The 60,948-nt window shown below is 46.3% G+C and overlaps 1 protein-coding gene across 1 annotated transcript; it reads right to left on the bottom strand.

Annotated features, from left to right (window-relative positions):
* Nucleotides 1–3,002: 3,002 nt before the first annotated feature.
* Nucleotides 3,003–35,805, bottom strand: LOC142559315 (uncharacterized). Its single transcript, XM_075670930.1, has 7 exons — nucleotides 35,684–35,805; nucleotides 30,729–30,802; nucleotides 29,484–29,625; nucleotides 27,641–27,737; nucleotides 27,058–27,460; nucleotides 4,563–4,753; nucleotides 3,003–3,029 (listed from the first exon to the last, which is right to left on the bottom strand). The coding sequence occupies exons 1-7, from the start codon at nucleotides 35,803–35,805 to the stop codon at nucleotides 3,003–3,005; spliced, it is 1,056 nt and encodes a 351-aa protein (XP_075527045.1).
* Between the last annotated feature and the right edge of the window lie 25,143 nt (nucleotides 35,806–60,948).

Below are 60,948 nucleotides of genomic sequence, written 5' to 3'. Positions count from 1 at the left end.
TATGTAAATTGTGATTTGTACGTGCGCGATGGCCGTGGAGACTGGTATAAGTGTGTTGTCCTGAGTCACATATTTATTTCATAATTTATTTCACAACAACCCTAAGGGCCCTCTAGGCAATGTATTACAAAGAGTAAGGGTTACATCGGTGAGGCAAACAGTGCGTAAACATAAATACAACACGAAAACAAAACTTCCACAAATATAATTACAGTCCATCAACGTGAAAACAAAGAAAAAAAAATAGTTATCAGTACAGCAACTTTAAATGATTTGCGCAAAATATGACAACGGTGCGGAGACTTCGTTTGTCCGCGCATGAAAAAAAAATTCAGTTTACACATCAGAGAGTGAAACGTTATATATTAGGTATGCAATGGTAGTGCGTAGAGCGCCTGGAAATTTCGAGGCGTTTGTTTCCGTGACAATGTGCGATGGCAGAATATTCCATTCTATCGCGATGCGAGGTATAGGTATGCCAGGGAACGACACATGATGCATTTGGGTTTGCAAGAATGGCTGAGGGTTCAAACATTATTCGATATGAAGAGATACGTGACAGTAAAGCTTAAGGAAATAGTATTAAACGGGATATATTACGATGAACGGACAAGGCTTCAAGCTCGGCACAAATATTTAATGCTGATAGCCTGGTTCGCGGGGAATAATCTGTAAAGATGACGCATACAGCACCGTTTTACCGGGATTCTAAGTCAGTTATCAGGTATGCCTGATAAGTGACCCATATGGCTAACGGTTTCTCTACTTTAGGGCGTATGAGTGTTGTGTATATCAATTTGCTTAGGTTTATGGGAGCATGTTTGAGGTTACGTTTAAAAACAAAGCGAACGGTTTACAGATGTCACGCAGTGGTCAACGTGATTATTTCACGTAAAGTTAGGGTTTAGTTGTACGCCAAGCTATTTGTATATGCATTGTGTGTAAGAATTGTTACATTCAAGACAGTAGTCTACGTTGCTTGATCCGGAGGTTGAACTCAAAGCTTGCTTGTTAAGGTAATCCAACGCTGTATTTTTTACTATAGTATTAGATTGAATATGTTTGCTTATTGAGCACCTGATGTGGCCACAGGCCCTGGATGTTGGCTTCGTCGTTGTCCTTAATTTGGCACGTACAAGGATGTCATTGAAGTAAGTGTTGCGTCCTTAGGATACATTGTGCGGTTCGGGAAAGATCTTAACTTTCTTGTTGCTAGTTAGAAGCGGGCTTGCAAGGTGTATTCACGGCTCTTGCAGGGTGTATCTGGACACAACGAAGCAACTTTAAAAGATATGTTGTAATGGTGATCAGTACAGCAGCAAGAACATTGAGTAACGAAATAATGTTTATTGGGCGTAACTGACCTCGCAAAACAAGTTATGCTCGCGCAGAAAGATAATGTCGGGCACATGAGTCCGTCACCCAGAAAGTTGTTTATTTAAAGGTACATCACCGGCTCTGGTCGGAGCATTGAGTGATGGGGGAAATACGTGATGAGCATGAACAAGAACCAAGAAAACAATAAGCAGAACAAAAGAATGCATCATTATGCAGTCTCAGTTTGCAAAATGAGTGTATAAGTGCTCATAGAAATGTTTGCGGTTAGTGATTGAAACAATGGCATCTGGAAGATCGTTCCAAAGTGCGATGGCTAGTGGGAAAGAGGAGGAATCGAAAGCTTTAGTTTAACCAAATATTCGTTTGATGCTGAGGTGATTAGGAAGGCGCCTGGATGTACGTAATGGTTTTTCAAGTGGCAGTGGGGATGGCGTTACGCTGTGAACATGTTTGAGTATTAAGCATAAAAGAGCAACAGAACGACGAATACTTAATATCTGGAGTGGAATGCCTAGCTTAATTTTTGTTATACTAGAATGACGGTTATAGTTACATGAAATGAATCGAGCGGACATATTTTGTACCGCTCCTAGCATTGACATTAGATGCTCCTAATGAGGTGACCAGATGGATGAAGCAAATTCAAGCTGTGGGCGGACGAAGGTTAAATATGCCAATTTGCGTCCATAGCCTGAGCAATGAGGCAAATTTCGACGTAAGTAACCGTGCGTTTGTAACGCTTCAGCACATATGTTGGTGACATGAAATTTACATTGTGCCTAATGGGCGTCGGGTATTCCCGCATGATTCGTTGAAGATTCCGTCGTCATCGCTGCGTCTCGCTCGCGTTTGAGAATGCACATATCTGTTCGCGTCAGCCGTGCACGTCGATTACAAAAGGTTTAAATACAACGTAGACGAGATATATAACGGGCGAGAAAGTTCTAGAATGTTCTGATAAATGCATGCGCGTCATGCGCTGAGCAGTAACTTCGCATTTGCTAACGGTTGAAAGACGTTCAAAGAGATGTAGAAGTACCCGCCTCAATATGCATAAAACGTGTATCTTACTTGTCATGTCATTGCTCGCACGGATGCGTTTGTCACATCACACTAAGATTTTACAGCTATGACTAGATAGCAAGCTGAGTCCAAACATGCGACTTCGAAGGGTGTGAAAACGACTTTTTAAAACAAACAGGTTCTTCCATATTAAACAAGAAAAACTAAAATTTTATAGAGGGAGAACATATCATATAGTGAAGCACCAAATCATTTGAACTTGAACTTAACAGTCTTATTACTGTCATCACTTAGTTTATGGTGCCGAAGAAAGGTATTCCGTGAGAATAAAAGAGCCAACGAGACAACCAGAATATTCAATTCTTTGAACAAAATTTAAATGGAATAAACTTTTCTATACCTAAGATGTGCCTATTTTTTGTAGAATACCTACAATCATTGTCTGCCAAAAACAACAGGGCTGAAGAACCTCAAATAATGGCACAGATTACTTTTCAGTTCACAAAGAAACAGTCCTTGGTTATTAAGCAGATGCCAATTATAAGGGTTTTGTTCTACTGACACAGCAGAAACATTAAAAGTATGGGCAAATAAAGCTTGTCTTCTAGTGCACCGTCAAAACGCTTGCACAAAATACATCTCTAACCAAACGAGGTGTCAAGGAACTTCTGCGGACATTTAAACATTCTAGTTGCACAAAACACATACTTATCAGCTCATTGGGGATTGCCTTGAAATGAGTTTGTTAAAGCTTCGTTCGCGAACAATGTAGTCCTACATACAGTGAGCGCTGGCGAGGGCCTGCAGTGTACTTTGGCATTCAAGCTCGACAGGTACTTCTGGCGAGGACGTCTTGTTTCGTAATTTCTTAAACCAACATTTTACTCAGCAGTCTAAATGTCAAAAAGAGTCGGTCTCTGCACACGATGCATTTAGTTGCTCACTCCTGTGAAAAATGTCAGTGCTGTTTCCCTGGACGGCTTCACTCACTTTAAAACGGGTACCAGCGAAACACAAAGGACGCGCACACAAGGAAAAGGCGTTAGACACGGACGGACGCTGGACTTCCAACTGTACTTTATTATTGGAATCTACATCGCCGCACATAACCTCCGACGCATGCGCATCTTCAACTGCTTCCAAGACATGTGCAAAGATAACATATCGAAGATACATTACTGTGTGAAAACAGCCGACGCATGCGCAACTTCTAGTCCTCCCAAGATGTACGCATGAATGTCAGTTTTTGATTAATCATATTTTACCTACTCGATATGTAAGCGCCTATAGAGGCTTATATAGGCTTACCTATTGAGTAGGTAAAACATGATTAATCAAAAACTGACATTGATGCACAGGTCTTGGGAGGAGTAGAAGTTCGCATGCGTCGGCTGTTTTCACACGGTAACCTATCTCTGAAATGTGATCTTTGCACGTGTCTTGGGAGGAGCTGAAGATGCGCATGCGTCGGAGGTTATGTGCGGCGATGTAGATTTCAATAATAAAGTACAGTTGAAAGTCCAGCGTCCGTCCGCGTCTAACGCCTTTTCCTTATGCGCGTCCTTTGTGTTTCGCTGGTACCCTTTTTCAAGTTCATCATGCACCAACTGGCCCAAGAGGTTGCGCTAATTCACTCTCACGCTGTTATGCAAATGCCGCGGGCGATTTATCTAACTCGCGCATTAGACAGAATATCGCGGCTGCACATCCCTATGCGTCACCAGGTGCGCAAGCAGTTGAACTTCGTCACCAAATGAATCTCCACATAAGTAGCACGTATTACTCTGCCACAGATGCTCATCGAGCGTTTCTTTCTGTGCGAAAAGAAATCCAGCCTGCGTACACTCATACGGCGTTTTATCTGCGTGCTTCCTTTGTCGGTGACATATTTCACTAACGCAAGCTTTATCGCTACTGTGCCAATAGAGTTTGAATGGTTTCCAGCATGTTTGACAGACATGGGGTTTTCCCTCTGTGTGAGTCTGCTGGTGTCTACGGAGACTCGCCAACCGCGTGAATGATTTACGACATGTTTTGCAGATGTAGGGTTTCTCACCTGTATGCGTGCGCATATGGTTACCTAGGTGGGCAGATTGCCGGAACGATTGATCACATATTTTGCAAATGTAGGGTTTCTCGCCTGCATGCATGCGCATGTGGTTATCTAGATGACTAGACTGCCGGAATGAATGATCGCATACTTTGCAAATGTAGGGCTTCTCACCTGTATGCGTGCGCATATGGGTACCTAGGTGGACAGACTGCCGGAACGATTTATCACACATATTGCAAACGTAGGGTTTCTCGCCTGTATGTGTGCGCATATGGTTATCTAGGTGGACAGACTGCCGGAAGGATTTATCACAAATTTTGCAAATGTAGGGTTTCTCGCCTGTAAGCGTACACATATGGTTTTGTAGGCCGAGAGACTGCCGGAACGATTGGTCACATATAATGAAAATGTAGGGTTTCTTGCATGTATGTGTGCGGCAATGTGCAGCGAGATTAGCAGCCTGGCCGGACGATTTGCCACAGGATTTGCATTTGTGTGGTTTGCCTGTTGTATTCCGGCAGTGTTGTACGAACTTCGAATCCTTGATAAACGTTACATCGGATGTTTTGCAAGTGTGGGCTGTATCGCCCGTGTGTTCGTTGGCGTGCCCATGTAAGGCGTCCTGTCCGCTCGAAACATTGCCACAGACACCGGACAACTCTTGTTCTTCCCTTCCTCCGCTTCCTGTGGAATTCCTGCAAGCAGACGGTCAATGGGGTTCAATATGGGCGACTCTCGTTACGGGACGACAAAAACACATTTTTGCCAATCGAGAGTTCGAGAAACTAAATCGCGCCTTTATACCAAGGCTATTTGCACAATCTGAGCGCTAACTTGCAGGCAAAGGTCCAGAAACGTGCCCTCGGTGAGACGTTTGGCACTGAAACAAGTCGCATTGCCCGAGATAAAACACATTGGCTATTTTGTAGAACCCTTTGTACGTGAGGAGTAACATAATTGGAAATGCTGCAAAGGTGTGCTATACTACTCACGTTATCTCTGTGAAATACAGGCGGGGGGGGGGGGGTGACTTCTCGCCGGACATATCTCAGTACACAAATATCAAATAGATATCGAAAAATATGAAATATTTCAGAGTTTTCAAGCACAATGGCTAAAATCTGCTGCCGGTGAGTTTCTTCAAAGATCCTTTTGCAGAAATATAAACCAATGCTTATGACAATGTTCGTCAATGCAACATAAAACACCTGTTTTTTTTTCTCTTGATTTCTTGGCCACAGTATCTTTTGTGCGTTAATTTCATGTAGTTGAGTTCGTATGCGAGGGGTTTCGGCATTGTTGGCGTGCCATCGTTCCTACCGTTTAGGGCCAGAAATGCAAAAACAAACAAGTATAGTCAGAATAGGACACATGCACAAGTGCCTCGTGTATGCGTTCTTTCCTGCCTGTTGTTTTTTTTTTTCAAATTACTGCCCTGTATGCACTGGATGAACAACGTTTGGTAGATTGCTGTTGATATGCTATTTGTTTGCTTTTGTATATGCTAGTGATATCGGCCTACCTAAATCAAAGGGGTCTGAAATTGTCCCCCGACAAAAGCGTTGCTATGGCTTTCACGCGGAGGTGTATAGAAAAATACCCACTAGTGTAGGGAGGTCATACCCTTCCAGCGTCAAGACGCAATAGTTTCTTGGAGTGACGATCGATAGGAACCTCACGTGGTCGCCTCAAATGAAAAAACTGAGTGACAAGATTTGCTCGGCATCGCACGTATTCCATTTTTTAGCCGAATCACAGCGGGGCAGCAAATGTTGATCAATGGTGCTCCTCCATAGGGCCTACGTCGATAGAACACTACGGTATTACCTCCCGATCCTGCACAAATTGTCTCCCACAAGCAAGTGAAAACCTGAGGAAACCCGGAACAACTACCTTCGCGTATGTGCAGGCTTTTCCAAGGGGTCGTCCCGCTCAGGAACTGTAACAGAAGCTGGATGCCTGGCTCTTGAAGTGCTATGTTCACAAGAGACACTTCGAATTGACCTCCGACGCGTGATTCATACGAAGACCCACTTTTCAAAGGATATTTAAAGAACCCGTGCTACATCTCGCTTGGGACAGGGTACCGAAAGCATGTCTATTTCGATTCCTGCTCAGGCATCGCAAATTATGCCGCGAAACATAATACCTTGCAGACTGTCCCCACTGGAAATCGTGCCATATATCTCTGGCATCAGGGCAAAAAAGAAAATGCCCTATGCAGCGACTTATCAGATAGCATTCGAATCAACCTGCAGCATTTGATATTGCTTATATTCACCACAAGGCTAAGATTGCTGGGCATTGCATCAAGTTCCACTGGTGATGCCATTCAGATACCTAGCCATGCCGGTATATCGGGAAATGAAAAAGCGGATAAAGCAGCCCTAAATGGACTCCAATACCACAATTTCAAAAGAACATCTTTTACAAAATCCGATGCTTCAAACCCATAAGAAAGGGGACGCCAAATACTTGAAAAATTATAGACCGATCAGCTTACTGTCCGCTGCCTACAAAGTAATTATTCAGGTAATTGCAAATAGAATCAGGAACACCTTAGACTTCTGTCAGCCAAAATACCAGGCAGGATTCCGTAAAGGCTACTCAACAATTGACCATATTCACACTATCAATCAGGTGATAGAAAAATGTGCGGAATATAACCAACCCTCATATGTAACTTTCATTGATTACGAGAAAGCGTTTGATGCAGTCGAAACCTCAGCAGTCATGGAGGCATTACGCAATCAGGGTGTAGACGAGCTGTATGTTAAAATACTGAAAGATATCTATAGCGGCTTCACAACCACCGTAGTCCTCCATAAAGAAAGCAACAAAATCCCAACAAAGAAAGGCGTCAGGCAGGGAGATACGACCTCTCCATTGCTATTCCCAGCGTGTTTACAGGAGGTATTCAGAGACCTAGATTGGGAAGAATTGGGTATAAGAGTTAATGGAGAATATCTTAGTAACTTGCGATTCGCTGATGATATTGCCTTGCTTAGTAACTCAGGGGACCAAGTGCAATGCATGCTCGCTATATAGGAGAGGCAAAGCAGAAGGGTAGGTCTAAAAATTAATCTGCAGAAAACTAATGTAATGTTTAACAGTCTCGGAAAAGAACAGCAGTTTATGATAGGAAGCGAGGCACTGGAAGTGGTAAGGGAGTACGCGTACTTAGGACAGGTAGTGACCGCAGATCCGGATCATGAGACTGAAATAATCAGAAGAATAAGAATGGGCTGGGGTGCGTTTGGCACGCATTCTTCGATCATGAACAGCAGGTTGCCATTATCTCTCAAGAGAAAAGTGTATAACAGCTGTGTCTTACCAGTACTCGCGTAAGGGGCAGAAACTTGGAGGCTTACGAAAACGGTTCTACTTAAATTGAGGATGACGTAACGAGCTATAGAAAGAAGAATGTTAGGTGTAACGTTAAGGGATAAGAAAAGAGCAGATTGGGTCAGGCAACAAACGCGAGTTAATGACATCTTAGTTGAAATCAAGAAAAAAAAAGAACTGGGCATGGGCAGGGCATGTAATGAGGAGGGAAGATAACCGATGATCATTAAGGGTTACGGACTGGATTCCAAGGGAAGGGAAGCGTAGCAGGGCACAGCAAAATTTAGGTGGGCGGATGAGATTAAGAAGTTTGCAGGGAGAACATGACCACAATGAGTACATGACCGGGGTAGTTGAAGTATGGGAGAGGTCTTTGCCCTGCATTGGGCGTAACCAGGCTGATGATGATGATGATGATGATGATGCTTCAAACAAGACGAAAAAATATGCCTATCAAGAAAAAGACTACATCTGGAATCTGCCGTTTCACCAAGATACCTTCCTGCGGTACATTGACCCAGATATAAGATCGAAAATTCCAGGACCACTTCCTCGACACTTAGAGACATTGTACCATCGTCTTCGACTGAACGTGGCAAACACGAACAATTATCTGTACCACATAGGGCTTACCACTAATCCCTAGCGTGATAACTGTGGCAACTTAGAGACAAGTGAGCACATATTACGAGAATGGACCGCGTACCGCGAGGAGAGACAATTCTTTGAGCAACAAATCGGCATGATTTGACACGATCTTTTAACATTACCCAGTGTCCTAGGTCCAAAGCTCGGCCCTTCATAACAACGGAGGGTTTTGGATTTATTGTTCAAATACCTTTCAGAAATCGGTCTAATAGGAAAGCTTTAAATATTCTACATTTCACATACAAAAGCTTAAATTTACCCGCCATCACCTGTAACTATCAGTATCACGTCTACTTGCACATTTCATATTTATTTTTATTCTCTTCTTTTCCACTTTCTTCTGAAATCCTTTAATCCCATTCCCCATCCCTATACACAGTAGCATGCCTGCGGTTGTATACGCGCCGCCAAAATTCTCTGTTTTTCTAATAAAGAGTCTCTACAAAAAACGTTAGCTAAAATTTTATAATTTGGTCATTTAAAAATAAATATACGCAATGAGCCTTACACATTTTACACAATTCAAGCTCTCATCATATTATGAATATTTTTCGCCTCACACGAATGAGAGGTAAGCAACCATTCTTTCGCCATAGCGTGTGCATTTTTTTTAACGCAGAGTTGATGTAATGGGTGTAGCGGTAAAATCTTTGCGCTCTCCAACATTGGGCTCCATCAAGCTACGTAGCAGCTTCGCAGATATATGTTCCAAAAAGAAAAAGAGGACTATCATTTTAATAGTAGTAAAGAAAATTTCTTTATAAAGACGAACGTTACGCATATTTTGCCTAAATGTTTCTTGACTATGGCTTCCATATGCTCAGCGTTCTACGAGAATTTAAGGCATTCATGTAAAAAAATCATCGGGACACAATGGAGATTCTGTTACGTAGCATGAGTGCGCTTTTCACAATACTTCTGGCTCTATGTGCAATTGCTGCCCAGGTGACAAATCGATACATTATCGTAGTAAAAAACTGAAGGAAAAGGGGCATCATCGCTTTACGCAAAAAAAAAAAAAATTTGATTGCGTGCTTGTTCACTTAACAAAGCCGAACTCATTGGTAGCTCGTTGTCGGGACTAAGCTCCAATACCACATTGCAATAGAGCATCTACAAAGGCGGCAGTATCGCAATCTTACCTATTGAGAAGTACAAAAATGAGGCCTCCAAACAAGTGAGCAACCACACCGAGACCAGAAAACTTGACTCTAACCCAACTTCGGACTACAGTGATCCTTTGTGAAGTGCAATAGCGGCGCTGGTGTTCAAGGACCTAACCACGCAGTCTGAATATCGCTTCATGATGCCCAAGAACAATGAAGCAGATCGCCTTAGCTTCTTCCTAAAATATTTAAGTTTACCCTAGCAGAAATATTTACCGCAATATCCCAGGTCAGCATAATGGTCTAAAAACAACACACCTACCATTTCAGTGTTTAAGTATTTAAATCACCACTTGCAAAAAATACCCACCACACTTCTATCTTTTGTTCAAGACACCCCCCAATTCCTTGATGTTGTGACGGCACTAACGCCAACCAAATCCTTTGCGACTGCGCTGTTATAGTCACTTTAGATGTTTCTGCCCTTCACACTAAAATAACCGTGAGTGCTGGAATTGAAGTCGAATCAATATCCCTCAGTGTCCCCAACCACACGCTCCTGAAATTTACCTGTGACGCCTTAGGTTAGTTCTCTCGCTAAACTATTTCGATTTTGGTTCTATTCACTTGCTGCAAACTTCGAGCACCAGCATGGGAACACCATTCGCTACCACTTATGCCAACATTTTCATAGGACAGCTTTATTCAAACCTGACAAAATAATAGCCTGTGATATTGCACACGCATCTGCGTTACATTGACGACGAATTTATAACATGAGAACACGTCACAAGCATGTTAACCACCCTAATAACCCATTTCAACCGCTTGCACGCAAGTAATAAATTCTCTTCTCACCAGTCTCAAAGTGAAAACAACTTCATCGGAACAACGGCCTACATATGAAATGAGAAACCCAGAACGACATTTTGCCGGAAACGTATGGATAGCCAGCAACATTTAGGCTACAACAGTCATCTCCAGCGACACTGCAAGCAAAGAATTTTTCTCGTACGAGCGAAAGGACTAAGAGGAATTTGCAGCGAAGACAAAGATTACATCCACCTCCTAAATGACCATGATGTAGCACCAGCAGAAAGAAACTATCCGAAAGATCCTCTCGATAGAACTCATGACGTCTTGTCAAAATTGGAGAGGCAGTCGAAATTTGAAAGAAACAGCCTACACCATAATCTTAGACCACCATGCTTTAGAACAAAATATTCTGATGCCCACCCCAGCATAAACAACATCCTACGAAAATACTACCCAATATTGTAAAGTAACTAGCATCTCAGAAAAGCGTTCCCACTAGTAACAAGGATTAGCTATCCCCGCAGCAGACACCTTAAAGACAATTAATGCATGCAAAAGTCAGCCAACGTCATTACCCATAATAAAAGAATGTTGTCGCCCCAGATGCAAAACCTGCAGGCACCTTCAAAGTTACATTAAAAGTGAGAGCACCGCAAGCAGTTTTACACATGAAGTGAAAACTAGCTTCACTTGCACTAGTTCCGGTGTGCTTTATATGTTTGTCTGTTTCATTTGTAAGAAACAATATATTGATGAAGCGCGGCAGTCAATGAATGTCCGACTGAACGGACATCTCGCGGATACAGATAAAAAGCTTCCCAAAGCCGTCGCCAAGCGTTTCTAACAACCAGGTCATAACTTTGATAAACTGAAACTCTACATCCTACAGTAAAATTTCCGTTCTGCTCGACATAGGAAATACTTAAAATCATACCTCATCCATAAGTTCAAGATATTTATCAATTTTTAAATTTATTTCAATACCCTAAATGCCTAGAGGGCATTACATAGGGCGGGATTATTAAACAATCATAGGGTAGAGCAAGGTTACAGACACCAAGGAAAATAAAATATAATCGGCACAATAGATATCCAGATCCAGATACCAGAATCAAAACATCCAGATATGGAGCATTCACAAATCAAAGCAGAAGAGCCCTTCAGATGTCATCTCACGACCAGGAAGTATACCATAGAAAATAATAATTTCATGCATATTGACGGGATTAGGGTTACTGAATGTTGACTCGATCCAGATGCATCAGCAATTCTTTCTTAATGGATGACACGTTAGTAATGTTACTCGTTTGTTGCAGCATATCATTTCACTCTTTTACAAGAAAAATGGCAAGTTATGATATTTCAATATTGTTGCGAGAATTGGCTGTACTTTCAGGTGATGATCTCTGGGTGAAGAGATATGTTGCGCCGGCAGGATATTGCTTGTTGCAAAATCAGTATTGCTGTAGCACACCGAGCGAGACAATGACAAACCAGATGTCGTGCGTCGTGTGTCAATATTAGAGATGTAAGGCTTGCCTTTGAGCACGTTTATCGCAAACCTGGCTATCCTGTCCTGCACAGAATCAAGCTTGCTTGAAAGATCACCGCTGTTTGGAGTCCATACCTATGGAACCGTATTCTAAAGCTAACATAATTAGAGTTGACTAGGCATGTAGCTGCGTTTCAGCATTGGCCCCCGAGAAAGGACGCTTTAAAATACCTAATTTCTTAAAATCATTATTTCTTATATGCTATATGTGAACGTTACACGTTAGATTAGACTAGAAGTGCGCACGCATATACTTAAATGACTGAGTTTTTGCAAATATGCCGGCATTCGCAGGAGTATTAGTGAGCATGGAAAGCGTTATCTGCTTGGTCTTGTCGATGTTTATCTCCACTTCCCACAATTTGCACACCCTCATTTAGGCAGGTTATAGCACCTTGCAGGAGCATCACTTCAAGCACGTTAGTTATTTCTCTTTGTATCACACAACTGTTATGACTATCGTAACCGATATGGATACACGTTTCAAAGGAAGCTTTAGGATCTATTTGCTATGCTAAATTTCAAGCTTTAGGCAGCAGCACTCAGTTTTGTTTTCATGAGGTTGCTTGTTGTTTTGTGTTTGTCTTTGCTTTCCTTCCTTTTTTTGTTTTATTGATATAATTATTTCATTTTAGTATTTTTTTCACGATCACCATTGTTTGCCACTTCTTTTATTCTCTGTTCCAAAAAGAAGATAGCCCACTGGCCTCCCACGGAGCGAAGGCCAGCTAACTGGCCTCTGCTCCTCACCCCCCCCCCACCCCCTTTCTCCTCATCCAGGCCCCTTCGACGAAAGAACGCAAGGCTGGCAGATGCACAGCCGTGTCACACACACACTCGACTGTTCTCTCGCCCACCCGCCTTGCCCTCTCTCCACTTTAGACGAACCCTGCCTATAGACCGTTTTTTCATGGGCGCCACCATACTGTGTACGCAATGCCGCCTTCTATAGGCATTCGACATGCTAGTTTGGGCGAGCGCTTCGTCTTGTACTTCTGGTGCAAGTTTTCACGCTCGCGTGGTCTGTTTAGTGTGACGTGGCGTCTTCTTCGTGGAATACGGTTCTGCGAGGAGTCCTCAAGTGAATTTAAGTAGGCATGACCGTACTTTCTGCTGGCGTTGAGGTGGACGGAGGACGCATCGCGATGTGCGTGCGCGTGTTTTACCATACAGTCAGCGGCAGCGATCAATAGTGTATTTCCGAAAATACCAATCACTAATGGGAACTTATGGCAGTATTCTTTAGTTCAAAGCTGCGGTTTAGGAGATATGAAACATGCGCTGCGATCGTAACAGCGTGGGTACCGTTCTGCTACGGTAGAAGTTGTGCTGTTCTGTTTGAGAAGTGTTCAAACGGTTAGCTGTAGATTGCATTGCGTGGCTACTTCGTTCCCACCCATGAATAAAATAGTTTTCGTTATTAATGACGGCGTACCATACAGTATGAATTACCCTTGTCCAACAAAGCGGCCGTTTACGAACTGCGCGAGCGTCCAAGCAGTGGTAGCTGCAATATAGATTACTTTGCTTGATGTCCAAGCATGCGACATCAACATTTATAGATCTATAAACGCTGTGCGGCATGACCATGCGAGGTCTCATTTTGGCGTTAGCACGTTTTCTCTCTCTCTCTCTCACTCTTGAGAATGGGGATGACAACCGAATTTTCTTCTCCGTTTTGTTTCTCAGCATCCTGCAGCCTTCCTATTGTTTTATTTTATCTCTCCCTCCCTGCAGGTGCTCCTCGATCACCGGAGCCTAGAAAGGTTGCAGATTTGCTTACCTCTCTTGTAAGTCCGACCTGAGCTTTTCTCATACAATAAATTTCACATTCTCTCTCCTGCATGCGCTTTCAAGCGGCCTTCATTTAAGCTAAAAGCTGCTACTCAGCCGCTCTATTTGGCAGTCTGACGACTCTGGCATAGAGAGATACTCTTAGCCTTTGCATGCATTTTTTATCTGTTCACATATACGGGTAACATAAACGCCTATATTTGCGATTGTAACATACAAGCAGTATTTTAGGGCTCAATATAAAGCAGTTTTATAATAAATAACATTGAAGGTTCGCCCACATTTTCTTGGAACGCGAACGTCTCGTGGCGTTTGTTACAACTAGTCGTTTAAGTCTGAATTGTTAAATGGTTAAAGGGAAGCAGCAGGACATGCATCCGATGTAACCCGCTAAATTAAAGCTTCGCTTCTACATAGCGATGACCACCTCTGACGTTTATGCCAGGGAATCACACATGGACAAATTTTCAGTTTCTATCTGAAATCACCATTCACAATTAAATACTTCGTTTTACAGAAGACCGATATCTAGTCATGGCAGGATTGAGTAACCACTATCTTGTAAGCAAGGTGCTTGTGTTTTGAAACAAAGCCCTTCGCTCCAGCGCGCAACTTGAGGGAGTTTTAAGTGTTGGTGCAGATGCGTTTACAAAAAAAAAGCGCTCAAGGTTCTCGTAGAAAGCTCCCCAGAAATTTAAGATAAAGGTAAACAACGTGGCAATGGCGGCAGAGGCCGCATTGAAAAAGTGAGGCGAGCTGGTTCAGTATACTGTATTTGTGCCATGATGGAGAAGAAAGCAGGTTAGGAACTAACGTTAAATTAATTCATTAATCTATAGTAGTTGCTTAATTATTTTCTTGCAGCAACGATTCAGTGATTGGTAGCCGTAATCAAAATCGTTTCTTTTTAAGAGGAGTCGTTCTGATGGGCCGCATTATTTTTGTAACGTGTACGACTCTGGAGACCGGACGCCTTCATAAACAGGAAGCAGGAAACCATTCATACTGCAGCATGTATTTCCTTCGTCGTGTAATTTCAATGCACACAGCTCTCTTATACCACGGCAGATTTTTATTCGGTTAAGACTTTTGGAATATGCTGTCTCATTTATTGAACGCGTGGTTTCCCCGCAGGAAGGCGCGCCGGTACCAAAACTGAAGCAGTTGACAGTTGAACGAGGCGGTTGTTGCATGCTTCTGTATGGGGGGGGGGGGGGGGGGGCTCACTGCTTGTTGTTTACAGTGTTATTAAAGTTACACCTATGTTTACAGCGTGCCATGTCGCCACTTGTGTCGCCATTGTGTTCTCTACGCAATGAAGACTGGTAGATTTCACATCCGTATGATCAAAGCAACTATATGAAAGCAATATTTTTTCAACCGCATGGCTTATGGTTCAGGTCAGGTCTGCCAATAGCAGGTACACAAAGTCGGGCACTGTGCGAGGCCTAACCAATTAGTATCAGTGCGATCAACGTTGACTCAACCTGTGCTTGCGACTCGCGAAGACTGAATCTTGTGTATCCAACAATGAATCACCATTTTTCAACCATCACTCGCCGTTCACATGGAATGTAACTTATCGCCACAGCAGTGTCTCACTTGAAACTCTACCTCACGATTATCGACTTCTAGTCGTTGTCGTCTGCCATTATTTGCCACCATGATCTGCGTCTACAACTTATTTATCTTAAACCGGAATGTTCCCTAAAACTGAAGAGAAGGCAAGTTATGTGGTTTTGATGAAATTAATTTGTAAAAAATCTGCACAACTCTCAACGCAGCTGTTTTACAGACATGGTCGACGTGTATGTGAAGAGGAACATCGGCACTTTTATTCAAACATCCGTGGAACTCGAAAAATTTCCGGAGTTTGCACTTCAAGGTATGTGGTTCAGTCAAGACGAATCAGTGAAGTTCAATATTGAGCAGTGGGGATTTCCTTAGCATAGGATTTCCTTAAATATAGCATAATGATGTTTTGCTTTTTCTTCGTTAAAGCCTTGCATCAGCTATCACAAAATGCACTGCATATCCAGAATGGACAAAGTTCGATTTGAGAGAGGTAAGCAGCCTGAAGCATTGCATGTCATTTCTTCTATGACATATACACGCTAAAATCGTTTACAACCTTAAGGGTGTCTTCTTGTCGAATGGGGAACACACGTACCATTAGTGTATAACAAAAATTTATAGAAAACGACAACAGATATTTAACTATGCGTGCGATAACAAAAGCCAAACTTGGAAACAATGTAATTGTTCTGACAGCCTTCGGCACACAGAAATATCCGACAGGAGACTTTCACACGGATGGATATGAAACACTTCTTTAGAATGTTTCTGAGCGCCCAAGGCTATCAGAAAGATTACAGAATTTTCAACTATGCTTTTGTCATCACACGTCTATTTAGAGCTCCGTTGTTGTCCTCTGAATTTTGTTAAGGTCCTAAAGTACTGGCGTTACACGTGCGACAAGAAAACACCCTTAAGGGTGTAAACGTTTTTGCAGTGTACGTAAAGACATGCAGGTGCCTTGTATAGCAAATATGAATGAATGTGTGGTAAAAATTGAATAATTTATTAGGCATCTCTGTCAAATAGCTTCTTCATCAAACAATTACGGCACTTGTCCCGACCTAAAGTTCAACCAGTGACTAGCCGCATTTACGCGGTATTCTACACCAAACCTTGCTGGGAAATAACTGCACTTAACAATGCTCGAAGAAGCCTGCGTCGAGCAATGCAGAGAAAAGTTGCGCACCTGTGTAGTTTTTGATAAATTTTGAGGACGAATACACCATAACTATCGCTAGTCTCACAATTCCTGCTAAGGGGACCTGCATTGGCGATGACCGTATTATCTTCTGCAATTCAGGCACGAGCAAAAAGCGAATAAGCGAAAACCAATTACTTGGTATTCGTTTTTTCTCGAGCAAATAGGAAATTGCTAATAGTACACTTGTGCGAGAAAAGCTATTATTCACTTATGACAGGAACAATGCATTGATAAATTTGCAAACTTTCTGAGAGTGAAAGAAAAGACATCATTAGATTCGTGTTGTTACGATAGGTTTTGCGAAAAATGATTACTAGAAAACTCAAGCATGTATTCGCGTAGGTCGATTTTAATGGGTGTACACACACGCATATCTTTGAAGAAGGTTTCCTTTTTGTCTACTAAGTGTGGGAGAAAATGATGCGCTGTGAGACCTAACGCTTTTTCCTTATAAAAGAAACTACAGATCAGGGCGGATTAGGTGCTAGGGGACAGCCTGAGCACACATAATTCACGTACTTTTAGTTTACGAATAGTTTTGTGGCACCCAATCTGTAATTGAATGATTTTCATTTGTAAGCAGTTGCAAGTAGAAGTATCTAGCCTTTCTTCCTGCAAGCGTAATCTCGGACAATCACTTTCGCCGATACTATTGGCTTTGCGTGAAGGAGTGCTCAACAAGCCAATAAGATCATCCGGTTTTGCTCATGCGGTCAAATTTACGCGCACTGAATGTCATAAGACGAAAGCGATTACGTCCCCTGTGTCGAGTTTTTTGTTTTATTTTCACGCTAGATGGACACGGAACGGTGCAGTGTGCCTGCGAATGGAGTCAACAGCCCAATGAAAACAGCACTCTTGCTACGTTACACAGACTCCATGGATGCCCTTGGAACCTTAGGTAAGTTTCTCTTCATACCCCGAATGGTACTAGGCAAATGCAAAGGATGATCAGATAATACTTACTTGAAATAGCTGCAACCTGTATCTTTATACTGAATATTTTCTTTACTGCTATTAAAAGAACCCTGGTCGTCTCTTTTTTCTTTGCAAAGTGTATTTTCTTCCTACTAGTTCTAGCTTTATACCAAACTAAGTTATGACATCATAAAAATTTTAAATCTAAAAGCACAAGAGAAAAAATTGGCTGGGGTTTAGCTAAGCTTAAGCCTGGATATTTCGAAGCGAAAAGGTTCGGTGATGCTTCTGGTTTGGCTTATGGTTATGCTTCATTATTTAGCCTATGGATATGCTTACGGTTTAACTTATGGATATGCTTATGGTTTAAGTTATGGATATGCGTACGGTTTATCTTATGGTTAAGCTTTATGATTTATCCTATGGTTATGCTTACAGTTTAACTTATGGATATGCTTTGGTTAGCTTATGGTTAGGCTATACGTGTGCCTTGTGTAGTTATGCAAATTGCTTATCACTGATATATGCTATGAGTTATGCAGGTTTATTAAACGTCTTTATTCATCTTTGTTGGGCACATTTGAGATTTCTGTACAGCCATAAACACAGCTCTCTGTATCGGTAGTATCACTCTCTTGTCCTTCCATGTTGAATGCGCACGCCTACTCTATGGCAAGCCGTTATATAGTCGGCCTCGGCGATAAACACGCGCTTGCGGCGAACGTCAAACGAAGACGCATAGCGCGCGACAGTGGCCCCCTGCGCCGCGCATGACGTCACGCGCGGCAGCGGCGAAAGGTCAGGTGACGGAGCCTGCGGCGGCCACCCGCGCCGACTCCGAACACGCTTGCGGAGCCAATTCCGACATACGCCGGCTCGCGCGAAGCGCGGTGTTGACTAGCGTAGTGAAGCTTTTCGCTTGAGAAATCTGTGCTACAAAACGGCAACTCTTAAGGCACCGCCATTATGTCACTCAATTTTGCAACACTAAACGCCGTATTCAGAAATGTAAGTTAAGTTGAAGCCCACGCTTGATTTGATCTAAGTGGCACCTATCGCGAACGCGCCGAAGGAAAAGCACGAAGCACCTTTGGGCACGTTAACGCCAGGCGTCATGTAAATAAAGTCAAGCATGGGCTTCGACTTAAGTTGCATTTCTGAATACGGGGGTAAATATTCCCAGGTGTCCTTTGCTATTCTCTATGATAGGTGAAGACAAAAGCCTTGGAAAGCCTACTGTCATAAGCCTTAACCCACTATGGTCCTGTTTCTTCCACCGTAATAGACCTGAATCCACATTATTTCAGAATAATACACCCTAATTCATCTTCATATCATCCTCATCCACCCAAATCCACTTTAATCCACCCTAATTCACCTTTAGCCCCGTTAATACACCTTAATCTACTTCAATCCATCATAATCCACCTCAATACATTCACTAATCAATCCTTAATTAATTCTAATAATCGTTAATTTGTACATGGCTGGACAATGGTTCACACCTGGCCCTCCTTGGTCATGTCATACTTTCTGTACTTCATCACGCGGCCTTCAAACAGATTTGGTGCCTTCGCCTTAATATATTATTCAAAAACAATCATTTACGAGTTGCACTTGCGTACGGACAATGTCAAAGCTAGGTAGGGCTATTGACGAGATATCGGTAGAGTCCCACGTCGTAGAAAATCAAGCGTCGCCGTTATGGCGACTAGAGGGGGAGGTGTCAGCATCGGCTGGGCTGCGCCGCGTATGGCGGTGCGGCATTTTTTCATGACAGCGACCAGGTGGCGCGCTCGTCTTCTCCGAGATGCCTAGCGTGATGTGTTTGAGCAATCTCTCCGGCTCCAAGCGCGCGTCGGGAAGTCTGTGGTGAGGTTAGCTTCGCCTTCCCCGTTTTCTTTGCTTGTCATAAGGAGTTCTGAGTAGCTTTCTTGACCCACGCCTCTGGAAAAATTTGGTCGGTATGCAGAGTAAGCTGGATGATCTCCTGGATGTGGGCCACCTAAATGAGGTTCACGAGATGGTAAAGCATTGTGATGCGATGCCAGATCATCGTGAAATGGTGGGATCAAATAGCGACTCTCGCATACCCTACTACGTTAGCGGGTATGTTACCAGGAAAATGCTAACGAGAACAAAGTGCGAATGGTGTTCTCTAGCTGTTGCTTCAAGCAAAAGACTCGCGCTTGCTTCCGAAAGAGTCGTGCCTTAACAACCACATGGATAGAGGTGGCCTACTTTACCCATCTCAGGCACTAACAGACTTGGTTGCTGCGATGGAAGATGCCTTCACGCATTGTTTCAGCTTTAACAAGTTGAAGGCTGACAGCATCATGAGCCTTATTTCCTGTCAATAAATAAGCTGTATATGGTTGGCTGTGCGCATGATAGCGTAGAAATCACCAACCAAGTGATACGGTTTTTTGTCATCACGAGGTTGCATATCCTTGTCGCAGGAGAGAACGCATCGAAGCAAGGGAAGCGAGAAAAAATTAGGTACCTCAAGTTGAGGCGCACAACATAACTCCATAACTGCAAAGTTTATATCAGCAAGACCAACATAAAGCGTTTGTACATGTAAAACAGGAATTGTTCACATCACATTGTATGCCCAGAAATATCTGAACCGAATTTCCCACCCGCCAAATTATTGTTTGCACTGCACCTTGTTCACAGTTTCTGGGTATATACCTCCATTATATGTTGGATTTGCGCTCCATTTCATGTCATATTTTTTGTTTGAGAGCTAACAACCATGTATATAGAGTCGTGTGTATTATTTTATTACCAATAAATATTCTTTTTAAGGCACTTTTTGGCATTATTTGAGCGGTACTAAATACGCGAACTTAGTTCTTTGCAGGTTTCTAATATTGGAAACCAAATTTCCCTTAACGCCCTCATTATGCTTAGTTTTGACCATTGGTGCCTACAGTTCTACCTTTCATTGCAAAACTAAATAAACTTGAAATAATCATGGTTCACTCGAGCGTCCCGTTTCAACTGAGGCGCGCACCAACCAGTAGACGATTAGGACGTAAGCGACTGTAGCTCAAGACACTAATAAAGTCACGCCAGACAGAACTGCATACAGCACCCCATAATAGTCCCTTAAAATGTTAAAGCCGCACTGGCAAACTGCAAACAACCGCCTACTGCGGAAGTTTCTGTTTGGTGCAACTATGAGTTTCACAAGTGTTGCGCTGAGCGCGAAGCTAATGCGCGGCGATAAAATGACCAAATTTAGTACATAGTACATTAGGCCAGCTGCAGTGATAAAGTCGCCTAGCCTTTAAAATGATTTTCCGATGCGCGTATTGCGCCCCAAGAAGCCGCGGAGCGAGAAAGCACTTCACAGCGGAACCAAATAACCGCAGCGGACCTGTAGCCAGCGTACGGGAGGCATCTCGGAGCCGACATCAGCGCCTCCGCATCGTTCTGAAAAAATGCTGCCTCTGCGGCGCTCCGATGCCGACACCTCCCCCTCTAGCCACCGTATCGCCGTCACGCGTTCCTCGTCCGCCATCTTTTCGGCAAAAATCACTCCGAACCATGCAAACCCAATCACGCATACCCAACTATGCACACCTTCCGTCTAGCGCTAACAAAGTACTGAAGTAATTGAATTTCTCAATGTAAAATAAGGTAGAAAAATTGTAAAGTACAACTTACGCAAAAGCTACGGACATGATAGCGTCGAATTGTAAATCGAATGTATGAGAAAACACAATTTTCCTACGCAAGCAATGAAACACAATCCCCTCTTCCAGCATTTCTACCATAGATAGACCGGCAACGGCGTCCAAAATTTCCGCGTGCCGCGCGCGCAAATCTGTAAGGCCACGGAGTGGCGCGCCTGTTTCCTTGCAACACCTCCAGATGGCGCTCCACTCAACCGTATCGTACCGCATCGCCGCCTACGCAAGAGGATGCGTTTCTACAGAAATCTCGCCTTCGCGCATAGCCTTCGGCGTCAGCGTTTGCCGGTAAACATTAGGGTTACATATGCTGCAGCTGACGGCAAGCGTGAGAAGCAGTCGTATATTTTTGAATGCTACCGCATTCCACACTTAAAGCCAAAGTTTAAGCGACTTAAAATTTCTTTCTTTTTTTTCAGGAACGTCACAAGGCCTTTAAAATACAATTTTTAGCTAATTTTTATAGTGCGTTAAATGATGCGATTGCAAGCGCCTTAACTGGATCACGCCACCGTACTGAAGGAGGCTCCGTATCACGCTGATTGCGCGTCTCGTCTGAATTGTATCTCGTCGTCGACGCCTGCGCACCGGTGCAGCGTAGCAATATGGCGGCGGCCTTGCATCTGCTGATTTCAATGCATTCGCGCTATGAGAAGCTTTTTTCCTGTAGAGTTGGTCATAGTAAATCTATGACCAATTGTTGCAAAGTTTATAGCGTGATACCCGCCGCGGTAGCTTAGTGCCGAAGGCGTTCCTTTCCGGCGCTAAAACCGAACAGAAGCCATTGGTGTCGCAGGCTGCATCCGTTCGTGGTTTCAGAAAAGCTGTTCAAGTCGCCACAGAACGAGTAACTTAAAGAAGTTACTTGAAAGAATTATTTAAGCGCAGCAGCAGTGCGTTGGGAAGCATTGAAGGTATTGAGAAGGTGTTGGGGGCAATAAATGGGGTAACTGGTCTTTCATGGGACGTTAGCCTTCGTATATTAGTTCAGCGTAGGCATCGTCACGCCGGTATACAGAAATGGCGACAGCCTGTGTGGTCGAGGCGCCGAAAAAGGTATTGTGGCAGGTTGCGCTTTGCAATGTGTCGGTGAGTATTTAATTAAAAAAAAAAGGAAACAATAAAAGAGTGAAAATGAGAAAACAAAAACAACGGTTGAATAAAATAAAAGGGTGACGGCAGAAATATCTGGCAGGGGGCAGGTGTACATGGGAAAGGAGCTCGTATGGTTGATATCCGAGCAATAGCTTGGAAGAGAACATGAAATCGAGTGGTGCGGGAGAAGCAAAGAAGAACTGGAAACGGGTGAATAGCTGACATTACGAATCGAGGTTAGCGGGTGGAAAAATTTGTTTTATGCATTAGGTGATTTGAGGCTTGCAGGTTTTCGTTAGAGCTTCTAGCGATTCTAAGTTGCCACGCACAAAATTGGTTCCTATCGAGTGTAGACATTTAAACTTGTGTGTGATGTGTAATTCCATTTATTTACTCTCACGAGGGCAACAGAAATTAGTGTACGATTCATATAGCCTTGCTATGTAATGTATGGACATGTTTACTTAAGTCGTTGGCTACTGCTTTATGTAAATTGTGAGTTGTAGGTGCGCGATGGCCGTGGAGACTGGTATAAGTGTGTTGTCCTGAGTCACATATTTATTTCATAATTTATTTCACAACAACCCTAAGGGCCCTCTAGGGAATGTATTACAAAGCGTAAGGGTTACATCGGTGAGGCAAACAGTGTGTAAATATATATACAACACAAAACAAAACTTCGACAAATATAATTACAGTCCATCAACGTGAAAACACAGAAAAAGAAATAGTTATCAGTACAGCAACTTTAAATGATTTGCGCAAAATATGACAACGGTGCGGAGACTGTTTGTCCGCGCATGAAAAAAAATTCAGTTTACACATCAAAGAGTGAAACGTTATATATTAGGTATGCAATGGTAGTGCGTAGAGCGCCTGGAAATTTCGAGGCGTTTGTTTCCGTGACAATGTGCGATGGCAGAATATTCCATTCTATCGCGATGCGAGGTATAGCTGACTGACTAAATGCCAGGGAACGACACATGATGCATTTGGGTTTGCAAGAATGGCTGAGGGTTCAAACATTATTCGATATGAAGAGATACGTGATAGTAAAGCTTAAGGAATAGTATTAAACGGGATATATTACGATGAACGGACAAGGCTTCAAGCTCGGCACGAATTTTTAATGCTGATAGCCTGGTTCGCGGGGAATAATCTGTAAAGATGACGCATACAGCACCGTTTTACCGGGATTCTAAGTCAGTTATCAGGTATGCCTGATAAGTGACCCATATGGCTAACGGTTACTCTACTTTAGGGCGTATTAGTGTTGTGTATATCAATTTGCTTAAGTGTATGGGAGCATGTTTGAGGTTACGTTTAAAAACAAAGCGAATGGTTTACAGATGTCAGGCTGTGGTCAACGTGATTATTTCACGTAAAGTTAGGGTTTAGTTGCACGCCAAGCTATTTGTATATGCATTGTGTGTAAGAATTGTTACATTCAAGACAGTAGTCTACGTTGCTTGATCCGGAGGTTGAACTCAAAGCTAGCTTGTTAAGGCAATCCAACGCTGTATTTTTTACTATAGTATTAGATTGAATATGTTTGCTTATTGAGCACCTGATGTGGCCACAGGCACCGGATGTTGGCTTCGTCGTTGTCCTTAATTTGGCACGTACAAGGATGTCATTGAAGTAAGTGTTGCGTCCTTAGGATACATTGTGCGGTTCGGGAAAGATCTTAACTTTCTTGTTGCTAGTTAGAAGCGGGCTTGCAAGGTGTATTCACGGCTCTTGCAGGGTGTATGCGGACACAACGAAGCAACTTTAAAAGATAGGTTGTAATGGTGATCAGTACAGCAGCAAGAACATTGAGTAACGAAATAATCTTTATTGGGCGTAACTGACCCCGCAAAACAAGTTATGCTCGCGCAGAAAGATAATGTCGTGCACATGAGTCCGTCACCCAGAAAGTTGTGTATTTAAAGCTACATCACCGGCTCTGGTCGGAGCATTGAGTGATGGGGGATTACAGAATAAAATACGTGATGAGTATGAACAAGAACAAAGAAAACAGTAAGCAGAACAAAATAATGCATCATTATACAGTCTCAGTTTGCAAAATGAGTGTATAAGTGCTCATAGAAATGTTCGCGGTTAGTGATTGAAACAATGGCATCTTGAAGATCGTTCCAAAGTGCGATGGCTTGTGGGAAAGAGGAGGAATCGAAAGCTTTAGTTTAACCAAATATGCGTTGGATGCTGAGGTGATTAGTAAGGCGCCTGGATGTACGTAATGGTTTTTCAAGTGGCAGTGGGGATGGCGTTACGCTGTGAACATGTTTGAGTATTAAGCATAAAAGAGCAACAGAACGACGAATACTTAATGTCTGGAGTGGAATGCCTAGCTTAATTTTTGTTATACTGGAATGACGGTTATAGTTACATGAAATGAATCGAGCGGCCATATTTTGTACCGCTCCTAGCATTGACATTAGATGCTCTTGATGAGGTGACCAGATGGATTAAGCAAATTCAAGCTGTGGGCGGACGAAGGTTAAATATGCCAATTTGCGTCCATAACCTGAGCAATGAGGCAAATTTCGACGTAAGTAACCGCGCGTTTGTAACGCTTTAGCACATTTGTTGGTGACATGAAATTTACATTGTGCCTAATGGGCGTCGGGTATTCCCGCATGATTCGTTGAAGATTCCGTCGTCATCGCTGCCTGTCGCTCGCGTTTAAGAATGCACATATCTGTTCGCGTCGTCCGTGCACGTTGACTACAAAAGGTTTAAATACAACGTAGACGAGATATATAACGGGCGAGAAAGTTCTAGGATGTTCTGATAAATGCATGCGCGTCATGCGCTGAGCAGTAACTTCGCATTTGCTAACGGTTGAAAGACGTTCAAAGAGATGTAGAAGTACCCGCCTCAATATGCATAAAACGTGTATCTTACTTGTCATGTCATTGCTCGCACGGATGCGTTTGTCACATCACACTAAGATTTTACAGCTATGACTAGATAGCAAGCTGAGTCCAAACATGCGACTTCGTAGGGTGTGAAAACGACTTTTTAAAACAAGCAGGTTCTTCCATATTAAACAAGAAAAACTAAAATTTTATAGAGGGAGAACATATCATATAGTGAAGCACCAAATGATTTGAACTTGAACTTAACAGTCTTATTACTGCCATCACTTAGTTTATGGTGTCGAAGAAAGGTATTCCGTGAGAATACAAGAGCCAACGAGACAACCAGAATATTCAATTCTTTGAACAAAATTTAAATGGAATAAATTTTGCTATACCTAAGATGTGCCTATTTTTTTTGTAGAATACCTACAATCATTGTCTGCCGAAAACAACAGGGCTGAAGAACCTCAAATAATGGCACAGATTACTTTTCAGTTCACAAAGAAACAGTCCTTGGTTATTAAACAGATGCCAATTATAAGGGTATTGTTCTACTCACACAGCAGAAACATTAAATGTATGGGCAAATAAAGCTTGTCTTCTAGTGCACCGTCAAAACGCTTGCACAAAATACATCTCTAACCAAACGAGGTGTCAAGGAACTTCTGCAGACATTTAAACATTCTAGTTGCACAAAACACATACTTATCAGCTCATTGGGGATTGCCTTGAAATGAGTTTGTTAAAGGTTCGTTCGCGAACAATGTAGTCCTACATACAGTGAGCGCTGGCGAGGGCCTGCAGTGTACTTTGGCATTCAAGCTCGAAAGGTACTGGCGAAGACGTCTTGTCTCGTAATTTCTTAAACAGACATTTTACTCAGCAGTCTAAATGTCGAAAAGAGTCGGTCTCTGCACACGATGCATTTAGGGGCTCACTCCTGTGAAAAATGTCAGTGCTGTTTCCCTGGACGGCTCCACTCACTTTAAAACAGGTACCAGCGAAACACAAAGGACGCGCACACAAGGAAAAGGCGTTAGACACGGACGGACGCTGGACTTCCAACTGTACTTTATTATTGGTATCTACATCGCCGCACATAACCTCCGACGCATGCGCATCTTCAACTGCTTCCAAGACATGTGCAAAGATAACATATCGAAGATACATTACTGTGTGAAAACAGCCGACGCATGCGCAACTTCTAGTCCTCCCAAGATCAACGCATGAATGTCAGTGTTTGATTAATCATATTTTACCTACTCGATATGTAAGCGCCTATCGAGGCTTATATAGGCTTACCTATTGAGTAGGTAAAACATGATTAATCAAAAACTGACATTGATGCACAGGCCTTGGGAGGAGTAGAAGTTCGCATGCGTCGGCTGTTTTCACACGGTAACGTATCTCTGAAATGTGATCTTTGCACATGTCTTGGGAGGAGCTGAAGATGCGCATGCGTCGGAGGTTATGTGCGGCAATGTAGATTTCAATAATAAAGTACAGTTGAAAGTCCAGCGTCCGTCCGCGTCTAACGCCTTTTCCTTATGTGCGCGTCCTTTGTGTTTCGCTGGTACCCTTTCTCAAGTTCATCATGCACCAACTGGCCCAAGAGGTTGCGCTAATTCACTCTCACGCTGTTATGCAAATGCCGCGGGCGATTTATCTAACTCGCCCATTAGACAGAATATCGCGGCTGCACATCCCTATGCGTCACCAGGTGCGTAAGCAGTTGAACTTCGTCATCAAATGAATCTCCACATAAGTAGCACGTATTACTCTGCCACAGATGCTCATCGAGCGTTTCTTTCTGTGCGAAAAGAAATCCAGCCTGCGTACACTCATACGGCGTTTTATCTGCGTGCTTCCTTTGTCGGTGACATATTTCACTAACGCAAGCTTTATCGCTGCTGTGCCAGTAGAGTTTGAATGGTTTCCAGCATGTTTTACAGACATGGGGTTTTCCCTCTGTGTGAGTCTGCTGGTGTCTACGGAGACTCGCCAACCGCGTGAATGATTTACGACATGTTTTGCAGATGTAGGGTTTCTCGCCTGTATGCGTGCGCATATGGTTGCCTAGGTGGGCAGACTGCCGGAACGATTTATCACATATTTTGCAAATGTAGGGTTTCTCGCCCGCATGCATGCGCATGTGGTTATCTAGATGACTAGACTGCCGGAATGAATGATCACATACTTTGCAAATGTAGGGTTTCTCACCTGTATGCGTGCGCATATGGGTACCTAGGTGGGCAGACTGCCGGAACGATTTATCACATATATTGCAAACGTAGGGTTTCTCGCCTGTATGTGTGCGCATATGGTTATCTAGGTGGACAGACTGCCGGAAGGATTTATCACAAATTTCGCAAATGTAGGGTTTCTCGCCTGTAAGCGTACACATATGGTTTTGTAGGCCGAGAGACTGCCGGAACGATTGGTCACATATAATGAAAATGTAAGGTTTCTTGCATGTATGTGTGCGGCAATGTGCAGCGAGATCAGCAGCCTGGCCGGACGATTTGCCACAGGATTCGCATTTGTGTGGTTTGCCTGTTGTATTCCGGCAGTGTTGTACGAACTTCGAATCCTTGATAAACGTTACATCGGATGTTTTGCAAGTGTGAGCTGTATCGCCCGTGTCATTGCCACTGACACCGGACAACTCTTGTTCTTCCTTTCCTCCGCTTCCTGTGGAATTCCTGCAAGCAGACGGTCAATGGGGTTCAATATGGGCGACTCTCGCTACGGGACGACAAAAACACATTTTTGCCAATCGAGAGTTCGAGAAACTAAATCGCGCCTTTATACCAAGGCTATTTGCACAATCTGAGCGCTAACTTGCAGGCAAAGGTCCAGAAACGTGCCCTCGGTGAGACGTTTGGCACTGAAACAAGTCTCATTGCCTGAGATAAAACACATTGGCTATTTTGTAGAACCCTTTGTACGTGAGGAGGAGTAACATAATTGGAAATGCTTCAAAGGTGTGTACTATATTACTCACGCTATCTCTGTCAAATACAGGGGGGGGGGGGGGGGTGACTCCTCGCCGGACATATGTCAGTACACACATACCAGATAGATATCGAAAAATATGAAATATTTCAGAGTTTTCAAGCACAATGGCTAAAATCTGCTGCCGGTGAGTTTCTTCAAAGATCCTATTGCAGAAATATAAACCAACGCTTATGACAATGTTCGTCAATGCAACATAAAACACGTGTTTTTTTTCTCTTGATTTCTTGGCCACAGTATCTTTTGTGCGTTAATTTCATGTAGTTGAGTTCGTATGCGAGGGGTTTCGGCATTGTTGGCGCGCCATCGTTCCTACCGTTTAGGGCCAGAAATGCAAAAACGAACAAGTATAGTCAGAATAGGACACATGCACAAGTGCCTCGTGTATGCGTTCTTTCCTTCCTGTTTTTTTTTTTCAAATTACTGCCCTATAAGCACTGGATGAACAACGTTTGGTAGATTGCTGTTGATATGCTATTTATTTGTTTGCTTTTGTATATGCTAGTGATTGTTCACGGGACTAATGGAATGTTATGGAGTGCTTGGCCCATATCTAGACCAGTTTACTTACTTAATTTTTACATTGTAAAACTTAATAATTAGGTGAACAAATAAAATAATGACAGGAACAGGAATAACTGTCCACAGCACCATTTTTGGAGAACCGGTATAGGCTGAAGAAAAGAGGTATACAATGCCTTCCGTATGAATTCAAAATAATTGATGGCATTTGAATCAAGCATTCAAATTCCAGCAGCTGTATCAATCACAATTTCCATCTGGGTCGTGAACTTGAAAAAAGTTTGAAATCGCTAAGTTACGAAAAAAAAAGAATCAAAATGTACTGAGTTAACTACACTAAAAAATATACCGCAGTTATATTAGCAGCATCTCTTATAGGATCCTAAGCAGACTGTTCTTTGTATCCATTTCCAGTTTCCGTGAAGTGTGCGTTTTCCTGGATATCCAAAGGATGTGCTCATAAGATTTCAGAGCGCTGTGTAAGGCATCAATTTTGTGCATTTCATATGTGGTATTAGGTGTAGTTTAGAGAATCGTGGCGCTGTATTTCTGGCTGAATTCTTTCTGTGTTTCTCTCAGGAATATGTCACCAATTGAAAACGCAGCTCCTACAATTACAATATATTGACATTTTTTTCTAAATGCCAGAAACTTTAATGTTGGCGCATTGTGTTGTCGAGCAATTTGATTTCTCTTTTCCCATGCAGTTCGGTCCTGAGCTAAAGCTTCCTGTTTACGCCAGCGCCATGTTGTTTGAACTGCCGATGACGTTTCGCCTTTCAGGCAACAACGCTTCCCTCCATCGCACAAGTTCGTCAGTTCAAGTGTAATTTAACCATAACCAGCTTTCCGTGTCGTCTGAGTGAGTTGATCCATCGAAAGGAATTCATACAAAAGCGTCGTTTCCTCACCAAGCGTCGTTTCCAAAAATGCCGGATGGTTTCTCCATGCGCACATAGATTGTACTGGCCACTGCATTGTAGACGCCGCCGCCGCTGCTGTAAACCAGAAGTGTGCAATTTGTGCTTCCAGTTTCTGTGCTGAGTGTATGCCCTGAAAGCAGAGGTACCGATTTACCATTGTGCGGCAACGAGGCTGGAGCATTTCTTGATAGGAACACGCAGGAAGCAAGAGGAAACCCTGACAGCACTGCGGCCGTCTGAAGTGATGCTCTAAGTTCAAATAAAAGAAGTGGGAAGCCACAGCGTAATGCTAATAAAAAGACCCACATGTGTTTCCGGAGTTGTTCAGTGCTAAATTCCTTCGTCTTTTCTGCCTAGAGCGGAACTTGGTTGACTTTGTAATGTCTGATTTTTGTTATCTCGCTTCTTGTCGTGCTTTGATAATGCTTGTGCTCTGTGGTAAGCGACTCAGAGCCAGACGCCGGTGCTGCATGTCATACAAGAAAATGGAATATGCAAATGAATGTGTTGAAGGATCGCTGCAAACTAGTTTGCCGCTGTTATTGAAAAATAAAGTATACTTTCCATGTTTTACCCTTAAAATCGATAGAACAAAATGGCTTACGAAAAAATCTGTTAACCCTGTAAAGCGGTGAATGATTCACGAAAGAGAAAATTGTCACTTCTTATGACAAAACCTGGCACCGTATGCTATAGCGAAACCTGAGCATCTTGACAAATTTATGGATGATTCTCATGTCAGCGGTGAGGCAAAGGTAATACATTAACTTGAAATAGCGAGCTTTTGTTCTTCGATTATATTTACATTTACTTTAGGAGAGCAAGGTGATTAACGCGCGAGCGGATTCCAGGTGGCTTCGTTTTCAGAGGGTAAGGGCGGTTACACTCCGGGCTTGCTGGTGGAGCTTCGACTCAACTCTTATGTTGTCTCAGTATATTGAATGAGCCAAATAATGTTTAGCAATAAAATGACTTAGAGTAAGCAAGAAAAGCCAGCGGCGATGCTGTTTAGCTTTGGTGGCACGTTAAAAGTCCTCTGGTGGTCAAAATAAATTGAGAGTCCTCCACTACGGCGTGCCTTATAATCAGGCCGTGGTTTTGACACGTAACAGACCACAATTAATTTATTCATGCTGTTTAAATGTGTCGTGTGTGATAGAAACCGTGAGCTTGCTCAATCTCCTTGAAGGGGAGTCCTGGTATACTAACGGCGGAAAACCTTCCCGCACCTACCGGAGGAGGTCGATGCCGCACCAGCCGGGTGGTACTGCGTGTTCCATTGGTCAACACCGGTGGTCTCAGGAATTCTGCAACACAACAAATATTCTCATGAACACCGATGCAACAGTGGTTAGACAAAGATTGTAGCTGAAGCCAATGTTTCGACTAGGGGATACATCAGGAGAAGCTCCCTCGTGGAAACGTTTGCCTCCAAAATCCTTCAGGCACGCAGGCATATTGCACTGAAACAAAATGCCGTGAGCTTCGAGATTGGAATAAAAAATTTCTTGTGCCAACATACACGCAGTCCTCGCGGAGGGGCGAAGCTGTTACGTCTATAGTATATTAGAACAATAACAAAAGTAAGGCTAGTTGTATTTAGACAGTGTATACTCCAATAAAGGCTCGCTTATTGACTGAACACAAGCTGTACCACGTGTCCAATCACGCGCATAAAACGTAACCTAATGACCTCTTACATGCGCGGCCGAAAGATCGTGTGATGGGGAGGACGGGCAAAAGAGACTATAGGGGCTCTTCCCAAGGTGAACGTTCCAGATGCCACTCCCCTCAGATACCACTCCTCCTCTGTTTCCAAAGCAGAGTACAGGGTAGTAGGAAGCTATTGGGTATTAATGCACAAGACTGTTCTGCCCGCCGTGTCGTGGCCACCCCTCCCCCCTACGCGCGGACGCTCACGTGACTTCCAAAAGTCTGCCTGGGCCGCATATGTGCCGTGACACTTAGGATAGAACGCTGGTGGCGATGATGCAAGCAGGCTCGAGAGTTCCTGTCATAATGTTTCCCACAATATCCCCTAGAAAGAAATCTGGCGCCACCGTCTATGCCAGTTTCCTGACAGGCATCGTGCTGCCATGGTAATGCCGAGATATGGGTGTCCGAGGCATGGTCTCTAAAGTGGCATGGCTCGAAACATGATGGTGACTTTGTAGGCGCAAATTTATTAAAACGAAATATTCGTAAAATGTTTTCATTGACTGGCGTAATATCTTCGGCTAAATTTTACTCGCCTACAGTAGATTAGCATACGCTAGCAAAATGTTGGACTGCTTACGCAAATCATGTCCGTTCTCCAACTTCAGTGGCTTGCAGGCACCATATGCATTTCATATAATTGTATTCGAAGCAGAAGCCCTCATGACTGAATATAAAAACAATTGTAACAATAAAGAAAAACAGTTCATTACGTACAATTTCAGTGCTGGCCACTCGCGCCTTCGAGGTGTCCTGGCTCTGTGAGAGCGATGCCGGTTCTCAGTCTCCACATCCACCTTTCCCATGCATGCAACACTAAGGGGCAGTGGAGCAGATTTTCTACGTAATGTAGCAAAAACCGACGTAGCTCCTGTATTTGCAAGCAATAGAGAACGCTATGTTATAAGCGCCTGCTGCGAATTGTATCCCGCTAAGATTGTCCATTTACACAACACACGCATACGGGAGCACTTGCCCACGCAGGTGCTCTTAAGGCTGTACATATTCCGTGGATCCGTGCCCGAAGGTATAAATTGTATCATTTATATCGGATAGTCGTGTCAAGATAGCCGCCTTTGCTGAAGGTGCACGGCAACCCTCTTTCCATTCGGTGAGCGAACCGCAGCAATGTGCACTGATTGACGTTTGCAGCAGGGAAGCCAGATAATATTCCTCGGCACGCAGCAATTAGCCAAGAATGTAACACTGGATATAGATCCCTCACCCGCAACTTGAGAGGCTATTTGCAATGTTCCACCGATGACATCATAACCTCTCGAAACAACGCAGTGGCGCTTGCCTTTTAGCGATTGTTCATGGCGGAATCATGCGCACCCATCTATAGCAATCTTGGAAACAGAAGCTTCATTTGTCAGCGCGTCCCGACCGACCTGCCAAGGCTAGTTCTGCCGCTCTATGGGCGGCTTATTTTTTTTAATGCTATAGCAAGTATGGGGACACTCAAGACGCAGTTGTGCCGCTGACGTCACCGTGATGTTCCGTATAAACTCCAAGGTGCATAACGCCATCTCCAGTCCCCCAACACTGTACGTGAGAGTGACAGCGCGCGTGCATTTTACAGGCCACGCACGTCTTTGAAATCGGACCAGCGCCTTCAATTCCAGAATAATGGACGCGTAAGCCTTTGAAGGATTCTGGTACAGGGCACGCTTGCGCAGTTTTGTAATATTCGGCGAACGTCCGCCGGAGTGCTAATGAGCGCTGTTTGAGCGAATCAGTGAAGCAATCGAGAACGCGCTGGCGCTTGCGCAAGGGATTGCCCAGAGGAAGTATCCTCCGCCAGGCTGTCCTTTTACGATTTATTTCTTGCCCTCTCAATGGAAAGAAAGAAGAAAGCGCGAAATGGGATCAACGTGGGTGGTCTGGGATAGCCAGTGCTCTGCCTCTTTTTCACATATGCATTGCACGTTGCCGTCTTATAGGTACAAGGGTCGCGTGTGCAGTGGGCCTAGAGTTTGACCTACCACAGTTACATACCAAGCAAAGTGAGAACCACCTCAATGACACGCGGAAGTACGACAGGGTACATTTAAATGAAATTGTACGACGAGATCATCAACTATAGGGAAGGCCTATTTGCCACAAAAGAAATGTAGGATTACGCAATACATGCCTTGACATTCTGATATATTTCATGTTGTCTATTGATTATGTGTGCTGTAGTGTAGGAGTACGGATCAATTTCGACGGCTTGGCTTTCTACCTCCGTACCTACGCTACATCGTCTCGGTAAACTCAGGCATCCTCTGTTTTATTTTATGCGCATTCTTTTAAATGAGCATCTTGCTTCTCATTATCTTCATATATTCCATAAGGGGGAGTGAGTAACCACGTAACGAACCTTAAAGTTTGCTTTGACGTTTCACAAGAGTGCAACATGGTGCCTAACCCTTTACTCTGTCCCTGTCGAGTCGCCGTCTTGCAACTATTAGGTATGCCAACACAAACGCCACCTGTGGAATGCTCCAAAGTGCTGATGCAGTCGTAGAACCAGGCATCAGTGCTAGCACGCCACCGAAAAAATGTGTACAAGCATAATTCTACGGGTAGCGTTCCCTGTCCTCATCGGTAGTGAGTTCGAGTGCTTGAATTACCTCTATATTGATTACCTGTGATTTCTTATGGCATGATTAGCGGCAACGATGTGGCAGCGACGGGGAATAATACGACGCATTCTGTACAATCACAAAGCGACTTTGAAACAGATCTAATGCTTTCGCCTTAAAAGTGTCCGATGCCAGATGCAATCCACAGCATGAGTGTAGCTGAAACGTGACGTGCTACTGCGATTTCTCACAAATTCTAAAAAGCACCGTGGAATACTGTGACATTCCACTTCTTTATCGCTGTAGTGTAAAGTCACCCAAGCTTGCTCTATTAGAAACGATTTGGAGCCCTGTAATCTAAATTTCAGTGGTAAAAGAACGCTCGCATAAAACCAGAAGTGGGGTCATCGACCAAACTACTCCGAGCGGCAAATGGGTCAGCTTGCGTGACAGCGCGTATCTTCTTTAATATGTATTGGTGGCGCTTAGGCAACACAGGCAAACGGACAAGCAATGCTTTTAAAGGAGCCAATGCCTTTTCCTCTCCCGGGCTTATGTTTTCTAAAAATAAAGTGTTTTGCAGAAACTACCCACTTCGTGAGGCTTCAATTTTATGTGGCAAATTACAGTAGTTTTGTGCACTTTCACGTGTCGTCCAGAAAGTACTATCGTGAGCAATATTAGCGGGAACAAAGGAGCGCGTGTCTGATGGCCTCGAACCGCGCTTTGGGCGATACGCGACGGCCATAGTAGCAAACAAAGTGGAGGGAAGGAAGCTGTTATAACTGTTGGCACTACCACCATGCGTCTCTTTATGCGAAGTGCAGAACTTCACACGTCGCCAACGCACATTGATGAAGCTGTTTCATATTGTGTTTACTGATAACTGTGCACCGAAGCGTGGCCAATAGCAGCACTTTTCTTACGCGTAAACATTCTAGAGCTACTTCCCTAGTAAATAATCCTGTGCCTGTAACTCGTCACACGATGCGCTTTATAATATATGCATCAGGTCCTAGAGGGTACTTCCGAGGGTACGTTACGCAAACCATACGAACGAGTGTCTAAGAGCTGTTCTCTGAAAATATCAAAAGCATGAAGAAAAATATGACCAGCTGTATGTGAGTGCGACACATAACCATCTTAATGGCTGACAGCGGCCAGTAAAGTGCCGTCTGCTAACGTTTTCGAAAAAAAAAATCAGGCGCAGCGGGAGCGCCAACAGAGCAGGAGCGTCCTCATGTCTCCCCTGTTTGGGACAGCGCCATCCTTGTATCGCTGTAGCTTGGTTTCGAGGCTTTTCGGCACCAGTTCTTCTGTTCCCGCTCATATTGCTCTCGACAGTACTCGCAAATTTGGCATATCTAGTGAGGCAGGGCGCCTAAAACTAATAAAGTCCTACATTTTTGGCGCCAGAACCGGGACCCGATAAAACGCATGTTACGGTGGAAACTGCATTTCGTCTTTTACCACCGGGGCTTCTGTGACGAGCACCTGAATACATGTAAACGTGAGTCCTTATACAATGCGCTTTCATCAAAATATGGCGGTCACATCCGGAATGGCACCCGGGACTTCGAGCTGCAGCACCCAGTGCCAGATGTGGAATTCAATAATCATACATAAGCGAAAAGTATTTGTTTCGTTAAGTAAATTCCTTTATCGTTGTGATAAGTTTTATCCCGAACATGAAACATCTGTCTTTGCGCTGAACATGACAATACTTCCTCTCCACCCGTGTATCGATACGCCTATAAGAAAGTCCCCGATTAAGAAGCTCTAGTTGGCCGTCAACAAAGGCTCAGTATAGGTGGGAACATCTGTACAGATGTAAAAGCCTATTACCTGTTTCATGTCTAAGGATAACAGTATTCACTGAAAAATTAACAAGTGGTATAAGCTCACGTTGGATAGGCGCCCAAAGAAGACGAAACGCCCTGGGTGTTGTCACGGCTTGAACTTATGGTTGCTTCGTCCATGAGGCTGAACACAGCAGGCGTGTATACGCTGCTTCTTTCTTCAACCATGCCTGATGTTTCGATGGCAGCGAACTGGCGTCTACTCACGAATGCGCGATGTTGTATCTCCGCGCATGCGCGCTCAATGCCCAATACGAACGGAAGCAAATAATGCTTTTCGCACTTCGGGATGTAGAATAAATTGATAGTGCATATCTGGTAAAAACGAGACGATAGAGAGCGCCACTAGCTTGACGCTAAAGTAGAAATTTTTGATTGCTAGCAGTGTCGCCCCGACAACCGTTGCTATCTTTCCGCGAAATCATCTAACCGAACTAACCCTCATTAAAAAAACAAGCGTTCATGTGACGACATCATTGCTCTTTTTCATGCTCTTATGAAAGTGAAGTGCACAGTTTGCAGGGGAGTAATTTAGCTGCTCGTTTAAGGACTCGTGAAAGTGTAAGAGGTATACAAGTTAAGTTAGCCCTAATAGGCTTATGGTTACCAGATGCGACAATTCTGCTGACCCTCAGGCTCTGTTCTAATGAAGCAGATAGTTCTTATCGCCTGATGAGGAAAGCTCCCTTGGTTCTGTTATTCACAAATTGCAGTGCTGCCTTGCCACTCCTTAGAAATAAAGAAGTGCAAATGCTTCGCACTCTCCGCGCTTCTTCGGTGACGAACGCTCATGCGTCGTGAGTAGCCGTATATATAGCTCAGTCAGGCCCTCGAACACTGGGGGCAGTTCCGCGTCCCGGCCAGTGATTGGGCCATATTCAAATATTGTGTTTAATGCCAGCCACGATTAGCACTGTAGTCGATCAAATGTGCTGCTGCCAACTCCGAACCTGATTGATTTGTGTCGCACTTTAAAACAAATATTTGATGCACCGAACCAAGCGTGAGCGCTTGATCACGTTGCGAATATGATGCTACATGATGACGGAGCCGCAACAGAAAGAAGCCGAGTCGGCAGTCGAATAATTTTTCGCTGCGCTCTCGCCGTGCGCGCATTCAAACCTACTGCTCATGCCGTCGTTTGAACCACAAGTGGACCAGGCTTCACTTACTCGAACTTTGAGATCAATGTGAAAGAGGTGGCGGTATAAATGAATTGCCTCTGAATAAAGCATGAAAGAATTGTGAGAACAAATCGAGGAAAGGTGAGACTTTAATAATTTCAAGCTTGTTCTACATCTTTTAGCATGTCATTTCTATTGGCAGCAGCTACCCGATCCACTATTACATATGCAGTATAGTTAGCATCAATACGCGATTTGAAAATGCTTACAGCTCTGGTAATGCTTATTATGCATTTGCATCCGGTGCCTGCGCTGAAAAGCTCACTAATTAAATTTTTAATTTATCGATTATTTTATGTCGGCAATCCTGTATGTTTTTATTGCGTAAGGAAGGGTAAAAAGTATACTGCCAGCACGATATGTGACGATCCCAAGAAGTCGTGTTCCCAAACCGGTGGCGCTTCGTCTACTTCCGGCGCATTACGAAAAGTCAGGCTCGTGCCATCACGTGCGAGAAGCAAACAGACTATCAGTGACATCTTGTAGGTGTGGCTTTGTTCACGAGCACGGTTAGGCAGATGGCAGAAAACACTGCGCTACACTCTACAGGAATGCTTAGCATTAAAATACAGGCGTGCCATCGCGTCCCTGATTCCTTCCTCGCGTTGCTGTGTGTGCTGCAGGAACTGTTGACAAACGAACTCTTGCATGCATCGATCATGACGTGACCGCCTATTTATCTTGTGCTCAGAAAGATGCGCACTCGGCGCATGATTAGGAAGAAAAGCAGCAGTACAGTAAACATAGTTACCACGCTTTAAACTCGAATGTCTGGCTAGAGGCTATTTTTCCGCCACGAATAAGAAGAGACGGGCTCCCGGCACTGATGTAGTCTCTAACCCATATGCAGGCTTAAGGCTTCAAACATTCTTCGCAAGCGTCAGACGCTGTTGCGGTATGTGCGATGATTGTCATCGCACGCGGGGCGAACGGTCCATCGCATTGCTAGCATACGCAAGTCCTCTTGGCGAAGCACGTGACAAGCTCTATTTACAAGTCCGAGGAACGGAAGCAAACTCTGCTCCACAGGTTGCAGGCCCATTACTCGTCTCCTTGGCATTCCCTTGTTACTGCAACACTCCTAGAAGTAAATTGAAAACGGGGTTCTAACTCACAGGCAGGCTACAGAGACAGGAAGACCGAAACCAAGTTTATTGCCATGAGAAAGTTTGGTGTAGCCATTACCACGTTAACGTGAAAGCAATTCGCGGCTTATGTCATCCTACACCCAGGCGCATAATTTGGGCAAACAAGAGAAAAGAGAATTAGAGTTTTTTTTTACTAGAATTGCTTGGTCTACAAAGGCTGGATCGTATCCTGCCAGAGTAATACTGATGCGGATCGTCCTTCTTGCACTAGAAGCTGCATCGTCATGTGTTGAGCTTCGTGTTGATTCACTAGATGGGACAGTGGCTGACGAAAGAAGAATTTTTTAAAAATGCACTAGCGTGCTTTCGTTCGCTTAATGAAACAAGCAGGGCTTATTAAATACAGTCTCCTTCAATGTACTGGAGGGAACTCGGCCGCTGTAATGGTTGAGCCACCGTGGGAAGGATGGGATGTACATGGATTTGTCTGATCATCGTGCTTTCGGATTCAGACGCTCTTGTGCATTCGTTTATTATGCTTCGTATGCCTTCATTATCGTAAATTTCAGAGCAATCTATACTTATATAAGTGGAGAAGACGCTGCGAAGACGGACAATCGCTACTCATTGCAATGGTTAATCGCAACGCGCCAAGACTACTAAGGCACTAGCTTGTCTCCGATAAATTCATGTTGATACGTGCGTCGGTGAGCTAGTCGTTTGAATATCAGGCGTCTGTGCTTGAGTTCCTATGTTCGAATCGAGCGGTTCGACAATTTTGATAATCTTGATTTAATTAATTATTACGCACTACATAATTGAAGATGACGAGCTTACACAGTCACGAAGTCGTTTGAACCAAGAACGACGAAGTCTAGTCAAATTCATGCACATCGCACAATTCCCGTGCTGGCTGAACAACCCCCATTGCTGCTCCCATAGACGCCAGCGGCAGGCTTCCCTCTAGTAATTCTTGTAATAGACTCTACTGTTTACGCGATACATGGTATGTGCAGCTTACCAGGAATTTTCTGGCATGGTATGTTTGTCTTTGAAAGCAAATTTCTTGCATGAAATCGACAGCCAAGGAACACTCAGAAATAAAGTGAATGTTTGAGAAAAAGTTGTTTTAAAGCTGAATTGCTGTAACCGCATGTTACATTATTGAACACGTGGTTCCGAGTACTCTGTCGTCGCATTTTTCTACGGGAAAGCAACGTTTCTGATTCAATAGGCAGTGTTAACAGGAATGGCTACTACGTAGAGTGTGCTCTTAAAAGTTATTTGAAACATGGAGAGTGTGGTTTAAAAGAAAACAGCGAAAAGCTGCCTGAGAATGCCTTGCCACCGTTTCAGTGGAGGACTTCGTCAAAGCGGCTTTGTCGTTCTTGGCAGGTTTGGTATTAACAGGTTAGTAGAGGGATGTCATCTGTGATCGTTGTTGGTGGTAGCTGGCTGTAAAGGGAGAAACTGAAGAAAATGAGCGCTGTCACTTGGCACCTCTAGGCATGATCTAAGACGAGGGGACAAGAACAGGAGACTTGGAAGGCCGCAGAGAGAAGGAGAAGTCGAAGACAAAGAAAAAGAACGACATAGAAGGCACTCTCGGGGACAGAGTGATTACGGAACATTCAGAAAGCCGGACAGAAGTCATAGGTGTCGCAGGCTTCATTAGTTCGTGGTTTGAGAAAAGACGGTCAACCCGTCACAGAGCGAGAAACTAAAACTAATTGCTTGAAAGAATGATTGAAGCGTAGCAGCAGTGCGTTGTGTAATTCGAAGGTGTTGAGAAGGCGTTGGGGGCAATAAATGGGGTAGCTGGAAGGCAGCGGCTTGGTCTTTCATGAGACGTTAGCCTTAGTATACTAGTTCAGCGTAGGCATCGTAACGGCGGCATACAGAAATGGCATCAGCCTGTGTGGTCGAAGCGTCGGAAAAGGTACTGTGGCATGTGCAACATTGGAATGTGTCGGTGAGTATTTATTAAACAATGGAAAGAAGAAATAGCAGAGTGCAAATGAGAAAACAAAAACAACAACGGAGGAAATAAAAGGGTGACGGCAGAAATATCTGGCAGGGGGCAGGTGTACATGGCAAAAGAGCTCGTATGTTTCGTATGCGAGTAATAGCGTGGAAGAGAACATGAAATCGAGTGGCATGGGAGAAGCAAGGCAGAACTGGAAACGGTCGAATAGGTGACGTTAAGAATCGAGGTTACCTGGTGGAAAATTTTACTTTATGCATTTAGTGGCTTGAGGCTTGCAGGTTTGCGTTACAGCTTCTGTTACCAGGTATCTGATATGGGGATCCCATATGGCCTACGGTAACTCTACTTTAGGGCGTATTAGTGTTGTGTATGCGAATTTGCTTAAGTGTATGGTAACAACTTTGAGCTTACGTTTAAGGAAACCAAGCGAACGGTTTGCAGATACGAGGCTATGGCCAATGACTATTCCACGTCAAGTTAGGGGCTAGTTGTGCGCCAAGATATTTGTATATGTATTGTGTGTTACAGTGGGTGAATTCAAGACAGTAGTCTACGTTCCTTGATGCGGAGGTGAAACTTGAAGCTAGCTTGTGAAGTAATCCAATGCTGTATATTTTACTATAGCATTATACTGAATATGTTTGCCTAAAGAGCACCAGAGGTGGCCACAGGCACCGGATGTTGGCTTCATCGTGGTCCCTAATTTGCCACGTAGAAGGATGTCTTTGAAGTTAGTGTTCCGTCTGTAGGATACCTTCTGCGGGTCGGGAAATATCTTAACTTTCTTGTTGCTGGTTAGAAGTGGGCTAGCAAGGTTTATTCACGGCTCTTGCAGGGTGTATCCGGCCACAACGAAGCAACTGTAAAAGATGTGTTGCAATGGTAATCAGCACAGCAAAAAGAACATTGAGTAACGAAATACTCTTTATTGGCGCGACTGAACTCGCAAAACAAGTTATGCTCGGGCAGAAAGATAATGTCGGGCACATGCGTCCATCACCCAGAAAGTTGTTTATTTATTTTTTATTTAAAGGTACATCCCAGGCTCCGGTGAGAGCATTCAGTGATGGGGGATTATACAATAACATACGTGACGAGAATGAACAAGAAGAAAGAAACGTAACAGTAAGCAGAACAAAAGAATGCATCATTATACAGCCTCAGTGTCTATAATGTGTGTATAAGCGATCACGGAAATGTTCGCGGTTAGTGATTGAAACAATGGCATCTGGAAGATCGTTCCAAAGTGCGATGGCTTGTTGCAAAGCGAAGAACTGAAAGTTTTAGATTTGCGAAATATGCGTTTGATGCGGAGGTGATTATCAAGGCGCCTGGATGTACGTAATGGTTTTTCAACTGGCAGTGGGGATGGCGTTACACTGTGAATATGTTTGTGTATAAAGCATAAAAGAGAAACACAACGACGAACACCTAATAGTCTGCAGTGGAATGCCTAGCTTAATTTTTGTTATGCTGGAACAGCGGTTATAGTTACATGAAATGAATCCAGCGGTTCTATTATGCACGGCTTCCAGCATTGATATTAAATTCTCTTGACGAGGCGACCATGTGGATGAAGAAAATTCAAGCTGTGGGTGGACGGAGGGTAAGTATGCCAATTTTCGTGTATGAGCTGATTAATGACGCAAATTTCGACGTAAGTAACCCAACGTTTGTGACGCTTTAGCATATATGTTGGTGATATGAAATTTCCATCGTGCCTAGTGGGCGTTGGGTATTCCCACATGATTTGTTGAAGATGCCATCCTCATCGCTGCGTCTCGCTCACCTTTAAGAATACACATCTCTGTTCGCGTCGCCCGTGCACGTTGATTACTAAAGGTTTAACTACAACGTAGAGAAAAGATATAAGGGGCGAGAAAGTTCGAGAATGTTCTGATACATGCAGGCACTTTCTGCGCGGAGCAGTAACTTCACATTTGCTAGCGGTTGAAACCTGTTCAAAGTAATGAGATTTCAGTATGCATAATATGCATAATATGCGCTTCAATGTGCATAAAACGTGTATCTTACTTGTGATGTTATTGCTCGCCCGGATGCGTTTGTCACATCAGAGTAAGATTTTGCAGTTACGACTAGATAGTAAGCTGAGTCAAAACCTGCGAATTCGTAGGGTGTGAAAACTGTTCTTTAAATCTGACATACTTTACCATAATAAACAAAAATAACTAAAATTTTGAAGAGGGATAACATATCATATACACTCTAAAACTAGAGAGGGTATCGCAGGCGTGAAGCGGCCGATTTACTCTTCAAAGCCTTGTTTTACTCTCTCAAAATGTCGAGTGGAGTGAAATGCATTGTTCACTCCATCACCAAGGAGAGAGTGAAATGTACTTTTCACTCTTCCTTTCAGAGAGAGAGTAGAATGCCCGTTCTACTCTTGCGGCAATAGAGAACAAAACGGAGCGTAATCTTCTGCTCCAACTGTAGGAGGCTGGCCCCGAACATGGCGATGTATCAGTCACGCGCGCTGAGCAAAGAACACACCGTTTTGCTTCTAAGAGAACAGGCAGCCACAGTTTACTACGCGAGCGCTCTACTTTTTGAGTCGGAGTCGCTCCACCGCGCGCGCGCTCAACGTTGCGGAACAACACAGCACCGGAGAAAGGTGATCCGTCCAGCGAGCAGCAACGAAGGCCATCCAAGGGAGATCGCGTGTCAGCCATCTCGCGTCACCGCGAAAACACGACAGTCGTTCGTCATTTGTTGCATATAATAAGAAATCTTCCACGCTAAGTGAATTCTAAGTTAGGTGCACATTCTGCGTATATGATGCTATCGCCAGGTAGTCGTTGCGGCGCTTAGCCGACGCGATTGACTTCGGACTAGGCATCGCGCGCTGTGTCTCTCGATGTCAATCGAAAAAGCCAGTCGTGGCGATAACTGCATGTGATTTTATCACTTGTCGCTATCCGTAAGAGCTTTCAAAATCGCAAACGCTGCCAGAACGATGGTATGTTCAATAAGGCGCGAGGCGAGAGGACGCTTAAAAGGGTTTGTTCACCAGCTCATGATTTCGAACCTATGCGGAGCGTGCTTAGCGCGCGTTTTGTGTGTTTGAATGTATTCAGTTTGGCAGCCTACTCTGTACGGAATGCTGTTCAAATAAGGAGTCACGTAACAGAAGGCGTCATTTTGCTGGCGGCATGCTTTCGTTATAAGTAAGCCGCGCGCTTCACGGTGTCTCGCCCATCGGTATAATCTGCGACCACTGAATTTACGTGCAGCACCGGTGCTAGGTAGAAACTTTGCCGCAGGCATTCAGCTGCATGCTGCAAGAGGTCAGTTTAACGCATTGTCTTGAACTTACTGAAAACGCATGAGGAATCCATGTTTTATGCTGAATAAGGTATCCACTCCATATAAGCGATCTTGCGCGCGACAGCCACAAGCAATGCGATGGAGATGGCTATCGCGTTCGCTCGTCGCCTACAAGTCGTACTCAGACCGAGCGACGACTATGAGCGACGCCTCCCGGTGTTGCGGTATAAGGGCTGCAAACACGCGCCGAAACTAGCGTGACGCGTGCTTTAGTAATTTAAGTTTATGTATTTCACTGTAAAAAGTAGAATAATATATTTCCTAAGGTCTTGCTGTAGGTTCTTCTTCTTGCACGTGTAAAAATTCAATCGTTTGCTCGTTTCGCGCGACAATCGGTAGTAATTGAGCGATGTACATCCAGTTCCCGCTTCGCACTATTTTCTAGTCGCTCATAGCACTTCCGGGAGACGAGCAACGATTTCTAGAATTCCATAACCGAGCGATCTGTTCAAGCGACGGCCCGTTTTGTCGCTCGAGGCCGTCGCTCGTCGCCGTCACCCACTAAATCGCTCTCATGATGTTTAGCCCTAAGACTGAACTGTTTTTGCTCACGTATTGAAATGGTGTGATTATATGTCTGATTTTATGTCTCCTGTTGCGGTTTTCCAACACGGTGCGAATCTGAAAGAGTGCTAATGTCTACGAACTCGGTGAATTTTCAAGCAGCGAGTCATGCATCGGCATCGAATATAACGGCTGCTGTGTGTAATTACAATTGCAGGGGCGCTTTGCATAGGCTTTTGATTTGGACATGCTTGTGCATTTGCTAATATGAGTTGGCGTTTCAGAGTTCTGTCATATTGTATGTGTCATTGTCCTGCGATGCCAAAGTGCGCAAACGAGCAATACGACGAGCTTCTTCGGCGAGGCAGAGAGTCTCGGCGACAGTGGGATTTTCGTGACTGCAGAAGGGGAAAACAGTGTCGATTGTGTACCGGGCTGGCCGTGCGTACAGCAGGAAGAAAGGGCTATAGCCGGCGGTCTCGTGCTTGGCGGTGTTGAAAGCGTACGTGATAAAAGGCAGTACGTCATCCCAGTTCTTGTGGTCGGATGAAATGTACATAGATAGCATGTTTACAATTGTTCGGTTGGCACGCTCCGTAAGCCCATTCGTCTGTGGATGGTATGATGTCGAGTGACGCAAGTGGGAATCACACAAACGAAGCAGCTCCTCTACGACGTCCGCTGTGAATTGTCGTCCACGGTCGCTGATGATCACGCGGGGCGGACCATGTCGCAGGATCACATATTGCAGCAGGAATGTTGAAACGTCAGTGGCAGTTGCGGAGGGCACGGCCGCCGTATCGCAGTAGCGTGTGAGGTAGTCGACGCAAACAACTATCCAACGGTTTCCCTTGGCTGATTTTGGAAATGGGCCTACGAAGTCAATGCCCACTTGTTGGAAAGGCGTGCTTGAAGGCGGGATCGGCTGCAGAAGACCTGCCGGAGCAGTAGATGGCCGTTTGTGGCGCTGACACTGCATGCAGCTGGCTACATACGTCTCAACAGATTGTCGCATTGCAGGCCAATAAAAGCGTTCCTGAATCCGGTAAAGCGTCCTCGCCGAACCCCGATGGCCAGACGTAGGGTCGTCGTGCATAGCACTCAGAATCGCTGTGCGAAGGCTCTCCGGTGCCACTAGGCGAAAACGTGCGCCAGTGGTAGAAAAATTCTTCTTATAGAGGAGTCCATCACGTACACAGAAATGGTTTGCTGTCGTCGAGGCGGTCGTAGCGGTGAAGAGCGGTGTTAATTTATCGTCTTTTCGCTGTTCGGTTTTGAAGCAGTCGAAGTCTGGAAAACGCGGCTACACAGAAGCCACGAGGTGATCGAAGTCCTCGGCGTCACAGTCCGTAGTACTAAGAGGCATACGCGAGAGGCAGTCCGCATCAGCGTGTCGTCGACCACTCTTATAAGATACGGTGAAGCTGTATTCTTGCAGTCGGAGCGCCCAGCGCGCAAGGCGGCCACAAGGGTCACGAAGATTCACAAGCCAACACAACGAGTGGTGGTCGGTGACCACTGTAAAGGGGCGTCCATACAGGTAAGAACGAAACCGCTGAACCGCAAATATTACCGCGAGGCATTCTTGTTCCGTCACAGTGTAATTCTGCTCGGGCCTACTTAGTGAGCGGCTTGCATATGCGATCACGTGTTCGCGGTAACCGTAGCCTTGAACTAGGACGGCACCAATACCTATGCCACTGGCATCCGTATGGAGTTCTGTCGGAGCTGAAGGCCTGAAGTGTTGAAGAACCGGTCGTGACGTCAGCAGGAACTTCAACTGACGAAAAGAAGAGTCGCACTCCGGAGTCCACTCAAAGGGGGTGTCCTTTCGTAGCAGGCATGTCAGCGGATACGCAACGTCAGCGAATTTAGGTATAAATCGGCGGGAACAGGAACACAGCCCCAGAAAACTACGGAGCTCATTGACACAGCGCGGTGCACTGAACGCTTCAACGGCTGCTGTTTTCTGGGGATCAGGGCGGATGCCATCCTTGTCGACGAGGTGCCCAAGCACAAGGGTTTGGCGGTCTCCGAAGTGGCATTTCTTAGAGTTTAAAACTAGACCAGCGTTTCTGATGCAGTTCAGGACAATATCCAGACGCGAGTTGTGTTCGCTGAAGGTGCGGCCAAAGATGACGACGTCGTCGAGGTAGCACATGCAGATGTTCCACTTCAAGCCACGCAATGCAGTGTCCATAAATCTCTCGAAAGTTGCCGGAGCGTTGCACAATCCAAATGGTATCACATTAAGTTCGAAGAGCCCGTCAGGGGTTACAAAGGCGGTCTTCGCCTTGCCGTCAGGATGCATCGGAATTTGCCAATATCCGGATCGTAAATCTACTGAGGAAAAGTAAGAGGCGGAATGAAGGCAGTCTATTGCGTCATCAATACGTGGGAGTGGGTACACGTCCTTTTTTGTTACAGCATTCAAACGGCGATAGTCGACGCAAAATCTCCAAGATCCATCTTTTTTTTAAACCAGAATCACTGGTGCTGCCCACGGACTTGCTGACTCTTGTACGACTCCCTTTTTCATCATTTCGTGCACTTGTTCGTTGATAATCGGGCGCTCTGATGGTGAAACACGATATGGCTTTTGTCTAATCGGATTTGCCGAACCCGTGTTGATGGTATGGCGCGTTCGGGGCGCAGGGATTGCAGGTATATTGTCCTTCTGCGCAAAGTCGAATACCGAAACGTGCTTCGAAAGCACACCCACTAACGTTCGGCGTTCACTCGTGCTGAGCGATTTATTTACCATCGACAAAAGGGCCGTTTCCGAACTGTGGCCGTCAGGTACTTCCGGCACATCTGTAAGTTCAGCCACTGATAAGGACGCGTGTTCCCTTGCGAAGGCTCATTTCATGCCGTCTGATAGTATAACGGGCTCCTTAGAACAGTTTACGATCCATAAGCCAGTGCGTCCGCCTTTGATCGACACCACACAATGTGGCACCAAATCATTCTTCTTCTTACAGTTAAAGTGCATCGGTTCTACGGTAGCTTCGAAGCAGTCGGAATCGGCGCCGCAACAGACAACGGGAACGCAAACGGTAGATGATGCAGGTATGACCGTATCACTACAAACACACAGTGTAGTTTCGCGATCTACAGGGTTCTCCAGGAGTCCTGATGGAATCCTACCACTTAAGAATGCTTTTCCTGTGCGGCAGTCGACAGTAGCCCCACACTCCCGCAAGAACTCCATGCCGAGAATAACATCATGGGTCGACCGAGGAATAATTACAAACTCTGTCTTAATAACATGGCCTCCCAAAAATACGTCAGCACTACACACACCAATAGGTCGCAACGGCTCACGACTCACTCCACAGAACTTTGAATCTTCGTCCCATTTAAACAAAACCTTTCGCCTTAACACTTGTTTAAAAGAGACACTCATGACCGAAATTGTTGCGCCTGTGTCCACCAGAGCCATCACAGGGACATTATCTACCAGCACGCGCACTTTGTTTTTCAGCATCAACACAGGAGGTATTTCTGTCAGTAGCACGTCTCCAGCGACCTCACCTCCATCGGCCGCGCTAGCTAGTTTTCCGGTGACGAAGGGGACGCGGTGCGACGCAGCGGTGAGGGAGAACGGGGAGCACGACCTTGCGGTGGGGGTGTTAAACTTCTGTCAGATGCTGGGGAGCGATTCCGGGAGCTGCTCGGCCAATACTCGTCGCCAGACGATACGTGTGCTGGCCACGGGGCACCGTGTGGCCGTTCGGAGGGCCGAGAAAACTCTGACGGCTGGCCATACCACGTGGTCATACGCTTGTTGCAAAACCGCGATATATGACCCGGGACACCACAGGAATAACACACCGGGATAGGTTTGAACCTTGGTCGTTCGTCGATGAAGCGGATATTATCATTTACCCGCATGTAGTGGGATGGTTCGTGGCGTGTGTCACGACGATACATCGGGCGTCGAGAAGGCGTGCTCTGAGCGCGTTGGTCATAGCGCGTAGTCGGCGGGCGTGTTGTCATCCTCGGCAATTATGGACCTGGCTGTGCGGCAGTAGGAGGAGGTGAAGCAGGAGTTGGGTGGTTCCATTGACGTGGCGCTATGAATGCGTGCTACCTGAAGAACCCTTGCTGCAATCATTATAACTTTGGTGCAGTGCCTTTCGGCGCCCGTTCCTGCGTTGTGCATCGGCGTTACTGAGCAAACGAGCGCAGCGAAGGATAAAAGACTGAACGCAAAGGGCAGCAGGGTATGAAATACGGGGATAGCGGACAGTGCGCGTGGAGGAGAGTGCAACGAAACCACATGGCAGAAAGCGCAGAGGGATAGTATCGCGAAAGCGTGAGAAAAAAAGCGTAGAGTCGCGCAAGACGGGCTCGGCAGCGACGACCACTACGAGATCGCTCTAAAATAGCGCGCTATCGTTTGGTTACCGATCGCATGCGGACATCGCGTACACCGTTATCATATATGGAAACGATGCGCTGCTTGAGTGGACGTCCGTATGCGGCGGCTGCTGTGAATCGCGCCTAAGCGTTACTCACGTGCCACCTCTCGCAATCTCCCGGTTAGCGAGCTAGGCGCGCTCCATTTCGCTCCATTTGTAATTTCTCGCACGAGACAGATTGTCCGCGCCAGCGAATATAGTGCTAAGCGAAAACATGCATATATTTCGGTTTAAGGAGTACCGTAATCGTTGGCGTATTTTCTGCCCCAGAAAAAAATGGTACAGCCTCGACCAAACCAGGAGGCGGTTTAATGTCTCGCAGCGGCTTCGTAGCATTATGCTATGAGGAAATGACTGAGCAATGAGCGCCGGCTGCAACTGCAACGCCAAATGCGGCGTTGCAGTTTAACACAGCGTCCTAAACCATTCACTGCCACGAGTTGAGAATTGGACAAACTTGTAGCTCCAACTCGTCACGCAAGGCAGAAAATCATTAATTCTCGTGGCTAAAAGGAAGCTACAGCGCAAACAACTGCACCAGCTCACGCTACGTGGAACGTCACCTACACGTGCCAGTCGTGTCACAGAACTGTAATGCAGTTGAACGCCTTTAAATTGGAGTGCTTGGGTTCTGCGGAGTCCTTCGTTATACCTGTTACTACATTGTAAAGATCCCGCAGCGCACAACGCACACAAGAACAGGGACAGAGTTATTCCTTCGTTATACAAGTCATCCTGTTCTAGAGACGTTCGGTATAGAGGGGCTACAGTGCAGTTGGCGTAGGCAAGACAGATGCATGTCTACGGTTTCAACATCGCGTTGGTATGCCTGCAGCATCAGCGATTCGATGCAGCCATTTTTGCGAAGGTACGAGATATTGCTACGGAACAGTATTGGCGTTGACGAAGAGGCGAGCAATGTGAAGGCGATGAGGACGATTGGAGGCTAGTGCGGGCTGTTGCCTCTTGACCAAGTGCGGCGTATTCCCTTGTAAATATACTTGTATATAGCTATTGTCTGCGTCTTCCTACGTAACATATCTGGTGGAGGTGAACGTTCCCTGTACCTTGTCACGGAGCTTCGCAGTTGACGGTACGACGAGCCTACCTTCATGGCTCCCGGCGATGACAACTCGCCTCAGCCACCTCCGACGCCTGTTGCCAATTCGACGACCTCCATCAATCTCCCCGCTCCCCATGACCCTGGTGTATTCTCGCGGACTGCATCTTCAGTCTGCCTGCTGCCTGCTGCAGATGCAGTCTACCTGCATCTGCAGTTCTGCAGTACAGGCATCAGCCTGTACGAACACGTCAGCACCAATATCCGGAGGAACACTACTATCATGCTCGCCAACGTAGTCTTCTACCTCGGTGGCGCACCTCAAGTTTGATTTTGGACGCATGAAGATGAGCTCACCAGTTGGGATTCGCTTAAGCAAAAGCTCCGAGACTTGTTCGGCAACCCTTACGGTCACCAACTTGCCGCGCAGAAGGCGTTATCCAGCCGTGTGCAGACGTCATCGGAGCCATACGTCACGTACATTCAGGACGTCTTGGCTCTGCACTGCAAAGTTGACGCACATATGACTGAGTCCGACAAGGGTTTCCACATCCTCAAAGGCATTGCCGGTGACGCCTTCGACTTGCTCATTTTCAACAACGTGGTGACGGTGGATGCAGTTATAATAGGGTGCCGCCACCTGGAACTCGCTAAAAGCAGACTTGTCGACATGCAGTTTGCCCGTCTGCCCAACACCCCAGCCATATCTTCCTGTGCCGATGCTCCTCGTCCCACCAACACTGGCGATGTTACCAGGATTGTCCGGCGTCAGATTGAGGCCGCCTATCCGGCTGCCTTCGACTCCAGCTCCTCCAACGCACCTGCAGCCATGGTTTCCCTGATCCAGGCAGTGGTCCGCCAGGAATTCGCAAACACGGGTCTTCCCCCTATCTGCTCGGCCCATCGCCCTGATACCCACCCGGCTTCTTCGACTCCGCCCCGTCCCGCATCTTATTACCGACCAGGTTTCCGCTACCCATCTGAATTGCGCACTGTTGACGACAAGCCCATTTCTTCGCACTGTCGTCGAATCGGGCGCATTTCTCGCCACTGTCGCAGTCGCTGGAGTTCCTCGACCCGATCCACTTATACTGCCTACTCTCGCCCCTCAGGTGGCCCTTCTTGTCCCTTTGCCGCACGCTCCGATAACGCCGCCACTCATTCTCCTGCGCCGAACCGCCCCTATTTTCGTTCGCCTTCGCCCCAACGACAACACTCTCGCTCTTTCCAGCCCCGTCGCTCCTTTTCGCCGACTCCCTTCGGACGCCGTTCCCAGCCGGAAAACTAGACGTTGCAGCGCCTCGAGGTGACGCTGCATTGCTCTCTACGCCGCCAAATCCTCTACTGACGTTGCCCACTCATCTGAACCTTCTTGACGTGCAAGTCGACGGTGTTTCTGTATCGGCTCTTATAGACACTGGGGCGCGTTTGTAGGTAATGAGCGCTGACCTTCGTAAACGCCTCAAGAAAATAATCACGCCCACCACGACGCCTGGTCTCCGTTCCGCCGATGGCGGAACATCCCCCATAATTGGTATCTGTGCAGCGCTCGTCTCCTTTGCCGATCGCTCCCCTATGGTGCTATTCACAGTCATCGCCCACTGTCCCCACGACAACATCCTCGGCTTAGACTTCCTCTCCGCACATTCTGCTCTCGATTGTTCCGCTAGTACTCTCCACCTTGACCTGCTTGCTCTGGATCCCGCTAAACCACGCCCAAGTCGCCTCAGTTCTGTCGACTTTGTTCGCTTGCCACCTTCGGCACTGACTTACGTTGACTTAGTCTCATCCGCACCAGTGCCCGACGGTCACTACATCGCGGCTCCTAAGCAAGACGTCCTACTTAGACACGGTACCTCATACAGTTTTATCCATTACGGAGAATTGCGTCTGCCTGCCAGTGGTCAATTTTGGATTGACGACACAATTGCTGCCACGCGGGATGTCTCTGGCCCAGCTTTGCACATTCGAGGATCACTCAGTAGCATCTATTGCAGTAGACGACAATTCGCCCATCCTCCTCTACCATCGCAGTCGGCAACTTGTACCAGACTTACAGAAAATGATTGCGCCCGACATGCCGTCCGAGCACGCTCGTGAGCTCTACCACGTTCTGTTTTCCTACCACGATACTTTTCACTTGAACGATCGTCCTTTGACTCAAAGTACAGCTGTTAAACATCGCATTAATACCGGCGGTGCCCCTCCTATTCATCGCCGCCCGTATCGAGTGTCACCGGCTGGGCGTCTAGTTTTTCACGCAGAAGTTCGGAAAATGCTTGCCAAGAACAATACTGAACCGACGCATCATCGACTCCCTTCTTCACGATTTCAAAAGGTCCACGTGCCTGTGCTACTTGGACGACGTTACAGTCTTCTCCACCACGTTCGCTATGCACCTCGAGCGCCTCTCAGCAGTCCTGAACGTTTTTCGTCGAGCCGGTTTGCAACTGAATGTATCGAAGTGCCAATTCGGCCGTCGCCAGATTAGCGTCTTTGGGCATCTCGTTGACGTGAACGGAGTGCAACCGGACCCAGGCAAGATCCATGCCATTACGCACTTCCCTGTTACGAAGTGGGTCAAGGATGTACGTAGCTGTCTCGGCATTTGTTCGTACTTCCGCCATGTCGTGAAAAACTTCGCGGCCATAGCGCGACCACGAACCGAGCTTTTGAAGAAAGACGCCCCTTTCCAGTGGGACGATAACGAGGCCTCTGCATTCTCGCATCTAGTCGACCTTCTCACAACGCCTCCCGTTCTGTCCCATTTCGATCCTTCTCCGCCTACCGAAGTCCGTAATGATGCCAGCGGTCCAGGAATTGCCGCAGTACTGGCACAACGCCAGCGCGGCAATGACCGTGTTATCGCTTACGCCAGCAGGCTCCTCTCACCCTCGGAGCACAACTATTCCATCACTGAGCGTGAGTGTCTGGCCCTAGTTTAGGCGGTTGTGAAGTCCCGCCCATACTTATATGGCCGACCCTTTTGTGTTGTCACAGACCATCACGCGCTTTGCTGGTTATGCTCACTGAACGATCCTATACGAAGACTTGGTCACTGGGCCTTACGCCTCCAGGAATATTCGTATACTGTCACCTACAAATCTGGCAGACTACACAAGGACGCTGACTGCCTGTCTCGCTACCCGGTAGACGAGCCTGACGACGCCGACAGTACTACCGCCAACGGCATTTTTTCTGTGTCTGCCTTCGCTAACATCGCTGATGAGCAGTACCGGGACCTACCGTTGCGAGCACTCATCGAGCGTCTGCGCTCTACACCTACCGACGCATTCGTTCGCCAATATGTCCTCCAGGGCGGCATTCAGTACCGAAGGAACTTCCTCGCTGACGGATCTGATCTTCTTCTCGTGCCAAAACATCTACGACAGACTGTGCTCTCTGAGATGCATGACGCACCCACTGCAGGGCCTCTTGAGGTAACCCGCACGGTCGACCGCGTCCGCCGCCGCTTCTATTGGCCTGGTCTCGCTTGCTCCGTCCGACGCTATGTTGCTGGCTGTAATCTCTGCAAGCATCGGAAAACACGCCAGGTGTTACCTGCTGGTCATGTCCAGCCTATTGCCGTCCCTGTGAAACCGTTCTTTCCTGTTGTATTAGACCTCCTCGGTCCCTTTCGCACGTCATTCTATGGGAACAAATGGGTAGCCGTCGCAACTGATTACGCCACCAGATACGCTATCACGCGGGCTCTCCCTACCAGTTGCGCCACTGCCGTCGCTGACTTTCTCTTCCGTGACATTATCTTGCTTCATCTCGCGACAGCTGCTTACTGACCGTGGTCGTAACTTCCTCTCGAAAGTTATCGCCGACATTGTGCGTTCCTACTCCACTCAACACAAGCTGACTACCTCCTACCATCCTCATGCCAATGGCCTGACAAAGCAGTTAAACTGTACTCTTACCGATATGCTGTCCAAGTACGTTTCCAAGGACCACCACGACTGGGACATTGCCCTTCCTTACGTGACATTTGCCTATAATTCATCCTGGCACGACACCGCCGGATTTTCTCCATTTTATCTGCTGTACGGTCGCGAACCGACCTTGCCCCTTGACACAGCACTTCCTCCTACTGCGATCTCAACAAGCGAGTATGCGCCCGACGTCATCACCATCGCCAACCATGCACACCAGCTTGCCCGTGCTCGTCTGACGGCCTCGCAAACCACTCAGCTGTGTCAGTACAACGCCCGCCACCGTGACGTGCAGTTTTCGCCTGGTGCGCTCGTGCTCCTGTGGTCGCCCACTCCTCACGTCGGACTTTCAGAAAAGCTCCTTTCGCGATACACAGGGCCCTACCGCGTGTTGCGCCAGGTGTCACGCGTGACGTATAAAATTGCTCTTGTGAGTTCAACCTCGTCCGCTACTCTGGCATCTAGTGATGTTGTACACGTCAGTAGGCTCAAGGCCTACTACACTGCTTCCGAGTCCGGTCTTTCGTCGCTCCGGGACGGTGCTTTTGCCTCCGGGAACAGTATTGGCGATGTCGAAGAGGCGAGCAGTGTGAAGACTACATGGACGATTGGAGGCTAGCGCGGGCTGTTGCCTCTTAACCAAGTGCGGCGTATTCCCTTGTAAATATACTTGTATATAGCTTTCCGTCTGCGTCTTCCTAAGAAACAATATGAATTCTACTGATATTGGAGCCGAATAATACGCACAATCCTACGTGTTATCGCTATTACCCATGCATCCACTCTGGCAACCTTTGTAGTTTTATGACAAATACTTTGTTATGGTGTGATCATCAAGAAAATCGGAACAGTCTTTTTGAACAGCTTCGGTAGCAGCGAAAGGTTTTTTATATCTCCTACGCAAGGCCTTTAAAATCACAAATGCGATGTTGAAAGTTATCATTAGCAAAAACGCACTTTTTCAGAGCAGAAGAAAAATCACCGTAGACGCCGGCATTCATTTGCGAGAAAAATCGCTTTACGTGAATGTCACCGGGTAGGTGTGACGTGGTACTTGCAGTGTCACAAGTTGACGTGAAATAAGGTTTCCTGAAGAGCGGCAGGTTCCCTGTTTGTGCCTGGGGCACATAACCATTGGCCTCATGGCTACATAACCAGTGAAATGCAAGTTAGACATTTTTTATACTTCGTAGGCGAATTCTTTTGTGCCCTTTTCCTATTTACGTGATTGGGTACGTGACAATGTTATTGTGCACAACAAAATAACACGTGGAATATAAATTTTGGTGCTCCAGACAGCGGCGTTGAGCTCTGTCGGCGGAGTGGATTTGCATCGCTAATTGCATTAATCTGTTATATATTACGTGATACCAGGAATATGTCCTGCCTCGTACAAGTGGGGACCTTTCTCAGAAGCGGACACACGAAAGTGCGTTTTCCGTAACGTCAGGTCTTAAACCCCGCAGTGCGAAATCGCTGAAAGCACCGTAAGCGCAAGAGACTGTTGGCGACCAGTCCTTCACAGCGGATTTTTAAATCAAGTACAGGCTGTCCAGAAGGCCCACGATATGGCGCTAACGTTAAACCTTACATGGCAGCCGCCTGCCATGTCGGGACAGTAAGGACAGTAAGAATTTATTAACGTCCTGAAGATCAACCTTAGGGTTGATGTTCAGGACGTGAATAAATTTCATCATACCATTACGTGAACGCTGTCGTCCCGTCGTCTGCTTCACATATCGGTGCTCTGACTTATGTTTTTCGCGGTGCTGTTCGCCAGTGCGTCGCTGGTGCGTTTCCACGGCCGCCCGGTGCCTATAAGCTCTCGCTAAAAGTCATACGGCTGAAAGCGATCATCCCAGAGTACATTTCCCATTCGGTTAACTTTAATACATGCTGTCACATGAGTCAAACCTTGTTTTACAACCAAGTGCCCTACAAAGACCCTGTGGCAAGGCCGATGGCAAAAAACAAGAGAAAAGATTGAGAAACTTTCGATGGAGCCAACCCTTCGCCTTAACGCAGGGGTCGTCACCGACGCTGCTGGACCGAAACTGGATTCATTCACTGAGCGTTCTTCTGCCAGAGTACCAGGAAACCGGCGTGCATGTGGCGAGAGACGTGCCCAGCCTTCTGTTCGAGTTCAAGTGCCTCTTCCAGCCAGGGGTGGGCACATTTGACGGTACGACGCCTGTCATATATGTACCTGAGGGAGCCCGGCCACGTTTCCTCAAGCCTCGTCCACTGCCGTTCGACCTGAAGGAAGGGGTCACCCAGGAGCTGCAAGGGTTGCAGTGAGAGGGCATACTGGAACCTGTGAAGACATCTGAATAGGCCGCTCCCATCGTACCAGTCCTCAAGCGAGATGGCATTGTCAGGATATGCGGCGAGTTGAAGGTTACCATGAACTCCGTCGTTACCGTCGAGAAGTACCCGCTGCCCCGGATTGAAGATCTCTGGTCAGCATTGTCCGGTGGACAGTTTACCGAGCTCGACCTCAGAGATGCTTACCAGCAGCTGATGCTCCAGGATGCCTCGCGGAAGTATGTCACAATATCGACAACTTTGGCGCTCTTTCAGTACACGCGCTTACCGTTTGGCGTGGCTTCGGCCCCAACCATATTCCAGAGGGAGATGGACAACTTCTTCAGGGGCATGAGGCACGTGACGGTGTACTTGGACGACATCCTGGCTACTAGCAGCGACGACGGGGACCACCTGCAGAACCTGCACAACGTCCTGACACGACTGTAGGACGCCGGCCTCAAGCTCATGCTGGAAAAGTACGTTTTCCTAGCCCCTTGCATTGAGTACTTGGGAAGTATCATTTCCCAGGCAGGCCTAGCCCCGACTCCTCGGAAAGTTAATGCTGTGCTCAAGGCACCTAAGCCCCAGAAAAAAAAAGGAGCTTCAGAGCTACCTCGGCCTCATCAACATCTACAGGAGTTTTCTCCCGAACATGTTGGAGCATCTGCAGCCGCTCCATCTTCTGCTTCGAGATAGCCAACAATGGGTCTCGAAGAAGGAGCAGGACCGGGCCTTCCAGCGCAGCAAGGAGCTAATCACCAAGGCTCCAGTGCTGGTGCACTTCGATCCTCCCAAGCCTGTCATCCTTACTGTAGATGCGCCGCCATATGGTGGAGCCGTTCTGGCACACAGGGACAAAGATGGCCAGGAACACCCTGTGTGGTTTGCCTCTCGACGGCTTCATGCTGCAGTGTACCATTAAAGCCAGCTGGACAAGGAAGGTTTGGATCTCATGTTCGGTGTCGAACGCTTCCACCAGTATCTGTGGGGCCGGACGTTCGAGGCAGTCACGGACCACAAGCCACTGCTGGGGCTGCTGGGGCCTGACAAGGCAGTTCCTGTGCAGGCATCACCTCGAGTGGTACGCTGGCCCTTGAGGCTGGCAGCTTACAGTAACCAGCTGCTTTACCGTCCGGAAAAGGACCTGGAACCTGCTGATGCCCTGAGCCGCCCGCCCCTACCAGAGGCGCCTGATGCTGTTCCGGAACCTGCTCAGTGTTCATGCAGGAACACGCGTACCTGGAGGTGCTCTCCAGATCTGCGGTATCTCAAGCGACCAGCCGGGACCCAGTCCTGTCCCAGGTGGTCAAGGCGGTGACCCGTGGAGAGGAATTGGCGCAGCAGGCCTATAGCCTCAAGGCCGCTGAGCTGAGCTTGCAGCAGGGCTGCCTACAGTGGGGTTCTATGTTGGTGATCCCACAAAGTCTTCGGTCGAGGGTCCTGCAGTTGCTGCACGTGGGTCATCCTGGTGGAGAAAAGAACAAGATGGCGGCCCGGTCCCACATATCGTGGCCCGGCCGGGACCAGGACATTGCTCACATGGTGCAGAGCTGCCAAATCTGCCGGGAGCATCAGCGGGCCTCACGTCATGTGGAAATCACCCTCTGGCCGTTCCCACCGAGATGCTGGTCCCGCCTACATGTGGATATCGGGGGTCCCTTCAAGGGCCACTACTTCCTGGTGGTTGTGGACGCCTTTTCGAAGTGGGTGAACGTTCTACCTGTCACCACTCCATCAGCAGGCGCGGCCATTGCACCGCTACGACAGGTCTTCGCAGCCAGCGGTTGTCGGATGTCATCGTGTCCGACAACGGTCCTCCTTTCGCCAGAACAAAGTACCTGGCCTGGCTCATGAAGAACGGAATGCGCCGGATGATAGTTCCGCCATACCACCCTGCTTCAAATGGTGCAGCCGAGCGGGTGGTGCAAACCATCAAAGAGAATCTCAAGAAGAGCTAGAGTGGAAATTTCCGGACGCAGATTGCCCGGATACTGTTTCAGTACCGGACCACGCCCCACGATGTCATTGGCTGTGCCCCCTGTCGGATGGTCAAGACACCCTTGTACGTCTTGCATCCGGACCTCCGATCCACAGTGCTCTTCAAGCAGCTGAAGCAGAAGCTGGCTGCTGACCAAGGGTGCCATACCGGGCCTTTGCCAAAGTCGGAAGCTCCAGTTTTTGCCAGGAACTTACGTCCAGGCCCACCCTGGTCTGCCGGACAGGTGGTGTCTCGTGCCTGCGCTTTAACGCTGCTCGTCCGCATGCCAGAGGGGGCTATGTATCACAGACAAGGCGACCATGTCAGGCCTCGCCTCGGGACCTGGCTAGCACCCTCGACTGCCAGTTCTGAGTTCCAGCCCACAGGAGGACTAGCGGCAGCACGAGTCGCTTCCAGCGGAGCACCACACACCTCGGAGGTGGCAACCGTTGCCAGTGGTGCGGCACCCGTTGGACGGGTGTCGAGCCCGGCACCACTCACAACGCCGACCACTACGGACTCTGTATAGAACGAGGCTGGCTCCGGCAGCACCCGGCGTTGCCACACCCAACCCATCAACACAGGTGCCCAGGCGGAGTACTCAACGGCGGAGGCCACCGGACCGTTACTCGCCTGGGTAGCGGGCACCGTCGACTTGGCTGGGACGGTGGCAGAGCCTACTGCTCTGAACATGGACGTTTGTTTCTTTTTTATTTAACAAATCGTGGGTAAGGGGGTGTAGCAAGCATGTGGCACCCCCTCAGGCATAATCTTCGTTCGCCGCCAGGCTCGGTTGCCCGCCAAGCTTGGCAGGCAACATTGGTCACCGCTCCGCAATAAACACCGACGAGCACGGCTGCTCGGCGGTCAGTCATCGTTCAGCACCACCACGCGGCGGAGCGTCCGCCTAACGGAAGGAGCCTCGAGCCCTCTCTTGTTCATGAACCCGGGTGGATCGTGACACATCCGAGATTGCATTTCCTATTCGGTTAGCTTTGATACATGCTGTCACATGAGACAAATCTTGTTTTACAACCAAGTGCACTACAGAGACCCTGTGGCAATGCCGATGGCAAAAGACAAGACAACGAATTGAAATACTGTCGATGGAGCCAGCTTTTATGATATTCGCACTCGCGCTACGTTACACAATCTCCTTTCGTGGCCTGGAATCTTTTCAGAAGTTTAGCTTAATTTCTCAGAAATTGTTGCACATGTGCAAACTTTCATCAAATAAAATGTATGTAAAATATCCGCACCATACACCTTTGTATGGACAGTTTCCTTGCGCAATTGAAAAATTCTATTGTCCTCTTTTTTATTTGGAAGGTATTCTTCGCTATCCACTACGTAGCTCGATCGCGCAACAAGGTGCGGCACCTTCATGATCTTATCGCTAAACTATTATAATAAACCTGGGCGTATAAAAACCGTCAACTGCAAAGGGGCCGCCGAGTTGCTACCTCCAATATTTGTGATGCTCAAATTGGCAAAAAAACCTCCGAGAGAGCGAGCATTTACACAAGCAAGTACGACAGGACAAAGTGCCTATACCAAACCCATGGGGAGGAATCCGCGGCACCTTGAAAAGGCACGTGGAGTTTCCAAATACCAGAAAGCTTGCGTACCATTATTTATAGGATTACGATACGCTTTAAGCAATGAAGTTTCAGTATAATCAGATAGGCGCGATATTCCTACTAGGCGGCGGCAGCTGCGCTTTAATTCCATGTCTAAAAATAACTACAATTTATTATTGACACTTCATTTAAACATACTTCCCCGATTTCCAAAACGCTGCATATCTCACCACAGCGCATCTAGCAGCAGAGCGAGGCAACCCTACGAAAATTCAAATATCTTTAATAAGTTCGCTTGCTGTGGCAACTAGCACAGGAGAAATCATGGTACTCTTGAGGGCTGTATATCAAGGTGCCCATAATAACGACTAAGCCTTGTTCACGCTTGCAAGACTTGCAGAATACCTGAACCACCCGCCGGCATCGGTGAAAAGAAACACGCCAGGGATGCCATAAGCTGTGCTCAACATCTTAGCCAGATTTAGTACCTGTGCGCGACGCGTGGGGGTCCCTAACGGAGCCTAAAGTCACGCTTTTCTCGAAGAACCCTGTGGCCTGTCCGGCAGGGAACCGTCAGATTCGGTGTCAGTGCTGGAAACCTTTACAGCCTATTCTACCGGAAAAATTCTGAATAGCGAATTAACGTCAAATCAGACCATGGCGTCATAATGAATAGGAGCAACGCGTCGTACATTTTCAATATGTCGCCAGAGTTGCGCACGTGGACAGCGCTTTTTCTGACCGCTTAATTAATGTGGTGTACGAAACCGTAAATATTTTACAGAAGTGATCTAGGGGAGTCGACAATTTGTCGCATAGTAACACCTGGCTTGTGTATCTTTGGCAGGTCATAAAGCGTAGCCGATAATTCGTTGCGGCAAACCATCAGTAATAAAGTGTTTGGGCTGACGCGGAAACCTAACGGAAGGCGGCAGCTCAAAGTTGCAGTTTTCCTGTGGTATCAAGCGTCAGGCCAGTATAGGTTATGGCGTGACTAACCAATTTCAGCATCCTCTTGGTGCAGTTGCCGTAATCATGCAAAACAGTTGCGCTTCCTTTATCAGCCGGAAGAATGATGATGTCTGGATTGCTTCGAAGCTGGTCACTAGCCTCAGGTTCCTCTAGCGACTGCGTGTAGTTTGAAGAAGCGTTTTGAAGCCTAGAAAGTACATTAATAACACACGTGCCTGTTGAAAGAATGTTCTAGAAAGTCATCGGGCTTCGCTTGTAGACAGGTGGTTTGAAATGTTTGGTGTTTGCACCAGAAAAAGCCAAATTCAATATATGGTAAGCATGGCGGTCATGCGTCAAGATTGCGGGGAGTCCCTCGAGTTAGACGAAGAGAACGATGAGATTGGCGAGCAAATTGAGTCAATAGACAGGCACTGTGGTTTCCATTCTAGGCTAAAAAACGGAGGATGCCCAGGATGAACTTGTGAAGCGGATCGGAGTGCGGAAAATTGAGCTCAATATTTGGTGTGATGCACGGAAGACGGTAGAAGAAAGACCCCAAGCAGCCGACGAGAAAGTGAACAGGGCCGTCATCACGAAGGAAAATGCAAGTGATGGTAGTACACCGGATGTTCCGACAAAGTGTGTGGAATGCGACGAACATGCGCAGTGGGCGAATGGAAGGAGGGTTACCTATTTTGAAGGTACCACAAAAGGAAAGCGGGAACGCAAGGGTCAATGCCCGATATCAAATCTGAATCACGCGGAAACGGTTCGCACAGGGAAACAAGAAGAGGCGTCGTCAATAGGAAAGATTGAAATGGTAATTATCGCCGGTGGCTCAATTTTGTCTACGTGATAAGAGGTAGTTGTGGAGTGTGCAAAAGGCGAGAAAGGGCAGGCAGTAGGGGCCTTTCTAGGGCGTACATTGGGTTATGTGCGACAGCTAGCTAGAGAAAATGTTG

This window comes from Dermacentor variabilis, chromosome 10, assembly GCF_050947875.1.
Source record: "Dermacentor variabilis isolate Ectoservices chromosome 10, ASM5094787v1, whole genome shotgun sequence".
Taxonomy (NCBI): Eukaryota; Metazoa; Arthropoda; class Arachnida; order Ixodida; family Ixodidae; genus Dermacentor; species Dermacentor variabilis.
This window is presented reverse-complemented; position numbering and strand designations above follow the sequence as displayed.

Bases quoted from the DNA above. Each gene is read 5' to 3' on its own strand.
- LOC142559315 (XM_075670930.1), bottom strand. From the start codon at position 35,805: ATGGTTGAAGAAAGAAGCAGCGTATACACGCCTGCTGTGTTCAGCCTC. The intron at 27,738-29,483 runs GTGAGGAAACGA...GTCTGCTTGCAG, and splicing joins ATTTTTGGAAACGACGCTTG to GAATTCCACAGGAAGCGGAG. The intron at 3,030-4,562 runs GTATGCGATCAT...AAATGTCCGCAG, and splicing joins AGAAGCCCTACATTTGCAAA to AAGTTCCTTGACACCTCGTT.